General features: G+C 44.7%; 2 non-coding genes across 2 annotated transcripts; both read left to right on the top strand.

Moving 5' to 3' along the window:
• Positions 1 to 31,487: 31,487 nt before the first annotated feature.
• On the top strand, positions 31,488 to 31,563 carry Trnas-gcu (transfer RNA serine (anticodon GCU)). Its single transcript has one exon. It is a non-coding gene; the product is annotated as a tRNA-Ser (tRNA).
• Positions 31,564 to 52,085: 20,522 nt separating this feature from the next.
• On the top strand, positions 52,086 to 52,159 carry Trnas-aga (transfer RNA serine (anticodon AGA)). The gene has a single exon. It is a non-coding gene; the product is annotated as a tRNA-Ser (tRNA).
• The last annotated feature ends 19,930 nt before the right edge of the window (positions 52,160 to 72,089 follow it).

Genomic DNA, 72,089 nt, shown 5'->3' on the forward strand with positions numbered 1-72,089 from the left:
CTGAAAGCGTGGAAAGACTTAAGCTGTTAAGTCGTTTCTTGACCTGACAACGATCACTGACTCGCCTTCTTTCCGCCTAGCTAGCACTTTCCCACCATTGTGCCAGACAAAACGAAAGTCATGTTCTCGTGCCCACTGCTTCGTCTCCCACAGAAGCTGACGCGTTTGCTTAGTTAGGTTTTCCTGGATGCGTACATCTGATTGAAGAGCTCGCAGCTTGCTTCGGTTTCGAAGCCAGTCGTCCCTGACGGACTGTCTGGCAAAACGAATGATAACACCGGGTGTTTTATCAGGCTTTGATGGCAAGCGGTGCACAGCGATTATATCAGTGGGAGTGAGTGTCGGCAGTTGAAGCGAGGCAGAAACTTCATTTACTTTCTCGAGAAGGTTTTCATGTTCCGTTTTCGGAATCCCGTGGAATTCCAAATTAAGTTTTCGATTGTGCCACTCGAGTTCATTCATTTCTTTTCTCAGCTCACATATTTGCTGTGATTGCTGCCCAGCCTCGTGTCCATCCACACGCTGCCTGATATCCTTTAGCTCGTTACCTTGCTTGCTTATTTGAGACAGTATTGTATCATATTTATCAGACAACAATTGTACGCTTGTCTCGATACCTTTCACGGTGTTCGTGAGGCTGGCGACTTTCTCTTGAAGCTCAGCTATTGCAGCAGCACTAATTGTGTCAACTGCATTCTTTTGCCTCACACCTCTGCACATTGGGCATCGCCACTGTTTACGAGCCGCGTCGTTTCTCGATTTAAATGTTCTTTCTGAAATACCCGAACATTTACCTAGGTGATACGAGCTCAGGCATTCATTGCACACAGTATGGCCTGCGTTGGGCTCTATCTGCAAACCACATTCAAAGCAACACTCGTCGTGCTCTGCATCACTCATTCTCAGAATTCGCAAGGGCAGCACACAGCAGCACAGAAAGATAAAAAAAAAAGAACTTCGCTATACAAAGAGTGATCGTAACGCACCTGTAAAATAGAGTACGAAGAATAAGACACGTGTGTGGTCTGCGCCGCTGCTGCTGCCCAAGTAGGATTTGCAGAAGCTGCGCGGTCCTTTATAGGTGGGCACGGTGATGCCCTCGCACGGCAGACCGGGGTTGCAGATCGTCAGATTTTTGGCGGGCCAAGTCACGAATACAAGAAGGCGTCAGCAGTTGTAGCTAAACTCTGTTGCTGATCGGCGTGACACCGGCTGTAAAATAGAGTACGAAGAATAAGACACGTGTGTGGTCTGCGCCGCTGCTGCTGCCCAAGTAGGATTTGCAGAAGCTGCGCGGTCCTTTATAGGTGGGCACGGTGATGCCCTCGCACGGCAGACCGGGGTTGCAGATCGTCAGATTTTTGGCGGGCCAAGTCACGAATACAAGAAGGCGTCAGCAGTTGTAGCTAAACTCTGTTGCTGATCGGCGTGACACCGGCTGTAAAATAGAGTACGAAGAATAAGACACGTGTGTGGTCTGCGCCGCTGCTGCTGCCCAAGTAGGATTTGCAGAAGCTGCGCGGTCCTTTATAGGTGGGCACGGTGATGCCCTCGCACGGCAGACCGGGGTTGCAGATCGTCAGATTTTTGGCGGGCCAAGTCACGAATACAAGAAGGCGTCAGCAGTTGTAGCTAAACTCTGTTGCTGATCGGCGTGACACCGGCTGTAAAATAGAGTACGAAGAATAAGACACGTGTGTGGTCTGCGCCGCTGCTGCTGCCCAAGTCGTACTAGACGAGATGCCCACGGGCTCTTGCATGGCTGTATGATTTCATCACGTGACATTTTATCGACTTGTACCTTTATAGCCTCGTGTTCGGCTGCAAAAACTCGGTAGGGGGTCTGACCGACTAGACGGGCATATTCTTCTGTCATGACGCAGCGCTTAGCGATAGGGCTTTGACGAATTCTTGACGACGATTAGAAGCAGGCCTTGCATTGCCGGTGGAGTTCTTTGAGCTGCTTCGGCTCCTCTCTGGGAAGACTCCGGTTGACGTGGCAAGATGGTTCAGGAGCTCGGAGGTTTTGAGTCGGTTCGATAGAATCTCTGAGGGTGAAAACGTTGCTGGCTTCTGCAATTTCGTCTATTTAGGCGACCGTCATTCTTTCGTTGACGTCCTTGTATTCGTAGCGGAAGTTCAATTCAATTCAATTCAATTCAATTTATTCATCTCAAGGATGAGGCAGGCTCGGGAGAAAAGTGACGTTTGTCACTTGAGGAGAACCCGAGCCTCCCTAATACATGGCAAGCACGAGGACATGGGTGAATGTAGGCCATTAACATATAGGCAATGAACATAGACCATGATATGTTTGGCGCAGTACAAGTGGAAAAGATGCACGTACAGTAATGCTATGTACAGAGACTAATATACGTAAGCAGTTTCTACTGCACAATTTCGAAGTACAATGCAAAATGTGACGGAATACATAATACTATATATATGACACAACAATGCTATGCATAGAAATTGCATATACATATACGCATATATATATATACACAATACACCAACATTACACACATTATTAAACAGTTCGAGTAATGCCTGAAGCACCATTTTCTTGATTTCACGGTAAAAGCACTTCCCTAGTGTCACGTGTGCTGCAATTTTCCAGGATTATTTTTGCTTGTACTAATTTATTTAATAACAAGGAACAGTAAAACACAACATTGTCGCCCAAAATTTGTTCTACAGAATGGAAGGTTCCAGTGTTGTTGGTGACGAGTAGGGTACGGAATAGCATGTGTTTCCAGTACAAGATACTAAGAAGGCACGATTGTTATGAAAAAGAGATTGCTTATATCTTATTGCTAGGGAATACTCGTAAAGTTTGTGAATTGGCACAATATTGTAGCGCTGAAACAGTTCGTCAGTGTGTGCATAGTAGTCGACATTTGCTATAAACCTGATCGCTTTTTTTTGTAGTCTGTATATTTTACTTATGTTAGTTGCTGTCGTACTTCCCCATACCAAAAGACAATAATTTACATGCGACAAAACAAGCTGTTATAAGTGTTAGCTTAACAGAAACTGGAATAAAATGACGCATTCGTGCAAGTATGCCCACACATTTTGATAGGTTGGTAATTAGATTATTAATCTGAGGATCCCACGACATTGTGCAACTAAAAAGCACTCTTAAAGTTTTAACGGTTTCTACAATTTCAATAGCCGCGCTACCTATACGTAATCTATGCTTAAGAAAATCTGTCTCCGCGAATGAAAAACTACAGCTTTTGTTTTTTGTTGCATTAATGAGTAATGAATTTCGTTCACTCCATGTGTTTAAGCTTTCCACGTAGTGCTTATAGTGTGGTCATGGCAGTCATGTCGTTACCTGTAAAGAAATGCTAGTCGTCCGCGTATATTATGTATTTAGGTTTCACTGATCTTGACAATGTCATTTATGTATAGGTTAAAAAGCAGCGGTCCTAAAATGCTACCTTGCGGAACCCCGTGGTTATTGCCTGGAGAGGAAATGAATCGTTAATTTTTACACATTGCATGCGATGCTTAAAATAGATTTCAAGAGGGAAGTGGAATGCCGCGAATACCATACATGTTTTAATTTTTCAAATAAAGTATGATGACAGAGACGGTCGAAGGCCTTAGTAAAATCTATGAAAACACCAATGCAAATTTCTTTATTTCAAACGATTAAGGATTATTTCTTCTGAGCTAGTAAAGCAGTCTCCGTCGACCTACCCTTCAAAACCATGTTGAGATAGAGATATTATGTGAAACTTTCATACAAAATTCAGAGTCTTTTAAAATAATTTCTCCAAGCCCTTTGAAAATATGGGTAATGAAATTGGCCGATAGTTCGTAAGATCATTTTTGTCTCCTTTCTTTTATAACACGGTGACAACGGACGTTTGCATTTGTTTGGGGAAAACCTGTTGAAGACCAAGTTATAAATGTGAGAGAGCATGGAGCTATAATATCGATTGCATGTTTGAGCGGGGAAATCTGAATACCGTCTATGTCACGAGCGCTGCTCTGTTTTAGCGCGGAAAAAATTGAAACTATTTCTTGATCATCGGTTGGTCCAAGAAAGATGTTCTTTGTCTGTATTGTCATTGCGTCAGTTATATTTGTCTGCGCTGTTTGCGTCGGCTGTACAACGTTTATAAGAAAATCATTACATCTTTCTTGCATACTACCGAGGCTTCTCAACGCAGCTCAGCTATCGCTCTTGCGACGCAAATCTCGTGGTTCACCAACCTGTGCTAGTTACCTTGGATGACATCTTCTCTGTGTGCGGATTTGTCAGTACCGACAGAAATGACGACGCTGGAGCGATGGCCTTCGAGAACATTCAAGGCGTCGTTCTCGGACGTCGTGTACTGTGGTAGTGCTTTTCTGCTCGGATAGTGTTATGGCCTTGTGGCTTAATAAGTCCATAGCAAGAATGCCTTCTCGTGAGAATATTTTCAGGCTGGTGATTATCGCAGGACAAGTTCAGTCATGAACAGTGACCTTGGCCTGCAACTACCAGTCGGTGTTATTCACTATCCACTAGGCGTTCTCATTTGGGGCATTCCTATGTGGTCCGAACTTTCTTCATGTTGGAGCCAAGGGATCCATTGACAACAGAGCGGTCAGATCCGGTATCAACAAAAGCGGTGACTGCGTGGCCGTCGAGTAGCATGTCGAGGTCGCTAGTGCACCGTTGGGCGTTGTAGTTCCGCCGCGATTTCAGGTCACGGCAGCGCCGGCTGGCTCCGCTGCTCTTCCGTGGAGTTGTGAAGTCTTCTTCAGCAGCGAAGTATTTGTTTATGGCTCCGTTTGGCTGGTGGTGTCTGCTTTAGATATCGTCGTCACGTCGTCGTTGGTGTCGGAGGATCTTTTTTGCAGAGAACTGCAGCCGTACATCCATCGGTTGCTGCATATAGTTTTCGGGATACGGGCTAGCCGGGCAGCCCCAGGTGGGGCCAGCGCACGGTCATTCTTGTGGTGACAGGTAGCGTCCTGGATAAGGCGAACGGGATGGACGTCGAGGCCTCAATTCAGCTGCAGCTAGGTAGCTAGCGATGGCGCGCGGCCGCTCACCGCGCTCCGGACGTGGCAAGTTGACCGCGAAACCACGTAGTCCTGGCAATGGTGGTAGCTGTGGCGCGCCTCTCCACAATGGTAGATGAGAAGGCGGTGGTCAGGTACCCGCCTACGTCAGTCTTCCTTGGAGCTGAGGGGTGGCCGACAGTCGCGTGATGTGGCGGTGACGACGGTGGCGGCGTCAGCTGGCAACAGAACTGCGGTGGCACGGCGTCTTGGCGTTATCGCTGTTGTCGGGCGCGCGACGACGGGCAACAGCAACATAGTTCATAGCTTCCGGCTGACGCTGCAGCTATCAGCTATTGTATACAACTAGGAACATCTTGCGCAGCTCCTCATGCAACACTGCTCTGACCATCTCACGCAGGTCGCTGGTGTCTACGCCATGAGCGATGGCGTAGCCTGTGCTCGGCAAACTTCGCTTCTATACCCTCATCCAGATCTCTAGCGTCTTCTCGATTGTCGACGCCTCCGAAGCCAATTCCGCAACTATCTTCCGGGGGTTGGTTATCAATCCAGCGAAGCATTCTTGCTTTATAACTCACATATGGAAGCTGATTTTAACATGTCAGCTGTTATTGCTTAGCAAACCCCTCGACAAGAAACCATCATCTCCATGAACGACCTCTACTTGATATGGCATCTCGCGTCGCCCAGCACATGGCACAGCTGCGCCTAGCGTGTGCGGCGCAATAACTCGGCCTGCGCTCGTTTTCTTCACCGTCATCTGCTGCTGCGCTAGACGAACACGTACAGAGAGAGAGAAAAAAGAGATAGAAAGGCAAAGAGAGAAATAGAGAGAATAGGAAGGAAGACAGAGAAGACACAACACCGATATCCAAACAGACAGAAAGAGAAGAGATACAAAGCAACAGACACAAACATAAAGACAGCAAAAACAAAGAGCAAGACAAGAAGAGAGAAAGATAGAGAAACAAGGAAAGAGAGAAAGAAATAGAGAGAGAGAAAGAAAGGGATAAAGGAGAATATATGACAGGTGGAGCGAGAAAGAGGGAGAATGAAATATGTGTAATATGTGTAATATGTGTAACTGACCCAGGCGCCTCATTCTGGAAGGTCAATCCGAACAAACTGGCCAGTGAAGTGGTAACCGCTGCTAAAGAGAAAGTGCAGTCGTTCCGCGTCAACAGAGATGGCAACTTCTCCGTAAGTGTTTCTACAGTTACTGCATCCTCCAGACTCCTCGAGTTGACGCATGTTGCTGGTCTTGAAGTGGCACCGTATATACCGCAATCGTATGTGAAGAACCTTGGAAAGATTAGACAAGTGCCCATACAATACAGTGAGGATCAACTGCTTGAATATTTAAGAGACAGCGGTGTAATCTCAGTCAAGAGACAAACTAAGTGGCTCCGTCGTGAAGATGGTTCAGCAGAGCCACACTTACTCGGCAGTGTCATCCTCGAGTTCTCGCCCGACAAGCCATTGCCACCTCGCATTCTGTTAGGGTTCACAAGTCATCCAGTGGAAGAGTACCTACAACCCGCTACTCGATGTTACAACTGTCAGCGATATGGCCATGTCGCCAAATCGTGCCATGGACAACTCCGTTGCAAGATCTGTGCCGGAGCGCATGATTACAAAGACTGCACTTCGAGGAATCATCCAAAATGTGCAAACTGCAATGGAGACCACGTAGCGTCGTATGCTGGTTGTCCGAAACATCAGGCGGCTACTAGGCTTAAGCGACAAGAAATTTTGCTTGGAAGAACTCCGAAAAAGGGATCACCTTTTCCAAATCCTGAAACGGTGAACCCACTCCCCGTGACTTCAACATCACAGAAGAATACGTCATCGTTATCATATGCGATGATAGCCAAACGTGCTTCAGCTCAGAAAAAAAGAGTGGAACCAAAGTGGACCGTAGAGGACGATCACCAAGTGCTCAAAGGCAGACAAGCGACAACAGGACAGCGAAACCGTCAGCAAGTCAGGATCACCACGAGTCTACAGCTTTCTCCTCTTCAAAGCCAAGGACACAAGAATTACGCGCACCGAAAACAAGCGATGCCGATATGGTTATGTCGATGCTCTTCATTGCTTTGAAGGCAATTCTGCGAGTATTTCCACAGGCCAATAGTCTTCCAGAGGTGAGCGCCGTTCTTTCATTAGAACCTCTAGTGGTACAACAAAAAATTGTTGTATAGCACAATGGCTCTTCAAATGGACAACTGTTTCCGCAACACTGCTGTGTTTCAGTGGAATGCTAATGGCCTCAGGTCTAAAAGCGCAGACTTTAGGAAGCTGGTTGCGCAATACAGCTTCCCCATCTTGTGCCTAAATGAAACCAATGTAGGCCCTGACTTTAGAATTTCTAATTATGTGACATATGCATCAACAAGAAATTCAGGCTTGAGCCGGGCATTGTTATGTGTACGGCGCGACATACCTTCTTGTCTTTTATACGTCGGACTCGGACGTGCCTGAATTTGTAGGCTGCAAAATTCAATTCAGAAAACTCATCGTGACAGTAATTTGTGTTTATCTGCAACCATCGACACGCATCACAGAATCATCTCTCGTTCGCTTTTTAGGAAAAGTCCAGGGTCCAGTACTCATCTGTGGAGATTTTAATGCCCACAATACCACATGGGGCAGCACTCACACTGATTCCCGTGGGCGGTCACTTGAAAACGCAATTGATAGATGTGGTCTTGTTGTACTGAATGATGGATCAGTGACGTTTTTAAGGGGTTATAACTATGCCAGCTGTCTAGACTTAGCTATAGCCTCTCCTGACATTGCACGAGATATGAGCTGGTGTACAGACCTCGAAACACGAGGGAGCGACCATTATCCAGTTCTCATGCAACACCCACGAATGCGAGTGCCAACAAAAACATTTACCTCAAAACTAACAAACTGGCAACTATTTCGTGAATATGTCGGACGTGACTTGGAAGGAGTTAATGAATTGGACACATTCATGTCCTACATTCGAAGCAGCTACTCCCGTGCGACAAGGTTTACAGCCGTCCCAGAGGGTCACTCCAGTGTAGATGCAGACTATGAGCGCCTTCGAGCAATTAGACGACGAGCGGAACGTCGTTATCGCCGCACTGGAAGGCTGGAAGATTACAAAGAGAGTCAGGCCACACACGTCAAATCTAACCGGCACATGCAGAAATTGGGTAAAAAAATGGCGTGATTTCTGCACCTCATTGACTCCATTTACCCCGCTTCCGAAAATCTGGCAAATAGTCACTGCTTTAAGCCATCCAGTATCCCAACGGAGCCCATTCAGAGCATTGGCCATATCCCTTGGATTATCCGAACGTGATGTTGCTAATGAGTTTTGTTCAATTCTTACTGGAAGTGGACAACTTGCTCAGAGTATTACTGCACTGCCTAATTCTGTAGAGACGCAAATCCAAGATGCTTGTGCATTACCACATGCCCAACTGGATAACCCGTATTCTCTACTAGAACTACGAACTGCTTTATCACTAACCCGTGTAAGGACAGCAGCTGGTCCAGACAACGTGTCGTACAGCGTTCTGAAAAATCTAGGCCCCAAAGGCACGACAGTTCTTCTAGGGATATATAACAACATGTGGACAGAGGCGCACGTTCCGTCGTGTTGGAAGATCGCGAAAATTGTGCCACTGCTAAAGCCCGGTAAATCACCGCTATCCCTTGACTCATTTCGCCCAGTCAGCCTCACTAGCTGCATATCTAAAGTCATGGAAAAAATGATTGACATAAGGTTGCAGTGGTGGATTGAAGCTAACAACACTCTTCCAGAACAGATGGCTGGCTTCAGACGACGACGATGCACTATGGACTGCGTCTTTGACCTAGTCACATTTGTGGAACACGAAATGAACTGTGGGAACATCGCTGTTGCGGTGTTCATAGATATAAGAAAAGCATTTGACTCTGTCAGCCACCTATCTGTGCTGTACGGGCTTACTTCACTTGGGGTACATGGCCGTATTCTTAAATGGATCGCCAACTTCCTGCATGACAGGCAGATATACATTTCTACCAATGATGGCGAAAGCGATCTGTTCAACGTGAACAGAGGTGTACCCCAAGGAAGCGTTCTCAGTCCGCTTCTTTTCAACGCTGCAATGGCAGGTCTTCCAAAAGTGCTGCCAGAAGCCTTGAACATATCCATGTACGCAGACGACATATGCATATGGACGTCTCACAAATCTCTGGAAATCATCCAGCATCGACTTCAACAAGCACTAAATCTAACAAGCGATTACCTCAAGGAGCGAGGCATGCAGATTTCTCACGCCAAATCAGTAGTTCTACCGTTCACGAGAAAGAAAGTGAAGAACTTGAAACTTTTTGTGGACGGCCAAAGAATCGAAATCGCACGAAAGCATCGATTCCTTGGTGTTACTTTAGACAGCCAACTCAGATGGAGTCAACATATAGCCGATCTCGAAAACCAAGTGAACGGCACCATAAATGTTCTTCGTCGCATTGCGGGGACAAAATGGGGAGGAACATCGGCGTCACTACTACACGTCCATTGCGCTCTTATCCGACAGAAGATTGCCTACTCCGCACCAGTTCTCCACAACATATCCCCGACGTCTCTACAGCGACTTCAACTGCTACAAGCACGAAGCCTGCGCGTATGTCTGGGGGTTCCACAGGCAACATCAAGTTCTTTGACATTAGCAGAGGCACGGGAACCCAACTTTATAGTGATTCGAAATGTGGAGACCTGTCGGCACCTCTTTCGCCTAGTCACGCAACACCCTTCACATCCACTCATAACACAAATTGAGAACCGTCCCGGCACGCAAATACACCGTGTGTACCAACAGTACATTTCACGGCTTCCTGCGTCGACACATTGGCCGCCGGACTTGACCTATCCGCCCTGGTTGCTAGAGCTACCAACTATTGAAACGTCAATAGAAGGACTGCGTAGTAAACATGACGTACCAGCCATTGCCGCTCTGCAGTTGGCCTCACATCACTTGTTTGACAGATACCAAGGCTACACTCACGTGTACACTGATGGCTCCGTCAACAAAGAGACTGCGACATCAGCATTCATCATTCCGGAGTTACATGAGGAACATGCATGTCGACTGAGTCATCTTTCCTCTTCAACAACATCGGAGCTTGTAGCTATTTTGCTAGCGGTCAGCTTTATTAAACTGTCAACGAGGCCCAGAAGGTGGGTCGTAATCACGGATTCCCTGGCGGCTCTTGCGTGTGTGGAAAATGCCACTTCAGGAAAAATAGATATACGTATAGTATACGCGATCTTGAAAGAGCTTTCAGAAGCTACGGAGTCAGGTCATCACGTGGCATTTCAGTGGGTTCCCAGTCACTGCGGAATCAAGGGAAATGAAATGGCAGATGAGTTGGCAAAAGCCGCTCATAATTACACACAAACCCACCTCATTCCTGCATCCCAATGTGATATAAACCGAATTTTACGAAGAACGAAACGTGAATTATGTTTATCCACCTGGTTCCCAGACAGCACAAAGGAATCGATTCTGTACGCTGTTGACCCTAACCTTGAGTGCCAATTAGACCCCCAGCTCCCAAGACGTATCGACACACTCATTCATCGCCTAAGACTCGGAACCGCTTACACAAAGCACTTCTTATTTCGGATTCATCGTGCATCATCGTCAACATGTTCATGCGGCCACGACGACGAGGATGTGCATCATCTGTTGCTCGACTGTCCGAAGTACGACACGCATAGACAGCGACTCGAACAAGAACTTCACACGCTGGACTCTGAGCGAACGTTTTCCTTAGCGAAAATACTAGGCCCATGGCCGACTAGGATAAACCGTAAAGCAATGAAAGTGCTCCAGCGTTATTTTGAAGACACTAATATTGCGATAGCTACTGAGTTCTTGAACTTGTACAACTGTAGATATGTATATATATATATATATATTATATATATATATATATATATATATATATATATATATATATATATATATATATATATAATATATATATATATATATAGTATCTTTTTTATTTATTCTGTTATCTTAACAACTATGTGGAAAGGGGTAGCCGTCACCAAGCAATGGTGACAACAACTCCTTCATTTGTTTTCTATTTCAATAAAAAAATGTGTAATACAGGCACATTTAACGTACTTCATCGTTCTCATTTGTACATAGCCATCATCATCCATGTCCTTCTTCGTGTCTTGTGCTGAGGCAGACACTGCGGAATGAACTGTTCTGCAGAAATAGAAACAGAAATAGAAACAAACAAAACAAACAGACACAAAAAAAGAGATGGATCAAAAATAGAGCGAGAGAGAAAGAAAGAAAAAAGCAGGAAAATACAGGAAAGGCCACCAAGCTCCATCGTTGGTTGCAGCCTTGCACCAATACTGCAAGTGGCTCAATTTTATTTATATTCAGGCATGCTCGAGTCTGAATGGTGGAAGAACCGAGGTAACTCTTCCATGTAGACCACGATATTTACGTTTGAGAACTGCACCCGGCCGCGTTTCCAGCGTAGCTGCTATCCTTTTCTTGCGGACGACACTCGCGAATGGGTTCAGGAATGTCCTATGAAAGAGATCTCAGGCTGCATGTGTGGACTATCGGATCTCGACCAACGTCTTCGCGACATCTTGGTAGAAGTACACATGACGTAGTTTTTCTTCGGAGTCCCAATTTTTGAATCCAGCCAACTTTGCTTGATGACTGCGGCACAGGAGCCGTCATCGTTTCTTCTGCAGTGGCCAAGGTCTCGGGCTCCCTGGTCTTGTCGTGAAGAGGCCCGTACTCTGTCTGTAGACTTTGCAGCTTGTGGCTAGTTTCGGCCATTCGGCATGACTTTGTCGTCTTCTACACGGCTCGGGCTTGGTGCACGTTTAGCCTTGGGCGTCTGGAACATGAATGAAGCAGCACCTACACCAAATATATCGCTGTCGTGACCTTAAAGAAAGCAGCACCCAGTCGGTGAGGAAAACAAAGCGCTTTATTAGGCGAACTTGTGTCCCCGTAAGTGAACTCAAAGTACATAAAAAAATCGCTGTACAGCGATAGCAGCGAGCAAGGACGTCGGACGTCGACTAATCTGCTCGTCTGTAAAATGCGTCGGCTTTCATATTTCCCTTATAGAACCTTCTATCGTAATTGCTTGTGCCCGCTTCAGCTCTACAATAGACATGCATTTCTTGAAACCGATGACGCGTGGGTCAACCGGAAATTTTCTTTCCTGTTGCCAGAGTAGTCGTTAGTTCCATGCGCTCTATATATTTGCCTGGACACGACGTGCGCGAAATTGGGCGAAGATTCGGGATTTCGTGTGGTGTCCTATTGGGCAATGGGAATGATCGTGGGCATTTTTCACGCTGAGGGTATACTGCCTCTGTCTCAAAGTTCGTTGATTGTGTCAAGGAGGTTTCAGAAAACACATGCCTATGAAAGATGAATGCTTCCTTTGCAGGATGTGTACACCGAATACAGCGCCTCTCAACTGCGCGCCATAGTTGGCCTTGTTATCAAGGTGTTTTGACCACGTAGCCCACAGGCCGGTTCTCGAGGGCTTCAATAGTGGTAGCGCATGCGTGAGCCAACCATCAATTAACTTGCATAAAGATGAAATCAAATGCCTTAACAGTTATCTTCCACGCAGGCCCCCGCGCGTGTCGGATTGATAGGTTTGCCTATTGCATGGACATGCGCAGATTAGTTTTCGTGCGTTCTTTCTTTTCCGCCGTTGTGCATCTCGTCAGTTGTTAGTCGGCGTTTGTGGTGTCCTGACATCTTTCTTGTGTCCGTGTTTGCACGCCCTGTCTTTTTAGAATGAATACTTGCCAACTAGCTCAGCTCTCTGCTATTCTAAGCAGCAAGTGACGTTAATAATCCACTGGCAAGCGTGCATTCAACGGAATGGAGACTACCCTCGAGACAGTCTTTAAGGGCAATATGTGCTTTCGTTCACAGTTGGGCATATTTTTGCTGTACAAAATATTTAAAGTGACTTTTTGAATCCCCTGCGGATTTGAGTGGCATTTTTTACTTTATTAAAAACTATTTTCGAGGATGGCAAAATTCATTAAATTTCCGCTTCTTTTGGGCCGCTTCGCGAAAGTGGCCCCGCCTTTCTTGGGCTTCTTTTGTGATGAATATTTGCTTGTTAGCTGGGTAGAAACTGGCAACTCTGATCAGCAGGCAGACCATGGCAGAAACCACGTCTCATAGTTAAGGCAGTTACCATGCCCAAACCAAATGCATGTTATTGATACGCACCGATAGCCAAGCAACCTATCGAGCACTCGCGATAGGTAACATTGCAGACGTGCATTACAGCATGCTAGTGAAACACTTCGATTCTTACCCTTCGTTGCGTGTTCCAATACAGTGGATACCTGGTCACCCGGGGATCAGAGGGAATAAAGACACATGCCATGTCTCGTGTAAGTACCAGGGCCCGCCCGTGTGGTGGCCGGATTCACTGAATTGAACCGAATTGCTTGCTCTGGCACGTTTCAATACCTGCTCTAGATTACAGGAGTTGCGTAAGAAGCGCAGGGTTTATCCCGGTCCACCTCACTTCATGACGAGGCAGCCCTGGTGAGGTGTGCCCGAACTAAGTGTTCACTTGCACCCCACATTCGCCAGTACATGCAAGGCGAGGAAAGGTATCCCGCGTGCGTGGCGTGCAGTGCCTTCCCGAATTACAAACACGTTTTGTGGGATTGTCCGTGAGGTCTTACAGCCATGGGCGGGAGCCTCGGACGCATACCTGCTAACCTAAGGCCTGTGACTCTGGAGGAGTGGCTGACTCCTCCCCAGACATCATGAAGGCGCTACTCGAACTTTGGAGACGTCTAGCCTCTCTGATGACTAGGCCTTGCTACTTTTAGGGGAGCCGCACTGGGGTTGGTTTTGGTTTAAGGAAGCTGTTCCCTCTCTCTCTACAATGAACTTGGTTACGATCGTGTGCTGCGCGTAGTCTTAACAGAACAGTCTGAAACCATCGCGACGTTTCAAAACATGGCGGTGCGGCTTGCGACGAGTGGTGGTAACAGGCTTTCGTGGGTGAAGTTCGGTCACATTAAAACAAAAGATGCAAACGCGCGTGGTAGTATCTTACGCATGTCCACGGAAATATGTAGTACAATTATTGTTTAGACCTGAATTAGTAGATAAGACATAACTTTTGAACTACAATACGTAGATAATGAGCTAACCCAGCGAAATATGAGTCTTGTTTTATGACTTTCGCATTACAGCAATTTCACAGCATAAGCACTAAAACTCTAATTCATTTCTTTTGTACAGAACTAGCAACGACTTTATCATTTGCTCCGAATTTAACTAAGAGAAAAATATTGTTTCAGGCTGCCAGGGAAGCTTGTAGAGTTCATGATTTTCGCTGGGAGTTGTTGCAAGTCTTAATGCCTGTGAACTGTAGCATACGTTCACCGGATATTATGGTGCGAGATTACCATGCCCTGGAGTTACTTTGCAGTACAGCGCAAGACGAATAATATGTATGAGCTGAATGAATAGTTGAATATAACAACCGCAAACACAATTTGAAATGCCCTACTTCGCAAGTGTTGAAATGGTAATACGTGAAAATGCAAAATCATGGGTTTGGCGTAATCGTGATACCTGTGATGAGACGTAACTCGAATTGCGCGTTTAAATACGACACAATACTGCGCCTAGGATGTCAATATTTTCCTAAAGAAATTTTGCAGTATTGCCGTCCGGCCCTGACGCTTTATTGTTGAGTGCAATTGATGCGGTTGAAACGGTGTCATTAGTTTGTACGATAAATGAATTTACTACTGAATTCCAGCAGGCAGAGCTTCACTATTTAATTGCACACTACTTTTCTCTTCTTACCCACAGCTTCATTTGCGATTCGCCACAGTATTTTGAATCGCCGGCAGCTTGCTTGATATGCTGTGAACTGAAGTATCTCTTTTGGTCGCTCTTCATGAACACCACCTTGTTGCGATATGTCCTACACTGACCTGGATAATAAGCATTACTCCCATTGTGCCTCCATTTGTTACACCAATATTCTTTTGCTTTTAGTATTTCCAAAATTTAGGTCCACATTCATAAGCAGATGAGCTTGTTATAAGAGCCTCAAACATATGTTGTGCTACATTCAGTTACCAAACTGCTAATTGAGCTGATTAGATTAGAAATGTCTTTCTGTACACTGTCACTCTGAATTTATGCTAAGTAGCCCTGAATGATTCTAAATGGGAAGCATTTCTTAGCGAACCATTGGCACTTTGAGCGTCTGGGTGCTCTCATGATCGCCTCCTGAACTTGGTGTAGGACAAAATTGGCGTGGGAGGGGAAAAAATTGCCGTGGCCTGCCTTTGTAAAAGGAGCTATTGCCTCACAATGCCTTGAATCAGTGCTGGTAAAGTACTGCGTTCACTTGGCTCAGGATAGTTTTAATAGCCAGATTGAGCGCCTACAGGTGGCTGGGTTCCCCTGCTCGATCTTGACTGCCGTGTACGAAACCCTCCTTCAGAAACTGAAGGGGAAGAAGAGGCCTGGCTCTGCTCGTGCACAAAAAAGGCCAGAACTGATGCCGTGTGTGCACAAAGTAGCATACAATTTAAAAAATGTGGCAAATAGGTACGATGTACCTATCGTTTTTTCATCGCCGCACAAACTGGCTGGGCTATGCCCTCGCATTTCTGGACTACGTAAAAATCGACGTGCAGAAAAAAAGCACGTACGACTCTATGTCACATGCGCCGCAGGCGTCGTGTACGAAATCCCACTCACTTGTGGCAAGGCTTATATCGGACAGACTTGTCGTTGTGTCAATGATTGAGCACGGGAACACGAGCGACCTGTTAAAAATAAGATGACTTTTCATCTGCCTATGCATTGTAGGACCTGTGCCTGTGAGCCAGTGCTGTCTAGCATTCGAATTCTGGGCAGAAGTGGCACTGCGCTGGCTAGAGAACTAATGGGGCTTATCACATTAAAAGGACGGTGAATTATCAGTGACACATCCGTTGTTCTGCGCAGTAGAAAAACTGTTCTTAGAAACTTGGTTATGATGTGAATATGTTTCGCTCTTTCGATCCTGAATAGCATTGTCGACTGTCATGTGCATTGCGCCTGCGCGCGCCACTCGGCTGGGTATATATCTAAGAAAACTTTTCTGAATAAAGCTTAGTTGCGAGTAGCGCCTGTCCTGTACAGGGTCGACCACATCTTAGCTGAACACCTCATTAGTATTCAAACCGGTAAAACTAGTACGTTTTCTACTTCACGAGTGCAATGCCCGTTATAGAACGTCTAATCATGGTGTCGACAAACACAGTAATGATTTTCCGAATTATGTATTTAACAACAGCTTCAATAAGGTCTTGAATAATAATGAGGTGTTCAGCTTAAATGTGGACGACTCTGTACATCTGTGTTCCTTCGTAGTCCTTGTCGATTTCGCGCTAGGCAATTTTGAAGATTGTTCACGGCTAGCGCGCAACGCTTACATCCCTCAGCTGTGTGCACGGCGTGCGTGGTTATACAAGATAATATGCACATCACCGAGTTTTTGCTGCTGTCACCTTGCTTTGAGACATCATGCTCGGTTGGTGTTTCTTTTCACGCCATGAAGCTGTCGTCTGCTCTGCACGTAGAAAAACGTCTCTTGTGCCAACCTATGAAGTTTCATCACCCGACCGTTCCCGTTAGGCATTCCTTTCACGTCATTAAACTGTCATCGATTCTATGCGTGCGAAAATGTCCCTTGTGTTAACCTGTGCAGTTTTATCGCCGGACCGCAAACCCATCGTTGATGTAGATACCAGCTTGCTTCCCGAGGCGTCAGTCATTGTTAACCTCTCGTGCACTGCTCAACCTGACATCACGGTAGTATTTACGGCGTCTCACTTGTTCACTCAGCATAAGGGCATTATTCTTCCATTTACTGTTCTCACTGTTGCATCTGGATCACCTACAATGCTGGTCACTAACCGCTGCAACTACCCAATTGCCTTACTCCGTGGTGAGACTTCAAGATATGCTCAACCTGTCGACTACATTGATGACTACTTCTGCATGTAAACCACCAATTCGTCAGCAAATCACACTCTGAACACCGCCAACATCTTGCTTTCCTACAAGCTCAAACGTCGGTAGTCGCACCAGGATTGTCAAACCATCGACACCGGTTCACACTTCCCCTCTAAGACAGCGCCCTTATCGCGTTGAAGAGCGCCAGGTCATTACGAAGCAAGTGAACGGCATGCTTGATCGCGGAGTTATACAGCCTGCCCAAAATCCTGTGTAGTATTTCAAACAAAAAAGATTGCTCTATTCGATTTTGCGTTCTTTATCGCCGCCTAAACAAGATTACAAAAAAAGACGCCCATCCGCTGCCTAAAATAGACGACGCACTTGACTGTTTGCAACGTGCAGTATTTCACTTCCTTGAATCTGCGTTCTGAATATTCGCAAGTACCAAGGCTGAGTGTTATCGTCCAAAAACAGCTTCTGTAACGCCCGATGGCCTATACGAGTTCAACGTCATGTCATTTGTACTAAGCAACGCGCCTGCAACATTTGAGCGCTTGATCGATATCATCCTTAGAGGCCACAAGTGGAAGACCTGTTTGTGCTACCTGGACGACATAGTAATATCTTCAGCAGATTTCGAGACACACCATGCTTGTCTGGGTACCTCGCTTTTGCGGGTCTACAACTCTAGATTAAGAAGTGCAGACTTGCCACGCGAAAGCTAACCATCTTGGGATGTGTCATCTTCAAAGACGGCGTTCTTCCGGATGCAGATAAGGTTCTAGCAGTCGCCGACTTCCCAAAGCCCACATCCATCAAAGCCTTCAGAAGCTTTATCTGCTTGTGCTCCTATTTTCGGTGCTTCCTCCGTAACTTCGGGTTCATCATCGCACGTTTAACGAGTTTGATTATCACCAGCAAAGGTATACCTGTGTGGTCAGCTGAATGTGATGACGAATTTCTCCAGTTGTGCCACTTGTTGACACCACCACCTCACCACTTCGACACTACGACCCAACTGCCCTACAGACATTCACGCAGACGCAAGTGGCGTTGTCTTGCGTGCAGTTTTGTCACAACAGAAAGACGCTCATGGTGACTACATTGTCGCCTATACGAGTCGTGCCTATAAGAAGGCAGAATTAAATTACTCAGCGACAGAGGAGGAGTGCTTTCCGCTAATTGGGGCACTTCCGAAGTTTCACCCTTACTTCTACGGCTGCCCTTTCGACGTTGTTACAGACCATTGTACCTTGAAAGATCCGCCGGGACGCTTGGGCCGTTGGGCAATTTGCTTGCAAGAATATAATATTTGTGTCGTATACTGCTCCGGTCGGAAGCACGCTGACGCTGATGCGCTCTCGCGCTCACCAAGCACACCAAATCTCAGCTCCACTGGCATGTTTTCGGAGCAGCGCAAGGACCTATCTCTTGCATTGTTGCTCGAATATCTTACTGATCCGTCGGTTGCTCTTCCGACGAGAGCGCTACGCCGCCAATAAGTCCAGTTTTCCGTGTGAGAAAACATCCTCTACCAACGCAACGACATTTCAGGTGGTCAGACGTGGCTTCTTGATGTTCCTCGTCATATGAGCTCTGACAGCGGCGCGCATTTTCATGCCGATTCCCAAAGTGCTCAGGAAGCGTCCTGAAAACTTACGCAAGGCTGCCTCAGCGATAATATTCCCGCGGTATGTACCACTTTGTGTAGAAATACGTCGAGTCTTGCACACACATGTCAACAAGGCAAGACACCTTCGGACACCTTACCCGAACGTTACAGCTGCTCCCCTGGCCAGCTTGACATTTGACTGTGTTGATATCGACCTCCATGCCCCCAGTTTCCATGTAGTGGTTCTGCAAACCGGTGGAATATTGTCGGCATCAATTACCTCAGACGGTGCGCTGAGAATGCAGCTCTCCCGGCAGAGACCGCCAGCGAAGTTGCTTTTTTCATGCTTCGCAACATCGCTTTTCTCCATGGTACATCGTGAGCACTACTGAGTGATAGGGATTGCGTGTTCCTGCCGGATGTAATCCAACCACTCCTTGTTGAATGCAACGTCACTGACCGGAAATCAACCGCCTACTACACACAGACAAATGGTCTTACCGCCTGCTTCAATCGCACGCTCGGCGATATGATGAGGATGAGTACCTCCCCAGACCACATCCAAAAGGGTGCTTCCTTTTGTTACGTTTGCATACAACCCCGCGACTCAAGGCACTACCGGCCTTTCCCCCTTCTTTCTCTTGTACGACCGCGAGCGTTCCCCCCAACTGGATACCATACTCCCATAACAACAGGATGCCTCCGAGTGCACTAAAATTTTTGAAGTCCCCCGATGCGTCGAAGACTACCGTCGGTTGGCTCCTTCCCTGACTAGCGAACTTCAAAACACGCCATGAAAATATTAATCATCTAGCTCCCACGTTTGCTGCTGGCTACCTTGTTTTGCTATGTGTATCACGACACGTTCCTGGCCTCTCTTCGTGGTACGGACCACATTGACGCGGTCCGTACCGTGTCAATGCTACCTCGCCGGTAAACAACATCGTCGAGCCCTCACACAAGCGCCAGACCCGTCGTGGAGGGGAGAACGTGCACGTCAACCGTCCGAAGCCATATTACGACCCCATCATTGTGGCTGTTCCCTGAGTCGTCAAGATGGCGACACTTCATCCCCGGATATACTGTAATGAAGCAGACGCACCAATGGTATGCGCCCGCGGAAGACGACAAAGACCGGTGCTGTGATTGCGTGAGATCCTGTTCTGTTTGCAGACCTTGCAATGCTTGACCTTCCGGTAATTGTTCGTCAATCCACGACCTCGTCGCATCAGTAAACCTCATCAGTAAACCTCGTCGCACTAGCATAGCCGTGACACTTCTGGCGAGCTAGTTCGTACATTGCTGTTATATGTTCTTAAACTGCGCGAAAACCAGGACACAAGCAAGAAAACATAGAGATCTGCACTCGTGTTCTCTGTGTTTTCTTGCTGGTGTCCTGGCATTTCGCGCAGTTTAAAAACGTCTAATAGCAGTGGTCGTCACGGAAGTGAATGAAGAAGTGAAGTGAAGTGAAGTCACGGAAATAGAGGACGTGAATGAGCAGTAAATAAATGAATTGATGATGATATTATTATGCTTGAAAGGATGACTATGCTGATGCTAAATGGCAATAATGACGACGACGCAGAAAATGGCGATGATTTGAAATAATGATGACGCTCGAAAGGGCAGTGATGAGGCTAAATGATGATGATATTGATGCTCATCTCTCGCTAGTCGATTAGATATATTCTAGTGCTTACAGCTTCGCTGTCCCACTGGCTGTAATTTACACCGCAGAGCTGTTTAAGCTCGGAGGAACACCGTTAGTCTTTTACAGAAACTATCATGAACGCAATAACTCGGCGGGCACGCTCTGTTTGTCCTCTTCTTCGTCATCTCCTTCGCTCCCAGAAAACGTGAGCCAATTTTGCGGCGCGGGATCCAATGACTCGGATAGATGGAAGGACATTACATAGAGGCAGAAGAAAGAATAGGTAGAAGAAGAGAACGAGAGAAATAGAGAGAAGGAAGGAGGCAAGGTTAAAATAGAGAAGCAGACGGGCTTTGAAAGAAACCAAGCGAAAAATAGATAGAAAAAACAGACAGAAGACAGAGAGACAAAGAAAGATGGTAAAAGACGATATATATAGATAGAGACAAATAAAAAAACGAGAAAGGCAAACAAATAGATGTTGAAAGCAAAAAAGAATTAAGAGAGGAAGCAAGAAAGAGAAAAATAGAGATAAACAATGTATCCCGCTCAGCTCCGGTGCTCATTCAGGCTTGGCGCTACTAGTCCGAATCAGTCTCATTTTTACAGCGAAAGCTGTTATGAGATTACAACAGGGCCGTTTTGGCGCCGTGTTGTCCGCCGCCGCCGCCGGTGTCCGTAGCCACCTATCGCTCGAAATAAAAAAAAAAAACGAATAAGAAAAAAATTCCAGGATGGAACGAGGTTCGCACCTGGGCCCTCTGCGTGGAAGCCCAGTGTTCAAACTAGAGCCATGCCGGTGCTTGAAGCTGCTTTGTAAAATACCCTATACAGGCTTAATCGGGAAGGAACCACATTAACATATGTAATGTAGCGTGGCAGAAGAGTAAAATAACAACCAGTGTTACGCAACACGAATTCTGTAACCAGGTGTTCTCACAATGCGAAATGCGCAACGAGTGGTTGTTGAATGATTCCAACCCATTACAAAGGGCCTGCGATAATTCTTCCTCGTCATTAGCACAGCATCAACAAATGCACACCATGCCTTAAAGGTGTTAAGCAGGTACCACGGTTCTGCGCTGAATGACGAAAATCTCGTAGTGGCTGCTTCCTTCACCAAATTATGATTTATAGCATAGTGGTTCCTCGCAAGTGCACTTCTATTGGTTGACAAGGAGCCCTATAAGGCTCCCATGATCCATTTCCTCAGGGTCTCAATAAAGTTAATTCCCCTTCTCTATCTCTTTCTCACGTTAGCGATGTTATAAAGCGTGTGGGAGAGTGAAATAACGACCGGGCGTCGCGCAATGCGAATTACGTGACTAGTGTGTCATTCAAAGCTTCCAACCATTACAAAAGGCTCAGGGTCGATTCCACGAAACATCAAAACAGGTGTATACTTGATGTTTCCGATTTTCCTGATAATTTTGTATGTTGTGCACATATGACTGCACAGCACGAAATCGCAGTTCCTTTTCCAATAAAATTTTTTTCAACACAGGAAAATTCTACAAGTGTCGCTGGTTGACGACGACCATTTTACGAAGAGTGCGTTTTCATAAATTCGGAACCATGCTGGCAGCTACTGAAGCTATATATTACAAATATCTTTCTTTTAAGCGGAAGTAAAAGTAAAGAGGAAATAGCTCTTATCATGGAATGCTGAGCAAATTATGTATTTTTATAAATTCACGAAAAACGCTGCCTTTTCGAAGATCAGTCAAATTTGGAACGTTATGGCTACTTCTGTGAACATCTTAGCTTGTTCATATTTGCAGTATGAATAGGCCTTTATGTGGATAATGAACCTCTGCATTTGTATTTCTCTAATAATTTTAAAAGTAGTAAATTTTTATGCTCAAAACACCAAAAAGACAGAAAGGCTCCTCGATTCAAAAATCTATAATAAAAATAACCCAATCTCAATTTTGTTCAGAGTCCCCCAAATTGTTCTCAAAGGATTGCAGAATGATATTATGAAAAAACATGATGCATAATTTTTATTAGAACAAAAGCAGAAAATGTCAAACATTGTGTTTCCAGAGCGTGGTGGCTACTGCGTAACGGACATCTCTAGTAACAAGAAATACGGTAACACGTCTTTTTTTTTTCTTTTATGAGCTTCGCTAAACAACAGTAATGATCTATTGTCGGAAATTGGGAATTGTTTTGTAAAGAAAAAGATCGTTCCAATTAAATGCATTTGCGACACCACTTGTATTCCTCGTCGACGGGCAGCACGGATATTTTCATTCCTCTGGATAATTTTTTTTAGTAAGTGCGCTTATATAAAAACAACGAAGCTATAGCGCGCGAAATTTGTGTAGCTGAGTCGATCCTGCATTGTAAGAATGTGAGAAATCGCAAATAGCGACAGTGTGAACGGCGAGTACCGCAGTGCAACCTAAGCACAGCAGCCACATGGTTTGCCGGCTTTGTCGCTCTGCACAAGAAAATGCTGGGGTCGATTGCGTTGGCTTCACGATACATTTTTCACCGCTCGTCGCTCTCCCGCCCGGTCTCTTGATCCGCATCGAGCGGATCGTGTGGCCGATCGAGTGGCCGCACTACACGCCTTCGAGTAAACGGAGTAGCATGCGTTAGGAGGACAGGTGCAAAGGGCGGTGCGAGAGATGCCCACCTGAGCAGACGACAGCAACGAGCACGGCTGTGCCAGTCGGCCAAACACCACCTGAGATAGAAGTTAAGCATCCAAATTGCGCTTCACTTTGGTGCTATTAGTGTCCTGCGCTCTGAAGGTGGATATGGGTAGGCGTTATAGCCATGGCCGAGATTTTTGTACGGACTACCTTATGGTGCACAAAAAGAAAATTCCACTGCAGCGAAATTTTTGTTGTGTAGAAGATATCGGATCGAGTCTCTTTTGCGGACGGTCATGAAGTAGAATGCGCGCTCAATTCAAGTGGGAGACCAGATCTGCCAGCACTGCTTCAAGAGATGCAAGGACATGCAAAGCAAATCAGATGCAATGCAAACAAGACGTGTTTTTTCCGTGGTCAGAACTGCTGCCACCAATCTTCACGTAATCGATTCTTTTTAAACTCTGCATTGATCACATAAGGTTTGACAACGTACACATTTGGGCCAACAAAAACCACACCTCTTGGCGACCGCTTCCCAGAAATTCATTTACATTCATGAAGAGACCTTGCCTTTTATACCAATCTCTCAATTCTGGCACAGCACAACATCATAAGAGACGCATGGAGAAAATTGCTTCTTTAGCATACAAGATATGAATTTAACTCAACTGAAATAGATGAAAGAAAAGGAGGGTACAGCTGAAAGTGCCTACTATGGACTGAGAGATATCTAACACTGGCTTGAAGTCGCAAACCACGCAAATTCATTTAATTGGAACGATATTTTTCTTTACAAAACAGGTCCCACTTTCCGACAATAGATCATTACTGTTGTTTAGCGAAGCTCACAAAAGAAAAAAGACGTGTTACTGTATTTTCTTCTTACTAGAGATGTCCTTTACGCAGTAGCCACCACGCTCTGGAAACACAAGGTTTGACATTTTCTGCTTTTCTTGTAATAAAAATGATGCAGCATGTTTTTTCACAACATCATTCTGCAGTCCTTTGAGAACAATTTAGGGGTCTGAACAAACTGAGATCGGGTTTTTTTATTAAAGATTTTTGAACCGAGGAGCCTTTTGTCTTTTTTGTGTTTCGAGCATAAAATTTACTACTTTTAAAATTATTAGAGAAATACAATGCAGAGGTTCATTATTCACATAAAGGCCTATTCATACTGCAAATATGAACAAGCTAAGATGTTCACAGAATAGCCATAACGTCCCAAATTTGACTGATTTTCAAAAAGGCAGTGTTTTTCGTGAATTTCTAAAAATACATAATTTGCTCAGCATTCCATGAAATGATAAGCTATTTTCACTTTACTTCTACTTCTGCTAAAAAGAAAGATTTGTAATATATAGCTTCAGTAGCTGCCAGCATGGTTGCGAATTTACGAAAACACACTCTTCGTACAATGGTCGTCCTCAACCGCGACGCTTGCAGAATTTCCCTGTGTTAAAAAATGTTTATTTGAAAACGAACTGCGATTTCGTGCTGTGCAGTCATATGTGCACAACATACAAAATTATCAGGAAAATCGGAAACATCAAGTATACACCTTTTTTTTATCTTTCGTGGAATCGACCTCAGTCATAGTTCTTCATCGCCACCAGCCGTCGCATAAACTGCAAATAATGCCGTACAGATGGTACCTCGCTTCTCCGCAGAATGAAGAGTAATGTCTTGAGGGGTGCTTCCCAACTTCACAAAAGTTATGATTTGCGGCGTAGTGGGTACGTTGCTAGTGTAGTTGTATTAGTAGCCCCAAGAGAGTCTATAACGGGCTCTAGAAAAGCCGCTCTTTGAGATTTCGCTGTGGCTGTGCTGCGCTTTCCGCGCAGGTATGACGTTTTTTTTTATATCTCTAACTATGATCCAGCTGGTTTGGGCCATGTCATAAGCTTCACACTTTTGAGGTGATAAGAACGATGAAGCTTGCTCGAACCACAGGAAAACGACTGCTCTTGCCGCCGCTTGAGAGACGTTCATGTTTCTTTTAAATATATTTAGTATGCACTAGTGTGCAACCAGGGCTGGGCAAAGATACTTGGAGATTGTATCGCGATACGATACAAGATACTCAGGCAAGAAGTATTGGAGATACAGATACAAGATACTGCCGCAATAATTGTATCCGATACGATACTTGGCAATTGTATCTTAAGATACTTCGATACATTCTCTAATTTGTTATTATAGATCCATATAATGTAGCAGCGAACGCCTATGCACGAAAATGTCTTCTTGAAAATTTCCTGTGACCTATTTTGTTTCACTTTAATAAAATGTCTGTTAATATCTAAAAGTTTTGCTCTTCTTGCTCAAAGTACATTAGTTTCCTTCCAAAACAATTTATTGCGATTTGCTTTAGCTTCTTCACAGAACAACTCTTTATACAGTTCGCTGACAGCGGTTCTTGCTTGTCATTTTTGCAATTAATGAGAGTCGCTGCTCAGCTTGCCGACCAGCTAGCGGGTTGCCATATAATCACAATAACTTCTATAAGAAGCCTTCGCACGATGGCGCAAATACCGGTGTGGACTTTTGCCTTGTCCGCAAAAGACAGTTTGCACAATACCGTGTATCCGGACAGGTGTGTACAGCAGCAACAACGCTGGTAGCGACTTTGTTTTTTTTTGAGGGGGGCACATGGTGTATGCTAGGGGTTTGAGATCTTTCGCCAGCGGCCCCGGCTGCACACATGACCACCTTCGTCCCATTTGTTTTTATTTTCTAGGTAAGTATGTTCGTGAGCTACACAGACATTACAGGTCTCAAGCTTTCCTTTCGTGAGGAACATGTGGTCACCATGTGCTGAAACATAACCGTGGAACAAAACTATATTTCAGAATCCGCGTCCAGAATTTACTCGTTGTGCACATCGGTATCGATGTTTCTCTAATCCTGACTCCAAATTCCCTTCAGTAATGACCTATATGTGAGACTTGGGAAAGGCTTCCTTTCGAATGGCAACGTCATTTTGTTCAAACTCTCTCCACCCATCTTCACTGTCCCGGCGCTTCGAACTAAATTTCGCGACTGTGGCCCGCTGGCTATAGCTGAGTTTGAGACCCCTGGTGTATATACGTAGATGACGTAAAACAGCAATGAACTTTCATATTCTACTTATCTGCTGGCGTAAAGATTCTTTGTTGATATCCTCACTAACGTGTAATCTTTCAGCAATTTTTCTTCAACGGAAAACATGTGCAACACAGACGTCTCAGACGTATTGTTAGTTGCACAAAGCGTCGGAGGACACCGCCGTTATTCGCGCTATTGCCGCTTATAGATCCCATTAGGTGGCGATTAGTAATACGAAAAATATTTAAGAAGGCCTAAAACTGGAAAACTAATAAGTAAATAGGGAGGTGGTTCTGTATTAAACATTCACATTGATGAGTACAGAAACACAATACAGAGGGCGCCCTTAATAGCAATGACATGAAGTATCGTCAACTTACCAATTAAGACAATAGAAAATTCAGTGCCTATGGAAAATTGCCTGAAACGGCTCGTTGGACGCTCATGGGTAAAACGGAGCATTCAGTAAACAACGTTTTTCGAATCCCCTTCCTAACATCTTTAAGATGGCTCCTAATGATTTTCATTATTATAATGCAAACTCAGTTTTCGCTATTTTCCTAAGCGATAAGCAGAATGCTTTGTACTGTAGCTCAAGGGACGCCTACATAATTATATATTTTCTTTCAAATCGCCTTGGCAACTTGTAAATGAGTAAAGTAGTAGAAATATAAAGCAGACAGTTAGAAGAATAAAGCAGAGATCTTTTTGGGAATGCGTTTAAAAGACATATTGAAGTTACCAGACCAGAAAAACAGTACAGAGACCTAGGTAATGTATCGGATGCAAAATGACAGCAATAAAGCACTTGTGCTAATCATCAAGTTATGATTTCATAAATTCTTTGAATAAATGTAGCAGGAAGTGAAAAATACGGTACGCCAAGATATTTTCTGTGAGGTAAACGCTTGATCTATTAGATCTAGCATCAGTACTAGTGGTGCTATAGTTGTTTGCATATCTTATTTACATGTAAGTCAATTCATTACATGTAAGTCATCCACGAGATCCTTCAAATCGCTGATCTGTAAAATCCACAAGACACAAAGCGACCCCATTCTTGCACGCATCACATTTCGGCAAGAGAATCTTCAATAACGACACTGTAGCAACATCAGCATTTGCGCGATAGACGCTGCACGCAGTTGAGTACGCGGCGCAGGACAGTGGCTAAGAGCAAGTCGCGGCACTGGCGCAACTAAAAAGAAAAGAAATCGACAAAACAAAAGGTACGTGGGCTGGGTGTAGACGTCCCGTGCTTGTCTTCCTCATCTTCTGCCCTCACTGGAGGACTCTGGCGGAAAAATCAAAATTGCGTCACAGCCCTTAGACTTGTTCAGATGGCTTAGTGGCACCAGTACCAGCTTGAGAAGCGGAGCTTGGCCAGTGATTATTGTTTCGCACGGTTGTGTTGCGATAGAAGTATCTTGTATCTTAATACACGATACATTATCGAATGTATCGGAAATACAGATACAGATACTCGTCTTTCGAGACGTATCGCGATACAGATACAGATACCCATAGAGTATCTAAGATAGTATCTAAGATACATGTATCTTCGATACTGCCCCACTGTGTGCACTATATCGTTCTTGAGTAAAGGCACAGCTCGCGACCGTCGGTGACTCTGTTGCATCGCGACCGCTGCCGCGCTCCTTGAGAGGTGTTCCATTACTGCCCTCCGCCGAAACCCTCCGCCGGCTTTCGTCGCCCCCGACACCACGGTTTTCGTTAGTCTTGTGCTTAAGGTCAAGAGACCCCACCGGTTCAATCGCTGGCCTGTATACACTCTTCGCGACTCCTCGCTTCCTTCCTGAATCCATTGCGCTCCCGTAATAATATAGGGAGCTATTACTGGCCGTAATAACATAGGGAGCTACCACTGACCGTTCGTGGCTTCGTCACCGCCTCCTTTTGATGTTTCATAGTCCTCGCTCTCGTGGCCGCTGGCTGACTCCACTTGTATCGCCTAATTAATAGTAAGCTCATCTCGAAAGAATGCAAAAGTCTACCATCTATACTTTCCATCATCAGTATTTCATTCGCAGCTGTTAAAGTACGCATGCTGTTAAGTGGAGGTATGGTGCAAAACGCGTACAAGTAAACTGCCACATGAGTTGATATTGTTGAAGCTCAGGCCGTAATTATAATCTCTTGCCAACCATTGCTACAATTTCGGTAAACAACTCTTCTCGGTTGGTGCAATGCATTCATAGTTAAGCAAAATAGAGTGGCTTTATTTCTAAACAGTGCGCAGACAGCTTACTGCACCCCGAACAGATAAAAATGCCCGTTAATTTTCAGAAAACAGCAGAGGACTCACAATGTATTCTGATGTACGATTAGCCGAACACACTGTATGCACTTCCATCGTATGGTTCGAAATTAGCTGGGTAGGCATATCCGTAGTCCCGTCCAAGCTGGAACACACAGAAAAAAGAACTCTTTTGATTGAGCGTAAAGCATGAGAGACATAGCTGTACTGGAGCGCACATTGTACCAAGTGTCATAATTTTATAAGTAGTGAATGGAAATATAGGTGCATGAAATAGTTATTCACGGCCCTTGGTCTAGTTTCACTGCATTATTTCAGCTTTCTATAGCACGTATTCGATTCCTTCTGTCACAAAGTTTTAATAAGTGATCTTATGGCGCCATCTACTGCAAAAATCTTGAATGTATTGCCAAAGTACTGTATTTTAAAGAAATGTGATATGGGGTGTACAGGTACGATCGAACACGAGGTCCCGGTCACCATTCCCGATGTTGATGAAATTCACGGTAGACACAGGTATTGGCCCAGCACAATGTTTTCGAAGTTAGTTTCGTTGAAAAATTTTTTCGCCTTTGAAATACGTATGCATTTTGGCCGCAAAAATCACTTTTCTGCCAATTTCGCGATTTCTTAAATTTGAGCGCACCCAGGAAAAAAGGTGCACTTTTGGTCACAACACTTAGTCCCTTCAATGAACAAGTGAAATACAATCTTATGAGTATATTATTTTTCCAACCTGTCTAAGGACTTTTGAGGAAAGAATTTAGAAAAATGGCAAACCGCACAAAATACCTGGATTTCAAGGATTTATTGCTGCAAACAAAATAAACTAAGGACAACGAACCTCGGTAAATGTTAATTTTGGAACTGTGCTCTCTTTAAAATAATTTTCGTTGTTTTTCGCGCTCCGTTTTACTTCAGAGTCGGGCTGAAACGTAATTGGTTAACCAAAAACGCCGCAGTTTGAAAATAGTTTTCTTAAAAAGGCCATTTTTAATTTTTTGCAAGATCCCTCTGATTGAAAGCAATGATGTTATCTAGTATTCTGCATAAAAAACGTTGCAATATTGTCACGTGGTCGTGACGTCGACGAAGGCAGCAGTGAACACGTCCGAGATGAAACTCTTTATTTGGCCGAACTTGTGGCCGAGAACTAAAAGTCAAACTACAGCAATACACTGATAGCGGCGGACAGAACGTCGACCGTCGATCAACTGACAGGCGTGAGGCGCGTCGTTATTTAACATGTCCGTCGAATTTCCAGCGTTATCGCTGGCTGTCGTGCAAATTCTAGAATAAGCTCGAGTGTGCGCGGCTTGCGCGCAATCTTAACAAACGATCTAAAATGATCGCGAAAGGTTCTCGAACAATGGGCGCGTTCGCGCTGAGCGTTGCTGACAGTCTTGTGGCCGAAACCGAATACAGCAAAAGCGATAAAGAAACTCACGTGGCAATATTTTGGTTGCTAAGAAGTTGTAATGCGTCACATGTGACCAAGTCAGCCTAGCGGCCGCGCTGTTCCTTGTGTGCTGAAGATCGGATAGAAGTTGTTCAAAATAATTGTACGCTATTAATTACAAAGGAGCAGCTCCACAACAACAAATGCGCAGCCAGGTTGCATGTTGGAGCAAGTTTTTCTTGCGATCAGCCGCTTCACAAACCCGCAGCAGCGGCCACTCGAGGCTGCGAGCGCTCACATTACATGAGTGCCGCTTCGACTGTGGGCGAGCTCCGCTTGCGCGTGAAAACTACGCCCAGAGCACGAATGAGACGAGGTTAAAGAAATGTTATTTGACGACAAGGTCCATACTATACAGCAAAACTCTGCCGGGAATCCTGCAGTGAGCGCCTTCAGTAACGCACACACTGGATGTAGGTGCTCGTTGAACAATTCTAAGTGGACGGAATTAATCTGCAGCTCTCCACTACCACGTGATTCATAATCATGTCGTTTTGGAGCATAAAACACCAGAAATCGTTATTATCTTCATTATCATTAAGGCGAAAGCATTAAATGCCTCACTAAACACGAAATTTCACTATCCACGTCTTCATCCCGCGTCGTCGGCGACGTCTGGCGTCCTGCGGCGTTGGGGACGAGTGGTGAAATAAAAATCATCATCACGTGATGACGCCTCCATAAGACGTCATGGTGAGGTCACTGATCGCAAAAATTTGTTACGCCATCATGACGTCACAAATTCTCGCGTCGCGTCATGTGACGTAACGCCACATAATGCCGTCGTAGAGCCCTCCTTTGGCGGCGAGCAAAACCGGAGAGCGCGCGACCTCAAGAGAAGAAAATGAATACAGCGCTTCGCAGTGACACGTGAAGCCACGGCTCTTGCTTCCTACAGGCGTCGAGTCGGGTTCAGCCGTCTCGTTCCTTCGCTCCTGTGGCATAAGCCTAAACCGTCATCACGTGACATCGTAGCTTGGTCAAAGGTGGGCTGTTCGAGGAGGCAGTGGAAAACCAGGTGAGGAACCTCCGATCCTGGCGGTAGTGCGAAATCACGCTAGGTGCACAAAGCTTTCGGAAAGTGGTGGGGCATAACTACATCTAGGAAGCTTCCACGACCGGCCCTGTATGTAAGCTCCGTAATCCATCGACTAAGAAGAAAGAAGATGGCTTTCGCCTTCGAGTCATCTTAGGTGAATGCACAAGGGACCTGTGATATTTATTATTGTTATTATTATTATTATTATTATTATTATTATTATTATTATTATTATTATGCCACAGCTGGATTTCATTCCATTTTTATGGCGGCAAAATGCCAGATGCGCGTGTGCTGTGCGATGTCAGTGCACTTTAAAGAACACCACATGGTCAAAGTTTCCAGAGCCCACCACTGCTGCGTCACTCACATGTTCCATTCACATTAACCTTTTTGAATCTAGATATAGTGAAGTTCGTCACCATCTATGTGGATCTTCATACAACGCTTAGATGCCATCTATGTGACCTGTCTTTCCTGATGTCTTGCACCCCATTCGTGTATCTTCACATCATGTCCACAGTGTGGACGGTTAGTCCTGACTACACTTGTCTGCGAGGCATTCCTTAGGTAGGTTATAACTGAAAGTGAACTGTAGACCGCTAGGCAGCAGATCCCGTCCTCCTGTCGCCTTCCTTCTTCGTGTTTTCGCGCGGTTTTTTAAGCTTCTAGTAGACGAATTCGAGCCCGCCACGGTAGTCTAGTGGTTATGGCGTTCGACTGCTGATCCGAAGGTCGCGGGATCGAATCCCGAGCCCGGCGGCTGCATTTTCGGTGGAGGCGAAAATGTTTGAGGTCCATGTACTTAGATTCAGGTGCACGTTAAAGAACCCCAGGTGGTCGAAATTTTCGGAGCCCTCCACTACGGCGTCTCTCATAATCATATCGTGGTTTTGGCGCGTTAAAGCCCAGATATTAGTAGACGAATTCGAAAACGGGAGTACCAGTGAATACACGGGGCACTTACACAAGGTAAAGCTGTTAGACAAGGACGAACGTTGGGCGTTCACTGGAATGTACATTGCCGCGCAAAACATCCAGCGTATGCGCATCTTCATGTCCCCTACGACACACGAAAAATCGCCCTGATTTTCCCACTAGGTAGGCACGTTCCTTTGTCGTTAGATACGCGAATGTATCGCTGGCACAATTTATTTTTAACAGCGAGCTATTTTAGGACTGGGTAGACATGTGCGCCGCTGTGCTGCGCCCCGCCACCGTCGCCTGTTTTGCTCTCGCCGCTGCGCGCCGCCGCTGAAGTCCGAAGAGTGATCACGACACCGCCGCCGCTGCCGCGCAATTATGGTGGCGCGCCGCCGTTTGTCATTTCTTTTAATCCCAGCGGGGAATCTGAACATACGATGCAGGACATCACCGGAAGTTGTCGGATCTCTCTCTCTCCTACAGTAGTCTTACGACTTTTAGGAGCGAGGCCCACCACTACAGTACTTGGCGCCGCCGTCGGTGTGACGTACTAGGCACGATCAGCGCCACTATCGTTTGATTCGGTAGCACCAACGCGCGCTGAAAACGTAATTTCAGAATGCAGCTTGCGCTGTAATTTTGATTAAATTGGGAGGTTTTTTCGCTTGGGCTGTGGGCTTGACAACCCTTGATATCACTGCTATGTGTAGTCACTGCCTTTGAAGGAGTTTTATCTTGTAAACCAGTGTTTTGTGCCGCAGTCAAGGACGTATGCAACGGAGCCCGGTGTGAGCTTTCACACATGTCGTCATGGTAAGAAGCTGCTTGAATATTGGATTTTGAAACTTAAAAATGGCGAAACGCCTTCCCTTACAACACGCGAGTTCAGGCAGAACTTCCGCAATGAATATATCTGCCTCGGCCTGGGGTATCAATGTTCGGTGAGTAATAAAAAGCGGTCAGTGAGTCGGCAATTACAGTTATTAACGTCACTGAATGTAACCTGCCCTTTCAAACAGCAACATTTTATTGCTCTCCCCGACTTACGAGAGGTGTCCAATTACAAAATCTCGATCTTCCGCTCAGTAAAATATTTAAGGAAAAAGACTGCTACAATCTGCAGAAGTAAGGGTCGGGAACAATATATCGGGTCAAAAGAAAGTAAAAGATTTTTCTGTGCGCTTAAAATATATGTTTTTTTTTTCTTCTCTGTTTCTTACTAATTTATTAGAAGCCTAAGAAAACTGTGTTTGGCGTGAATTACGTGCCTTTCTGTATTTATGTTTGTTGTGCAATGTAGATAAAATTCATTGCGTTCATGTAACAGACTTGGCGATAGTTCATCTTTCTTGTCATAAGTATGTTTCTTTTACTTATGCTGTGCTCGATATTTTTTTCCTTTGTTATGCTTGAAGTGTACTTATAAAATATCTGCTTTCTCAACACAATCTCTTCATGTATTGCCTATTCACTTAGAATCCTTCAAGCCTGGCTACGGGTCTAACGAGTGCTCTGTACTTTCGTGTATAAGGAAAAAAAATACATGAATGAAGGAATGAATGAATGAAGAACGTGGCGAAATGCAGCCGATAACCTGTATTTGCTTTCTTTACCTTTCCCCGCAGCATGGCGCGAAGAGGTTGGTCGTTAATGCAACGCTAACTCTGAATTCCTACGCCAGGTGGCGTCAGCTTTATTGACAGCAAAATATACATTCTTGTAAAGAGTGCTGCCGGTGGAACATGTGATGCGGTAAATGACTACTACACAATTACACCATATGCATACAAACCTAGCTGACCAAAAGTTCCGATTCGACTGGTTTTTAGTTTATATATGCTGAGCGAATGTCAGCCTTATGGAAGGCAAACAGAGACCTGTTTAGTATGTAAACGACGTGCTAAAGGCACAATATTATTCTTAGGATGTATTATTTCAACGCCTGAAAAGACTATGACAGCAAAGGGAAATTCGTATATAGCTGTCTTTACATCTTCTTCAGCTGTCTTTAGCAACTTTAGCACTCTGCAGTGTTTCCTATACAAAGGCGAATGCACAAAAGCCTGCACCAATGGCGCGCACTCCAGGCTGACATCAGCAGCCGGATGGCCGGTGACACCATCTTTGAAGAGCATTGCGGAGTGCATGAGCGGGACTACTTAGTCGCAGAGCTGATCGGCAGCTGCGCTTTGGTCATCCGTGCGAGTGCTCTTCGGGCTTTCTACTTCGTACCCGACTTTAAGTATGTTCCCGCCTTCGCTAATTAGGATATGCTGAATAAAAGGTCGGTGACTCAATAAATAGATAGCGGTGATGGATAAATTGAATGAAAAGGCACTTGACGTATGCACGTCATGCGCATCTTGGAATAATTATCTATAAGAGCTGGCGAATGCTTGAAGTTTTCTTTAAGCCCACTGAGCGCTTGCTTACGCGGCGCCAAAGGACAGGTCAGCATCCTAAATTGGTGTGAAAGTCGAAAAGGTGTTATCGAGAAAGCTGTCAAACCCCCAGTGGTAAAGCTGAAACGGGCAGCTGTACAACCTCTAATAATTCTGTGCGAAATTTTAGAAAATAGCAATTCATTCAATGCAGGGCACAACGAAAAGGCGCGCTTGTCGTAGCGGTGTTTCCAAGTTACAAGGAGGTGCACATTAAGAGCGAAGATACTGTTTATTGCTCGATTTCCGTAAACCATGTTGGGAGACAGGGAAAGGCAAACGTATGAATGGGTGTTTGTGGAGTGTTAAAGCTTCGTGTGCACTTTACCTTTTTTATGCTATGTGGTGTATTGCCCGGCACGCGTTTTATTGCACCTATGCGAACCGCAAACAAGAGTCATAAAGGGCATCCCATCATATGGCATGCTTTACATGACCTTCACTACTTTTTTACGTTTATTTTGAAAGAGGGTGTGCATACTTGGAACGAAAATTAAACACTGTATAGCTACATGTTCGTTCATATTATTTAAAAATGTTAAAGGAAGTATATTGGACGTCAGATGTTCGATATGTCAACCAGAACGTTCCTAATTTGTGAATATAATGTGATTCGCTGTGCTAAAGCCTTTACTTTTACGCGTTAGCGCCAACAGTCCCTCTGCACGTGTAGCAGAAACTCACCGTCGGTGCTTCAAATTGGGCAGAAACGCTGTGACCATGTTTACCCGCAGTGTCGTCGTCATAAAGCGTGGAACGAGGGTTGCATGAAATGTGATTCCAAGGATGAAGATGCCTTCGGGGACCTGTGCCGTTTCTTTACAGTAGTCGAGTTGCGTCGTCAGTGATGTAGCTTTAAGAAAACTGATGCCAAAGAGCGTAGGTGACATTGCTATGCTACACAGTAAACATTTTTACACCCAAAAGGGTGTAAATGTGCTTGTCCCATGGGCGAGACCCTAAGGGTGTCAACTGAGCACCTTCCAAAAAGGGTGCTTTCCCAAGCACCCTAAGAAGAGGGTGTACATGTAAACAATCTGTAGGGTGTTGCAGAAACACCCTAAAAAAGGGTGCCTTCAACACCCTTCACTTTTTTAACACCCACTGAGGAGGGTGCCAGAAGGGTGTACAAGGGTGTTGAGTGCCCATGGCAGGGGTGGCAGTATTCTTCTAAAGTGCACTAATTGATACCATCATGCACTGATTAGACAGTACTCGAAGGAAGTGGTCGTGATTGGCGATGGTGTGCCAGCGGTCGAGCTCCATTCAATCAGTGTGCGCTGAAATATATCTAAAACCGTGCAATCATGCATCTCGAACTCCTGCCGAATATATATATATTATTATATAGATATATATATATATATATATATATATATATATATATATATATATTATATCTACACGCTGTGCATAACGCGTCTTACACAAAACTAAACCGGCTGCACTTGCATTCGTATAGTCTTCATTTTGCTAATAAAAACCATTTGGTAGTCGGTGCAATTTTACTTTTTCCTGCCAGACATCTTTGTCACTATAGACGTCCAACATGTTCACATACGTAAACCTGATACGCGACATCTAAAATGTGCAATTCTAGTTTTTCAGTTTCAGTTTATTGAGCATTCTTTACAATATATACAATGACAGTGGTTTCAGTTTAAAGTATTCCTTCATGTACACAATCGGTCACGAGAAATGATGTACACGCAAAGATATATGCAGGTTGTCCCATATAACTTGAGACAAGACTTCGAAAATGAAAGGCACCTTAAAGGCGATTTGAACCAAACGTCTACTATTCGCACAAGCCTATACATACTCAGACTACTTTTTTATTTACGCCTAATCTAAATGATTATGTTTAATAACCTCACTTTTTAATTATTGGCTGAAAATCCAAAATATCAACACCGAGCTGTTAATACTTTCAGAAACCACCGTCCGAATTGTTCACTGTACGATACGTCTCATGATGTTATTTTTTCCGTGTTGTAAAGAAAGCCCGCAAAATTCGAAAAGAAGCTACGTGACCGACCGGTAGCGCAGTGCTTTAGGTTTTCTTTAGAAGACGGAAAAAATAACAGGGCTGGAGATATCGTACAGGAAACAATTCATACGGTGATTTCTGAAAGTGTTCTACAGCTCAGTGTTCATATTTTAGGTTTTCAGCCAAAAATAAAGTTAGTGAATTAAACATAATTCATTAGTTTAGGCAAAATAAAAAATATTCTGAGTATCTATCGGCTCGTGTGAATAGTTTACGTTTGGGTCAATTTGCCTCTGAAGTGCCTTTCATTTTCAATCTTTTCTCATGTTATGTGAGACAACCTGTATACCATGGTCAGAGTGCGCACCTGGCACCTTGATCCATCGTTACATAATAGTATGGAATAAAGAGGCCAGAAACAGAACAAGCTAAAATGAACACGAAACTGAGTTAGGACACACAAAAATCAAAAGGAGGAGGTAATACTTAATTAGAGGTAATTATACACAAAACAACATTCTACAAATGACATTAATGCATATGCAAAACAACATTCTACAAATGACATTAATGTATCACCTAGCACAACCCAACTGAAGAAAGTTGTTCAGGCAATGCGACGCTGAAATTTTCAGCGTCGAATTGCCTGAACAATTTTGTTCGCGAATTTCGTAGCAACAGGTCTCGGTGAAGTGTTGCTCATGCCAAGAAATAGCCGCTCTAGCAAGGTGGTAGTATTGAACGGCTTGCGCCCGTACACAATGTTAAAAATAAAAAATGCACTCATCAGTGCTATCACTCCTTCTTCGGCATTACTGACGCGGAAGATGTTTCGGTTGTCGACGTGCAGGTGTAGGAACTCTGCTTGCTCCAAGCTGGGGCCGCAGTAGACCACGCATGGCGTCAGCGGCATCCTCTCGTCCTGTGATGACAGCAAAAATAATTTGTCATGAAATGATGGTCGTGTTGTTCTGGCAGAATCACATGAAGTGTTTGCTGTGCCTATCCTATATATAGTGTCATGTAATTGACATTAGACGGAACTCAAGGCACACAACCCATACTTATCCAATAATTTCCGTATAACAAAAGTAAGGTAGTTTTCCAGCCTATATCTGCTTCTCGAATTGTGGTGAAGTGCAAGACTACAGCTGAAGAAATTCAGGTGCTTAGGAAAGCCTAAACGCGACTAAAAACATATAAATTCTTCAGAAAGTAATGAGCCCGTGTGAAGAAAAATTGAAAAACTACAACAAAGTGTGGGACGCATAGGATTCGCCAAAACGCGCCAGAAACTTACATCTTCATGTACAAACAGCGAAGACATTGCTGTTTTTTCCTTGACATCAGATGAAATAATCTTGAGCACAGCAACAGCAAAGAGATCTGCAAAAATCAAATATTTTTAATGACTTTAACCACGCGTCTAACAATTCAAGGAATTCTGACAATTCAGGAATTCAGGAATTCTGACTCCCTCCTTAGAGGTAGCAAGAAATGGACAATTTCCTTGTTCGTTCTACTCTCACAAGAAGCTCCGTGGCAAACTATTCCGCATTTGACGTTGTGCTTCATACTTGCCTGCTTTCTAAACGCCGCACTGTAAACATGCATTTTATGCACTTAATGTGGCGCACGAATTTCTCACCCATAATTTAATCACTTTAATCCATTGTAATTTAATCACAGATATCACAGACCGTCCACTTTTTGGAAGTTTTTGAAAACTTACGTCTGGTTCGAAGTGCGTGACCTTCCTGTTCCTGCCGTGTTGCAGTCTGAATTTCTTTACAGACGTCCTCCTGACCCACTACACGTTTGCGTGCCAAAGAAACAAGCATATCGATTCCAAGCTTGATTTTACTTTTCCATTTACTCCGGTCAATCTTTGGAAGTCTGAAGCAAACTGTACAAAACCAAAGAAATGGTACATCAGCATTTTTGTGCAAGCACACAATCTGAATTGCGCCGTAACCCCCCACAAGACACATCTCAGTAATGTGGCACGTCCCACTGTTGTGGTCAGATTTACACCTATTTTATCGCCTTCACATCTTTGGTAACATAAGCAACGGCACTAACAATGACCATAGAGCGAAGCATCGAGTGCATGTAACAACGCAAGACTGGAACAACGATGATTTTTGGCATAGACACCTTAAGTGACGGGAAACCATTGAACAGACAATGGCGCTGGTGCAAACGTTTCACAGAAGGTACACTTCATCCAGGTAACCAGTTGCTGGCTTGACGATGACAAGGCAGTCAGTGAACTTGTTTTGAATTGAGGAATAAATGTGATTTTCGGTTGCGGCACCACATGGTGCGAATTACGTTTTAGTGTTAATGCAAATGAACGTGTTCTTAAATTTCTAATCTGGTTCGAAAGACATAAAAATTCAATAGCTGTAAATATATTTTACACAAAATACATTTTTCTTAAGGTAACGCGTTACCTTGATATTCCTACATAGAGAAACATTACAGGAGTAAGAATGCCTGCATAGCATATTATTTAAAAATTTACCGAAGCTTGTGTGCATGAACGTTCCCATAATTTTAGTGATTTTAGTAAAGTGCTGAACGTCGTCCTTGCTTGATATAGAAACAAAATTTGCAATGATGCGACACTTTCCGAAGAGATGTTCTAAGGCCATTACTAACACGACAATCAAGGCTTCCAATGACGAAACATTTTTTCCTGTACAAAATATTCTAAAATATTTTTCCAATTCAGTAATGAAGCATGATCTTTGTGGGTACAGTTGAGATGGCCGCGAAAATGGATAAGGCATCTGGCGTGACATGACCCCTTTATGAGAGGTGTAAACAAATCAATATTACCAGGAGTTGGCTAGGACTAGAAATAGTGCTTGCCCCCTTCATTAGATAGCACTATGGGTTAAGGGAGTAATAAAGGAATGCGGCATGCACTATACGTAAGTACCAAGCAAGGCTACAAGTAAGTGCACAAGAATGTCAGTCATTTTGCTAGAAAAAGATGAAGCAGAGAAGTGCTTCCCTTCAACACTGTCTATCCTATAAAAATAACAATGAAGCCCAGCTTACTCGTTTAAAGTCCATCAGATGTGGATATTTGCGTGTAGCGCTCCCAATGCTCATGTCTGCCACCTCAAGGAGCCTTCTTTTGGCGGTCAAGTTCATTCTGTGGTGAATCATTTTCTCATCTGGTGCAGCATTGAATGCCTCAGCCCGCAGCCATTCCTCGTGTTTTGCGAGGCTATTCTCGTCCTCCCCATCTAGACCGCTGATGTCAATGTCCTGTGGGAAGCGAGACAAATTGTGAGACAGGAAACGCACATTAACTTCATTCTTTGAAGAACGATGTTTGGTGACCCGCCCCATGAAATATGCGCTGTAATAATATACCTTCATTTCGAAAATAAAGGAACAGCTAACGTGTGAAACTGAACTTGCTCCTGAGTTTAAATTTCCCAAATTTCCTCCTGTTAATGTGAAAAAAATATTAATTTTGTTCGAGCGGCTACAGGATATGCACATAATTGGAAACATAACGATTCTGCAAGCCGACCACTGTGTTCCTTATTTCAATTTCACTCACCATCTTGCGCTTCTTGTGCCGCTTCAATTCATCCGCTGCAGAGTGGTCATCTGGTTTGCGAGATGTAGCAAACTTTCTGCGATTCTCAGCAACGCGAGTGTCGTTGCATAGCGTCCGCCGTTGGTTTTTAAATTTCATCCGGAGTGAGCACCTCCATGAGTCCTGTAAACATTAGAGTATGTTACTTGATCGACAGGAAAAAATTGCACGCATAAGAAGAGTAATAATAACGGCGAGGTTTATGAGGCACTTATGATTATGGGGCATGTTGTAGTGGGAGTCTCTGGATTAATTTTGACTACCTGGGATTCTTTAACGGGCGACTAAAAAAGAACGCAGGGGTGTTTTCCCCGATCGAAAAATGGATGCTGTAGCAGGGAATCGATCTCGCATTCTCTAGCTTAGCAGCAGAAAACATTACGTGCCAGGCTGCCACGGCGAATCAACTGCTAATGTAATGTTCAACTAAATGTACACCAGGCCCGAAGCCAGGATCTTTTTTCGGGAGGGGGGGGACTCTTGCATTGCATTGCGCACGAAGATGACTGCTGCTAAAAGAACTTTTATGATGTGACATTGCCTAATTTTATGAAGAATGATCCGCACCGTTTTTGGCGCCATTTGTCACTGGACAATGAAGGCCCCAGGGACATTGTCATCAATGATGAACTTGTGTTGGACTACTCTCGCATTGCAACTAGCGTTAATGATTTTTTTTCAGTCCGTCTTTACTGATAGTTCTGCAGATGGTTTTTCATCCTTCGCGCTAGAATCCGCGTACACTTTGCAGATGCCTGATATAGAGGTATCATCTGAAGGCATTGTAGCACTTTGTCCTAATATTAAAGACAAGAAAGCTATCGGACCCGACGGTATACCAAATGCGTTTTTACGTAGGTATGCGGAGTGGGTAGCCCGATATCTCTAGATAATATTTAAGGCATCGCTAGCACAAAAAGATTCCAGATGATTGGCTAGTTGCAAAAGTTGTCCCGGTACACAAATCTGGTGAAAAGCAAAACATTGGAAACTATCGGCCTATTGCATTGACGTGTGTGCTGCAAGCTTCTTGAGCATATAATATCAAAGTCAATCTATAGTTACCTTGAAGACAAGAAGGTTTTTTCTAATCACACGGTTTTCGACGAAACCTATCCACCGTTACACAACTGGTAGAAACAATTAATGACTTTTCAACTGCACTGAATAACAGAAAACAGATAGACGCTATATGTTAGATTTCTCCAAGGCCTTTGACCGGGTCGTGCATATGAAATTAATAAATAATCTAATAGAAATGAATATAAGTTATGAAGTTGTTGCATGGATCCGCTCATACCTCACAGGTCGTACACAATACGTCGAAATAAATGGTAGCAAATCCAATGTGTTAAAAGTAACCTCAGGCGTACCACAGGGATCCGTCTTAGGACCCCTTCTTTTCTTGGTTTATATAAACGATATTGCTCATGACATAGGCGACGACATAACTGTTAGGTTATTCGCAGATGATTGCCTAATATATAGAGAAATTAATAATCATAATGATCAGGCGTCACTCAAGCGAGCTTTTATAGCAGTAGAAGGTTGGGCCGCTAAATGGGAAATGAAAATCAATGAATCTAAATCAGTCATGCTCAGGCTTACCAAGCGAAAAAAGCACGTTATTAAAGGTAATTACGAAATGAATTCCACCACTCTCACCGAAGCGGACACGGTAAAATACTTAGGCCTAAAAATTTCAAATGACTTAAGTTGGAAACCACACGTAAACCAGATTTGTACAGCTGCAGACAAAAATTTGTGGTTCCTTCGCCGCAAACTAAAGCTAGCAACACCATCCGTTAAGCTGCTCGCATATTTGACCTACGTAAGACCAACGCTAGAGTACGCCAGTGCAGTATGGAATCCGTTCCAATCGGGGTTGACAAATCGCATTGAAAAAATACAGAGAAAAGCCGCTAGGCTAATTTTATCCCGGTATTCTCGAAATGACTCCGTTTCTGAAATGCTTCGATTGCTTGAATTGCCCACGCTGGCTCAACGCCGGAAACTTGCTAGAATTAAATTTCTTTTACACGAAAGCTGTTATGAGATCATTTCACCGCCGTTTTTGGCGCCGTAGTTGTCCGCCGCCGCCGCCGCCGCCGCCGGTGTCCGTAACCACTATCGCTCGAAATAAGAAAAAAGAACGAAATAAGAAAAAAGTTCCAGGATGAAACGAGGTTCGAACCTGGGCCCTCTGCGTGGGAGCCCAGTATTCAACCTCTGAGCCATGCCGGTGCTTGAAACTGCTTTGCGAAAAGGTCCTATGCAGGCTTCATGTCGGGAAGGAACCACACTAACATATGCAATATAGCGTCGTAGAAGAGTTAAATAAACACCGAGCGTCGCACAACGCGAATTGTGTAATCAGGCGTCACCCAATGCGAATTGCGCAACGAGAAGGTTGTTGAATGCTTCCAACCCATTACAAAGGGCTCCGCCATAATTCTTCATCGTCATCAGGCACAGCATCAACAAAGTGCGCATAATGCCCTACATGCTTTAGCAGGTACCACGGCTCTCCGTAGAATGACGAAAAATGGCATAATGCCTGCTTTCCTACTTCTCAAAAATTGCAGTCATTTATAGCATACACTGTAAACCACTTTGCACCCTTAAGGGGGTTTCAAGCAAGCAAAACACCCTTTTGCCTAACCGAATTTGCAAAAATTAGGTGTAAGGGTGCTTTCCTTCTCCAAAACAGCCTTAGGGGGTAATGCTCTAGCTAAACACCTTTAGGAGTTAAGGGTGTTATGTGTTTCGAAACACCCATGGCCCATACCACAGCGTGCCAGATGATAACTGGGACTCGCTGATTAAAATGTCGTTGAATCTTCGGAGAGTTTAGATTAAAAGATATGTCTCTTTTAGGGCTATCTACAAGCGTACCATAAATTTACGCCTATTCTCCTAATGTTTAATGCCCATTTATACGGACAGAAATATCTCCACCGGCACTGAACGGCGGCTTAAGATACTATGGCTATATATACCAGATGGTCAGTGTAAGGCTGTGTAGCACGAGCGCTCCGTCCATGTGGTATTTTACAAAACGCTTTGTTGTGTGGCCGCGGTGGCGCGTGCGCACACCTTCTATGCTGATGTCATCTATAATTGCATGTTCCCTGACTGGTAGATTTTTTTTCAAATTTTCAGTGATAAGGTGTTTAGGCCGTTGGAAACACCCTATGGTATGGGTGTTTTGATACGTCAAAACACCCTTTTCCTAGGGTGTAAGGGTGTTAGTTATAGACACGGCAAAACCCCCTTAAGGGTGTAAAGTGGTTTACTGTGTAGTGGGTTCCTCGCAAGTGCACTTGGATTAGTTGCCAAGGAAGCCCATAAGCGCATGATCCATTTTCTCGGGGTCTCAGTAAAGTTCTTCGCCCCCCCCCCCCCTCTCTCCCACGTCAACGTATGTTATACAGTATGGCGGGAGAGGGACATAGCGACCGGGCGTCACCTAATGCAAATTACATAACTGGTGGGCCGTTTAAAGCTTCCAACCCATTACAAAGGGTTGAGCCATAATTCTTCATCGTCATCAGTCGTCGCGTCAACAAAGTGCACATAATGCTTACAAACGTGTAGCTGGTGCCTCGGTTCTCCGCAGAATGACGGATAATGGCTTAGTAGGTGCTTCCGAACTTCACAAAAATTGTGATTTATGGCGTAGTGGGTACCTTGCTAGTGTACTTGTATTAGTAGCCCCAAGAGAGCTTACAACGGTGCTTTAGAAACGCCGCTCTTCCAGCTTTCGCTGTGACTGTGCTGCGGTTTCAGCGCAGGCATGGTTTTTTTATGTTATCAAAAGGACACTTTATTATTGAAACTAAGCCTTATCTTGTTTCCAGGCAAACCAGCAACGTCAGATCAAGCAATCAATTTTTGTTCTTGGTTCCAAAATGCTGTCTTGATGTGTACGCGTATTCTTTTTTTCCTCGAACGATAAAAGAGTGGAACGAGTTGCCAGTGTCTGTATTGACTTCAACGAGCAATGAAAGTTTTGAAGAGCGAATTAAAAATTTATTACAAAAATGATTATTGCTAGTGCTGTAAGTACATTGTCATGAGTTCCCATGACGTTCGAAATTCAGTAGTTTTTTTTTATATTGCATACTGTAACATCGTCCAAATGTCTGTCGATATGTTTTTTTTTCTTCCTACAGTTTCTTATTCGTTTTTGAAAAATATGTATTCTTTTCTGCAGTTTTGTTTTCATTATACTATGTTCTACTTACTATATTCTGTGTTATCATTAAAATCACTGTACGCACCCTGTGACGGCCATGACGGCCAACAGTGTTTGGAAATAAAAAATAAATAGAGGCTTTGAAAAACGCCAATTTTGATTAGTTATTTTGGGTAAAATACATAAAATCTACAGAATTTCGGGGGGGGGGGGGGGCTCGGCCCCCACGGCCCCCTCCCCTTGCTACTGGCCTGATGTACACTGCTGTTTATTCTTAAAGATCATATCATCTATATAGACAGCTGTGGGGAAATCAGGGCTGAAATAAACATATATATCCTGTATTTTATTTAAACGCAATGGCGGGAAGTGAAGCTAAGCGCATAAATGCGTTCTTTTAAGGACAGCACACTATGTCATTAGTCCGCATTTTCCAGTTCCTATAGACAGACTGCATACACCTCAACAATTTTCAGCACAATTCCTAAGCAAGACCCAGTAATCAAAAGCTTAGAAAGTAACTGATTACTGTCTCTGCATGATTCAATATTTTCTTACCATGCCACTCCCCATGGCGTCTTGCAACTGAGGGTACTTTTCTTATAGTTGAATCATTACCTTGTTATAAAAGTGTCTCGTTGGCACCCTGCAAGAAAGAAATAGGCAGGCTTGGTCAAGACGGTCAATTTAACCACATCATGCTCCTTGGTCACTATGGGTATAAACTGAATTCACAAAAACTTTGCTTTCACAAGTCTTCTTTTACAGAGAAGATTACTCATTGGTGTTAAGTAGGTTTAAGAAATATGCACTGATCTTCAACAGATTTATCACTGAAGGTTTCAGGTTACATGGATGTAGAGGAGTGTGTCAAGACCATAGGTCGGCAAACTTACTCAGATCGAGCCGTGAGTCCGGGTGAGTAATACTTTGGCGAGTCTGAACCAGAGTGAGTCCGGTTGAGGAAAATATTGGTGAGTCTGAGTGATCTCTAAGCGACAAATATATTTCTTGAGTGAGTCCGAGTGAGTTTCACCGTTTATTGCCGACCTATGGTCCCATCTGTTCACATATCAGCATTACTATTTGCCCTATATCGGCTTACGTTTACACTCAAATATATTCACAAAAACTTCAATGCTCTAGTCTTCAAGCGCCATCTGAATGTGTATTGATCAGAGGCATTAGTGGGGGAGGGGGGTGCCGTGACCTCCTCTCAAAACCCTTTCACGGGAATTTCTTGATAAAAACATCTCGTGTGAGTCGCATGTTTAACAATGTCCTTACTCCATCGCAACCACTGAAAAATCGTATTTAAGGTACAAGATCAAAATATGTGTCGTAGAGCATCGGTTATGTGGGATATTGCCGTTAAATAACATTTACACCATGATCAGAAAAGGTAATTTTAGCCATTGGACTCAATATTCGACTCACTGAGGCTCACCCAGACTCGTGTCAAACCGCGAGTTTGAGTGAGTCTGGCTGATTAATATGTCGGTGAGTTTGAGTCCGAGTGAGTCCGGTTAAGAAAACGTTTACTGAGTCTGGGTGAGTCCGGTTGGGGAAAAATTTCGGTGAGTCTGACTGATTGAGCGCTCGGAGCAAAATATATTTCTTTAGTGAGTCTGAGTGAGCTCCCATATTTTTGCCGACCTATAGTAAAGACTTGTTTTTTTATATAAAAAAAGGCTGAGTATCGTAAAAATAATTTAATGAAAACAGCACTGGAGGCTAGGTTCTAGAGCCCTAATAAGCATGACATAAATATCTAAAACAGGGGAAGCAACTTTTCTACTTACACTGTTATCTTCACCGTCTCTTGAAACAAGATATCCACAATTTGCCGAAACAGTGCGGAAGTAACTGGGCCATCGCTCACTATGGTGTCATGAAGGGATCCGAAACTTGGAAACACAAATGTCTTTCCGTCGTCATCTGAACGTTACAAAAATTACATCAAACTACATCATTACAAAAATATACCAAACAAGAAACAGTTCACCACAAAAAGTGCAAGTTGCGAGTTACGGTGTGTAGATAATATTTCAAGTACCAAGATGAATGTACGCCCAAGATGATAATTTATCTTAACTAGGACGCAACTACTTGCACACAATGCACTCACTGCAGTGCACTCACATATTCACACCACATGATATGAAGCTATCAGAGGGAGTGAAGGAAGGAAAGGCAGGAAGCTATCAGCCGTGTCATACTGCAACGCAGATGACACGTGACCACAGAGGCTAACAAGTACAGAGCTTAGTGTCAATTTGGCCATACACAAACACCTGCCGCAGATTAGTGGCACCCTCTAACTCAACCCTTCTTTTAACCCACCTGCCACAGCTTACAAGGTAGTTCAACGCGCCTTCAACCCTACAAGTCAAGTAGAACAGTTATTTAATGCATAATAGTCAATCTCTCGCCTTTTAGGCAACCAACACAGCAAGAAGTACTCGTCACTCACAGATCAAAGCATTCCAGGCCTGAGGAGCTGCCAACATCCACCGTCACAGCCGCGGAAGGCTCACTTTCATTTACCTCTTGTGAACCCTAAATACAGATGAGTCATACACATAAGTCATTACCATATTATGGCACGTTTTATGAATATGCATTGGTTTAAACAAATCTATAACAATTCAGTCAAATAGAAACAAACGGGAAGTGCGCATTTAGGTGTGGATCCATGGCACAGCAACCTCATTCAACACAAATTCTAAGACCTAACAGAATTCTTGAAGGAAGTATAATACTTATGAATTAGCTTGGATGGCATAACTTTATTCAATAGAGGTTCAAACAGTTCAGTGTGCACACTGAACTGTCATTTACTGAACATGTCATGACATAAAGTTGAGCGCAAGTTCCCAGTGTAAGAGAGATAATTCTTAAATAATCAGGACACCTATTCGATAAGCAACAGTTGTAAGCCTTGAAAGTTAACTTCTAATGTTTTGCTCACCAAAAACACAATATGACTACGAGGCACGCCGTAGTGGGGGCCTTATGAAAAACCTCGGCCACTTCGGGATCGTCAACATGGAGTCCAATCAACGTTCAGGGGTGTTCTTATACGTTTCGCACCATTGAAATGCAGCCGTCCTGAAGAATCCTGTCACACGGACAGCGTTAACCACGGTTGACTACGGCTAACCGCGGTTAGGAGTAGCTACACGGCAGACTTCACAACAGTTAGTATCCTAACCGTGCTTATCGCAAACCAAGCTAGGCAAGCGCCATTGACTCTCACAAACCGAGAAGCTGACAAGATGGCCGACAAGCTTCTCACCAGCAGCGAAGCGGCGCAGGTTAATTCGCAGCCTCGCGTTGTTTGAGGATTTTCACGGACTGCTACCCCAGTCGGCGACCGCGTGGAAAGAAAGTTCGCCCTGGAACGGCTAGAAACAATGATTATTCCTTCCCCGGGGAGATCAGCGAGAGAGCGTCGCTACACATTTTTCTAGAGAAAATACTTTTCGCATCGTTCGTGTATGGCGCAAACACTGAATACGTAGTCGTAGGTGGAACAAATGAACGCACTGTCGCGGAGGTGTAGAACAGCTATCACGTACTACAAACTTCCCGAAGATGTTCCCAAACTTATTGCTCACCACATCATCAGCAAGTGATTTCACCTGGTTGGTCAACTGAGCTAACTAAGCACATGTAGCAACGGCAACGCACGTTGTTGTTAACTACGGTTAATACTATAATCCCCCGTTAAGCATAACCGCAGTTAAAGCTGTCCGTGTGACACGGTTACAACCCATGCCTTCGAGCGTAGCAGCGCCATAGCGTACCTCATCAGCTACCACGGTGAGTTTGTAGCAGATGAGGTACGAGTATGTGCAGCTGTTTTCCATCTAATGAATAGGCCGCACACTGTGCGTTGTCAGCACATACACGTAAATGATTCCCAAATGTTCAAAATTATCCACCGCCCCTCCTTTAAACCGCCTCTCATGTAGTCTCAGTGCCTGAACAGCTGTGGGACGTTAAACACCATGAAGCAGTACCACGCACACGCACACATTATACATATATTGTTTATACTATTGTTTATACATTATATTGTTTATATGTTATACATGTATTGTTTCCAGCGCTCTTGTGTTTGTGTACAACTAGTGTTGTATTGTCATTTTACTAGCAGTTTTTTTTTGTGGAATAAATGTTCGAGTCCAATTGCGCGTAAACGAATTTGTTTGCTGGATGCAGGAACTGGTTCAAAGTTACCTAAGTGTGTATTTTTCTGTGTATTGTTCCCAGTGCTCTTGTGGTTTGTGTACAACTAGAGTTGTATTGTCTCTAGATAAGAGCTGTCTTCTATGCCGTCTTTAAGTATGTACCGATTGCTCAGTGTTTGTATACAATTAACGCCATTTTTTCAGAATGTACTTATTGAATTTTGCCTCGAGACCCCTACAGGCATTTCTGCCTCCAAACCATTCTTACACGTTCTGACAAATATGCGCTGTATAAACGTGAAACTGAAAACTGTATTGTGTATCCAAGACTGATGCCCTTCTGCTTTGGTCTCGTATGAGACTGGCAGTATCGAAAATAAATAAATAAATAAATATGCATAGCAAACACATAGCACATAACCAACGCTAACGAAGCTTGCCTAACATGGATTGCAGTTAATTACCTCTTGAGATGAAACGAGATTTGCTTCTGCTGGCATCATTCTGTCTTCGGAGAGCACCATTACTCGGGCTAAGTCGAATATGCCGTCATTTGGTGCAAGATCCACATGTTCGTCAAAGTTGGGTTCAAAAATCTGTAAATGACACGCGCAACGCCTAAATATTGAGTCAGAAATTTTATTATTACAACTTTCTTTGTACGCACTTAAACATTGATAAAGGTTCGAATTGGAGTTGCTCTAACCTGCGCAGAGAAGGAGCAATACTACGCAGCTCACCCAGGCACTAGCCAAAAAGTCAGTCTGCTGATTGACGTTCTCAACGTTATTATCACATAAATGTTGTTTACACTGGGTTATTTCAGTGTTTTTACGTAAACAAAAGGTTCGCTGAATGTAAAAACACTGTTTCTGTGTTTAGAGCAGTGTATGGTTCTCAGTGAACAAAGAACGATACTCGGAGCGCACGGCTGGCAGCGCTTCACGCAGATATAGAGCGTTGCCGACAGCGAGCTGATACATTCACCTGTGATGAAAGCGCGAGCCTTCCTGACGGCTTACGACTTAATTTGGCCGGTTACCAATCGACCAGCATGCCGCTAGACGAGCCAGCCGCCATGCGATATGAGTATTCAACCACTGAGAGGAATACATGAAGGGAAAATAATGGCGGAATAATAAACGTTGCTACCGACGGTGTGCTGTCACTGTTAAGCAAAAAATAAAAGAAAAAGGAAACAAAGAAACGTGCGCGTCTGTTTGCTACTATAATGCCAAGTTACGTGTTATTGCGACATTTTGCTTACATGAAAAGCAAATAAAAGGGCAAAATTAACTTGCCTTGAATGTGCTGTTGGAAAGGTCCACCTTGAGGCCCAAAATGGGGCACGACGATATGTCGGCCTTCAATGCATCCAGGGTGCCTTCTTCTGAAGTGTAGGTATGTACGCGTCGCATGTATTGCTGGCACGCTCACAAGGCACCCCGCCGACATCAGTGCGCTACAGCGGAGCACGCAATCCGTCGACGAATGTGGCAGACACGTAATCCAGCGCCGGTATAGACGAAACAGTCGTTCACACAACAAAACGCCTTCAAGCAGGGCTGCAACTGTGATTGCTGTAGACACGTAATCCAGCGTCGGTATAGAAGAAACAGTCGTTCGCACAACAAAACGCCTTCAAGCAGGGCTGCAACTCTGATTGCTGTAATGGCTTCCCGTTTACCCGCCTTTTTTGCTGGAGTGGCGAGAGGGCGAGAGTTGTAAAAATGAAGCCCGCAAAGGAAGAGCAACGGAGAGAAGAGCACAACGTTGCGTCACTGATCTCCACTAGGAGGAGCTGGATGGCGCATCGAGCACGCGGGCGTGAAGCCACCGGAAGCCGCCGCTTTTGTCCCGGAAGAGAGCTTTTCTCTTCTTTTTTTAAAGAAATACCTGCCTGTGGCGCAGTAAACTGTACGGATCGACCGGAAAAGTCGTCAGGAAAGACGTTTCACGCGTAAGTACCTCAAGGTTGCATTACTTTTTACGCATTCTGTACGTTGCAGCACCCCGCCGTATTTGGACGGCGTCGGCAAAGCGTTTGTCATCTTTCGTGTAGCGTTCGTCGGCGTCTAAAGTAAGGTGTAATCGCAGAGTTTGAAAAAATAAAAGATAAAAACGATCATAACAACAGCTGCCACCCGAGAATATTTGAATTGGGCGACTGAGACGGACAGAAGACGCCAGCTTCCGGGACAAACAGGGAACCTCCCGGTGGCTTCACAAGCGCCCGTCTCGCATAGCGGGGATGCGCCGTCCAGCCTTTTTAATGGAGGTCAGTGCGTTGCGCGGGCGCAGCGCCCACTTGCATTCAAAAAAACTAAAAGCGCATAGATCACGTGGCTGTCTCCAACAAGAAACAAATTTCGAAGCGCGCGTAGATCACGTGTTTACCTCCAGCCAATGGCGGCGCAGCGTGCGTCACAGCTATCGCAAGAGATTTATAACAAACAAAAAATACAAAAAAACGTGCGTAGATCACGTGACCGCACCTAGCCAAAAGCGGCGCAGCATGCGTCTCAGCCATCGTAGCGAGCTTGCGCAGGCAGGCTACGGTGGCTAGGCAGGAGGTGGCAGCAGGAGGCAGCGGTGGTACCAGTGGTACTTCGCATAGGCGTAGTTTTTGACTGTACCCGTGTAGCACGACAGCCCGCGCGGCAGGAGCGTAGCCAGAAATTTTTTTCGAGGGGGGGTTCAACCATACTTTATGTATGTTCGTGCGTGCGTTTGTATGTGCGCGTGTATATATACGCAAGCAAAACTGAAAAATTTCGGGGGGGGGGGTTTGAACCCCACGAACCCCCAACCCCCCCCCCTGGCTACTCCCTGCCGCGCGGCTTCTGCAAGGACGCGTTCCTCAAGATCTGGATTAAACCGCTGAAAAGTCAGGAAGCATCGGAAGCAGAATAATTTAAAGCAGCAGCGAGTCGGCGTGCCTAGGGACCGTAGGCGTGCCCCAAGGTACGTAGTACCTCGGACAGCCGGGATAATCTTCCGCCGCCGCTGCAGCGTCCGCTTTAGTGGTTTCTGCTCGTGTATCTCCCGAAGCAACGGTTCGAAAAGATGAAAACTATTTCTTTTCGGTGTTTTCGTTGCATAACTTATTTCGGTACGAAATTAAATTTTTAGAAAACGAACAAAATGGAATGAATTCTCGAAGTGGTGATGGCGGCGGCGGCGGCGGCATGCAGGAGGGGCAGAAAAAATGTGAACATTAGGCAGTTTTCGAATAGCGTACGCTACGTTAGCGTTAGCATGTGCGGACCGCTATTTTCGTCACTTAACTGGAGCCCGCAAGCGGTTAACGTACGACGCATGCGCAGTTGCGCGATAAGCCAACGCAAAGCCTTGCGTACGCTATTCGAAAGCTCCCTATTTTCGACGCTAGCGAACGTGGTTTTCCGGAGGCTCTGGCGTTTTCGCTTTTTCTTTGCTTCTCAAGTGCGAGTTCGCCATTAACGTTGGCTATGGGGACTCTGTTGCCTTTCTCGTGTCCGCGGTGGTATCATTTGTGCGCGCTTAAATTAAACATAGGCATGCATGGTTTCAGAAAAAGGTAATAAATTGTGTGCGCATGGTCCGGAAAGTTAACAACAATCAGCTGCATGATTTAGTTTACTGCTTAGGTACAAATATCAGTCCTGCTTTCTTTAGTCAACATTCATGTGGATTTGGGAAGATGTTGTGTGGTCTTTTTACCCTTTAGATACTTTGTATATACAACTAAGAGGCTTTATATCTGAGAAATCCGTATGGATTTCCTTGCAGCTTCGTGCTACAAACGGGTGGTTGTCTATTTTTCCTTTCTTAACCCTTCCGCCACCTTGCGGGATTCCGCAGAACTGATTTGCAATATGTCTCCAGTTGCTTCGAGTTGTCGATGAATTCGCCCTCGCGCTGCCAATTGCTAGCTTCCTGGTTAGCTCAATTGGTAGAGCGACCGCCCCAGAAAGGCGTTGGTCCCGGGTTCGATCCCCGGACCAGGACGAATTTTTCGGCAATTAGGAGGCTTTCTTTCTGAGATATCCGTATGGATTTTCTTGTGGCTTCGTGCTACAAACCGGTGGTTGTCTGTTTTCCCTTTCTTAAACATGACCTTGAATTCAACAATTGTTTTAATGTGAATTGTGTCACCATGGAAGGAAGGTCATACCGCGTAGGATGCAGCCTCGTCCTTAACGTTCCAGATGACAGCTTGCCTGAGTTTGTGAATGTTTGCGGACTATTTTATGTGAACAAAGTTCTTTTGATCGTGTTGGAGCTACTTAAAACTGTTTGCTTCGATGAACACTTCCATGTGTTTGTTGTTAGCACGACTGACAAGTACAGAATCGCAACATCCTTCTCAGAGTTTTTGATGGAGCCACTCTACATACGTAAACACATGGGGCGCAGCATTATAAGCACTCGACATGCCTTGTTTTAAAATATTTATTCGATTACAAATGTCGATTGCTTCGTTGCCAATTGGCGTGTATGTCTCTTTTCTGACTCGGTGTCATTTTCAATCACACGCTTGTAGTGCAGCACTTGTATGCCCGCTAAACACAGCATCCCTGCACTTTACTACAGAAGCTCTCCTATTTTCAGAGCATGTGCTCCTAACCTGCCAACGCATGTTACCATTTTTTAAGTATATCTACGTGAATGCATCTATGTATGTATATGTGTATTCATGCATTACATGTATAGGTCTGTATTTTATCTTGACATAATTTGTCTGGCTGGTTTTTTGCACTGCTATTTTTCACATACTTGTTCAGTTTTATCGCTTATTTGTTGCTTCTGCTGCTGAGAGGAGGTAAAATATTCGAGTGTACTTATTTGGAACAAGGCCGTTCTTTAGGTTGTAGATACTTCGTATAAACTGATACCAGTGATTTCTCATGTTGTTTCACTTTTGTTGTATTGCAATACACGCAATAAAATAAAGAGCGTGTAGATGGCCTCACATTAAATCACAGTATCGAGAAGTCACGAACACATCTCATTATATTACAGTTTTTTGACAGATTGTTCTACTGCCAGCTTCTATGCTATATATATATAATATATATATATATATTATAGATATATATATATATAATATATATATATATATATATATATAGATATGCGTGTGTGTGACGCTAGATGACGGAGACGTGGTTCGGCTCACATGCCATACTTTGTTGCATTTTCCATCTGATCCATCGTCCCTACACCCTTCTCAGGCACAAAAGCTCCGTTAGCGCCCATTTTAGGGTGGGAATCATGCAAACACCCAAAGAAAATGGTGTATTTTTCAAAAGCAGTCATTCGTCGGTGTTAAAGGGTGTTGCAAAGGGTGTTAAAACGTAAAAGAACCCTTTTTACACCCCTTTTGGGTGTAATATTTTTTACTGTGTATAGCAAAGATAACTTTTCTCCCCAGAAGGGCCTACGAAGATCGTTACGGCCTTCCAGAAAAGCCTCCGATTAACTGTGAGGATCATTGGCTTTCGCCGTACGTATGCGCAGAGGGAAACCACTGGCAATGATTATCCCAATTACGTTTGGACAAATGAAGTACGACCGAAACATTTCAGTTTCTTTAGTTTGGTCATCACACTGGCTGATAAGTAGATGTGAAATTATAGAAGGAATCATTTTTCTTCACTATTACAAATGAGAGCAACGGTACTTGCACATTTATGTTGTTGTATCTGGGGAGTTATAGTGCAAAATTATGAATACTTGCTCTCTGCAGCTATTAGCGTGTATAGAAAACGCTTCAGAGCACCGAAAAAATGTTAAAAGAGCTTGGATTTTTGGCAAGATATTATTGTCAGATGTGAAAGCTGAGAACGTATACTCTCTGAAGGTGCAGCGTACGAAGGCGTAAATGCCCGGCACAAGGTACCAAAGATGCGTTTTTGTACAGTGTATTATTAGTGTTTGTCTCAGTCTACACCACTGTCAGAAGTCCTTACTGCTGAGGTCCGTGGCCGCATCGACTTTGCGGCTGGTTATCCCCACTTATGCCAGAGTCCTAGGAACCTCCTCCGAGCGCATGCGACACTGGGTGATACACTTGAAAAGTAGGTGAAGAAAAGGACTGCTATGAGTTTGAACTTACGGGGAATATATAGTTTATGCCATTGCCATTCATGATTTCTTCGCGAACAGCGAGGTGATGTGCCGGCAACGGTGTACGCGGGCCAGTGCTCATGACTGTGGATAGTGGAAGCTTGTGTCTTCGTGGGAATGCTGTGCTTTGCTCCCGAGTCCTACAGTCTATCGGCACGAATTCCCAACTCAAGACTGAGCTACGTGAGGGCACCTAGTATCCACCTAGCAGGAATCATTCGAGAAAATTCTGCTGATTGTCTATTCGTAAGTTAGGAATGAATAGGATCCGTTCGTCAGAGATACGACATATAAATTCGTCGGAGGCTTGGCGTGATTCAACCGCACGCAAGGTTTACGAGGAAAAGAACCTTCGAGTGGCGGAAATGCTTGCGGGTAGCGTGAAAGGCGATGACGGGGTAATGCAATGAAGCTCTTCTTCCGCTTTTATAAGCAGGAGCAATAAAGTAATAACCATGAAGATGTAACCATTCGCTCCGACCAAAGATTTATATTTGCTCTATTCTCGGATAGCCCTTCAAATCCGCCAATCTAAGAAATATCTAATTTAAGCATATGGCCCCATATTAGCGTGAACTTTTGGGTAACACCCACAGGGTGTGATACTTGACTATTTAAAAGCAAAGAGTAGAAATGCCGTTGTCTACAGAACGTTATCTACTGAACATGAATACGCTTAAATTCTTAAGCAGAACAGCATTTTCTGTGGTCAAGATGCACTTTGTAAAGAGATCGATAATTGGGCTAGTTGATACATATTCATTCAGTGAATTGGGAGCTCGGTTCTTTATCATCCTTTGTCTATTTCCGCGGTCCCAGTTCACTGAATGAAATATGCAGTTTGGTAAGTCAATTATTCGCGCCTCTTTAGGCACTTCTAACGACATGTATCAGCGCATTGCAAAATTATATATTGCGCGAGGGAGAAAAAGCGCAAATGAGTAAGTATCCAGTATAAGTTACCCTGGGCTAAGAGTGTAAATCCCATAATGTGCTCTAAAACGAAATACCACCTACGTCAACGGATAACATTACTGAGCGTGTTTGCCAAATCACACATTCACTGAGGCTTAGTTTATGAGCAGAAAGCCCTTAACATGTGCTGAGATGGTACACTTAAAAAGCACGAGCTACGTAGCTAATCTCTCAGGACCTCAATACAGTTCTTTTTCTGTCTGTCTCTCTCTCTCTCCACAACGTATTACTTTAGGACTGCATGTTTGGCCTCACTTGACGCATCGCGGCAGGCAACTTACACAATTTAAGGGCGTGAAAAATTATATTCTCTATCTTTCAGCACTGTGACCCGATCCTCTCCTTGTATCACTACTTGACCAAGGCAGTATTTTTAGCGAGGCAGTAAGTGAACATGACAGTATCTATATTTCTACAGAAACTTGTGGAATAATAGCAAATGATGGCGTTTCGCGTGCCAAAACCGCGATATGATTGTGAGGCGCACGGTATTGGAAGGCTATATAAGCATTAATTTCGACCACCTGCGCTACTAACAGCGAAGCGCTTTTGGAAATAGCTTCTTTTCAGCCGTACCAAAAAAAACTATCATCATCATAAACGGGTATGCGCCACAGATATTCGGTAAGTCCACTAGAAACCACTGGTCCACTAAAGTGAAGAAGGCAAGAGCCCAACAAATGGCTGCGAAGCGACGGCGGTGAGCCGAAGACCCCGAGTACGTACAACGAGATAATACTTGGAAACGGGAAAGGTAACGGCAGCCGCGAGAATACCCTGAAGCGATAGAAGGACTACGCCACCGACGACGTACCCTTGTCGTGTCTGCGACTGCCCATGTTTCAACTCGAACCTCTCCGCACTGAGAATCAACGTAGAAGCAACCTAGCATCGCCTAGCTAAATCCCTAGCAACGACGTAAAAGCAACCTAAAAACAACCTGCATCACTTATCGAAGGCCGAGAAACAACCTAGAAGCAAGCGGACAAGTCTTCGGAATCGTCCAGTTTCGCTGTTTCAATTGCTTACGCGGCTAAGTGCAAGGTTCGCCAATTTTTTAATGGAACTGACAACAAATGTTTGTGGTAGCTGTTTTCTCTAGGGCAACAGAAAGCTGAGCGGTGAGTGTCTAATCATGCAGTGGTAACGGGAGTTGCAGGCGTTGGCACTACACTATCACCAGGCCCCGGAAAGTCTCAAGTTCTCGCGATCGCCGCAGAGGGCGAAAAAATCGACCGCGGCGAGTTCCATCGATATGCGCGCAGAGTGGAGCTACTGACTCCTCTTTTAGCGGTCGGCTATCTTAGTTTGCATTTTCCCTGCTAGGGGCGCTAAACCACCCAAATTTTACACTTTAAGAAATTGTTTTGCGCAAGCCAATGAATCATTCAAACATGTTATTTTGCTTTGGATAGCTAGAGAGTTACTTATGTTTAGACTTAATATGTATAGCTGCTTTTAATTGAAGTGTCAACGTTTTAGGACTTCAGTGATGACTAACAGGACCAAAATCCAATTTGTATTCATCTCTTCCGTGGCTGTTGGCGTTCAAATTGTTCGGCGGCAACGTGAATGCGGAAGCACCTTTCGCTTCAGTTCGCAGACGCCCTTTTATCTTTACAGCAATAGTAGCTGACTCAGTTTACCGGCAAATTTAGGAATGCCGCAGCGATCGAGATCGAGGGGTACGTTTCACGCTTTCATGGAGTCGATCTGTTGATTCCGCACCGTAAACAGGTAAGCCGGATCGTCAGTTATGCTCTTGTTCAATGGTCCGTCGTCGTTTCTTTGACATTTGTTACATCAACTAATATATTGCTCTAATGACGAATACATAAACCACATATTGTTCAGTGTCAGCTTTGCATTGCCGTGTAAAGCCCGTTTCACATGACACAAAAAGTAGCGATTTTCAGGCCGCGAATTCGCTCGCAGCGAAAAAAATGACCGTTCGCTCCCGCCGCAGCGGTCAGTGGCGAGCGACCAACATGTTGGAGATTTTTCGCTCTGTTCGCAGCGGCAGAGCGATTTTTCGGTCTGAACCCTTCGAAATAGCACCGGCTCGGCCGAGCCGTCGAAATTGCGCCAACGAGTTTGTTTTGGTTGTGGCCGTTGTTGCGTATTCTCAAGCGAATTTAGATTGTAAAGTGTTTTTAAATGGCAAGACAGGCGTGCTCTTCGCTACCGGTGCTGAAATGTTAAGAATATCATAACGGCCAGATTGTTACATTACATTCGAAATTTATGCAGTATCTGCCATGGTCTGCCACGAACAACGGCAGCAAGCAACATTGCGGTGCGACAGTCGCAGAGCGAAAATCGCAGATCATTCGCTGTCCATGTTCCATGTGAAACGAAACCGCCATTAGCGGCGGTTGCGAGCAGAGCGAATAGAGCGAACCGAGCGATTGTCTTCGCTGCAATCGCGGCATGTGAAACAGCCTTAACTTGCACACGCGACACGTCTGGTTTGTGATTTCGGTGTACTGTACCTAAAGGGATTGCGCGTGATTTTTCAATAGGACGCCTAGGCAATTTGAAGTGGCTATGCGTGCAGCGTTTCTAATAATCGAGCACAAGTTTTTTAAAAGAGATTTTATATCCGCGAGGGGCGCGAACAGCGGTGATTATTGAACGTAATGGTAATCGCATTAGGTGAAAGAGAACGTTCTTTGGGGTTCTTCATGAATGATTAGATTGTGTTAAACATTTAGATTATTATCAGCAGTCCTTAAAGTCAAGGGGGCTTAAAGTTAATGCGGTCTCTGGGGGTCTCATACCCCTCCACCGATATTGAGATCTAAGACTTATCTCGCCAGAATGTAGGGGTGTGTGTGTGTTGGGACCGTCGAGATTGTTCAGAAACTCTTATCATTCCTTGGTTTCACGATTACTATAAAATCTAAATTTTGAACGAATTTTGCCTGATGAGTATTTTGTACCTTCCACCCTGTAACGGCAGTGGTTTCGCGAATAATATTTCTTATGTCACAAGTGTCGAAGCTTCGTTTCGCTGCTTCCATAGATGGTAATTTTCATTGTTTACTTGATTGAAAGTGTGTATTTCATCTGATGTTTTTTTCTAAAGCGGATATAGAATTAATGTAATGATGTGTACTTTCAGAATACCAAGATTTCCCCGACTTCTCTCCAGAGCTCTCAGCATCAAGGCGTGAGACCAGTAAGTGGGAGCTTTCCAAAAATAAAGCACAATGCCATTGCTCCTGCTTAAATTTATATAGTGATATACAGCATTCTTTTCCAGTGCCCCTCAATATCTCTCCACCAATACAAGAGCCAGCATCCCAGGGGGCACAGGAGCCATTGCCAACAGCACCAACTACACAGAGTAGGTATTCTTCCTCTTATTAAAGCAAGATTAATGCAAGATTACATAGTAATTCCAGTAAGTGTGTCTTCATTCTACAAAAAAAAAGGAATTATTCCCACATGCGTCCCCAATATAAATATTGGCACTACAACTGGTTAATGATACAGCTCATTACATTAAATAGATGCTTTCATTAAATAAACGCCCTTTTGTTTTAACGTTTTACTATCTGCCACTGGGTGTGTGCCTACTTTTGGCCAGTCATATACGTGGCTGTGTGACAAAAAATACATTTTGCCTGTGTTTATTTTGTTCTCATAACATGCAAAAATACCAAATTAGCCTTTTACACTAGCCTGGTATTTCAATTTGGGCACAGCTTGCAAATTTTGTAAGGGATGCACACGAAATTCCAGGTAATAATACGTTGCATTAAAATACAAATGTACGTGTTTCTAGTGTACCAAACTTAGCAAACCATTTAACCAAAGTGTAAGTTTTAAAGCCTCTTGCTTAGACTTAACATTAGTGATGTGGCTTTTTGATTTTCCAGGAACCCCAAGAGCCAGGACCAGGACCCGGAAAGTGCTCACTCCATGTTATATGAAGAGGCTTCACTACTGCGACGAGAACTCCCACCTCCATCAAATTGTTGCAAGACTTAAAAAGTCCAAGAAACCAATTGCATCTCATGCGCAGCTTCTTCTTGAAGCAGGCAGGTACCTAAAGAAGGATTTTTGGAAATTCTAAGAGTGCAAATGCATCTGCAACCACTGAAAAAACATGGGAGACGATGGCCGATGCAACTTAGACAGTTTGCCCTCAGTCTTTACTTTACAAGCCTGAGGCATATAAATATCTATCAAAGGTACTAAGTAGGGGTGTGCGAATAGTGAAATTTCATCTCGAATCGAATAGTGCCGCATAGTGGCCGAAAATATCGAATAGTATCGAAGCGTGCACTGTCAGTAACGGCAAGAGAAAGGAAAAATCAAGAAAGCTACGGCGTGGTGACAGGTTTGTTACGTGCTTGTTCGGGAGTTTTTTTTTTTCAGGTTTTATGGGCGCGCAACCATGTTGATAGAAGAGCTGCCATTCCAGTTAGCCGTGCCACTCTTAACCTCTTGGGCAACAGAGGGTGGTGGTACGGTAGCTAGTTTTTTTTTGTATAATTGTACAATATGGCTCATCTGACAACGGTCACGTTATTGTGCTCCATGGCCATGCTCTGGGCCCAAAAATCTTCAGGCGCCCGTTCACAGCAGCGTTTTGTTTGAGCACCGGAACGATGGGAGTTTCTGAACGAGTGGTGCAGTACGGCAGTGGCGAATGTGCAGCGTGATCAAATTTTCACATGTGAAGCCAATCCTCAAGGGTTTCGCATGCCAAATTCGGGACGTTCTACGGCACTTGCGGCATACGCGACCGAACTATTCAAAAGTCCGTACCTTCGTTTCGGAAGTGAAGTTGAGAAGGGCTTGCCACTTTTCTTGTCTTTCTCTTTTTTTTCGTGCTGAAATAACATAACCTCCTCTAAGGTAAACACGTGCTCATTTTCGAACCAGGAAATTGGTGAAAGTTTTAACGAAGGCCTATTGTAACGACGTTAGCGTTAGTTTTAGCCACCCCACCTTCACCAAGTTGCACCATTGGCCTTTGTCGCGTTTTAGATATTCGTACTGTCGAATTATTCGAAAGTTTGAATACTAGCTATTCGAAAGTCGAATCGAATTATTCGATTAGTTAGTATTCGATTCGAATTCGAAACTCGAATATTCGCACACCCCTAGTACTGAGCCTTCCCACAGTGAAGTCCTGAAGGACGTGGCTGTCGGCCGTAAATATAAAGACAGGAGTTCTGCCTCAGATTCTCGAGTTATTCAAAGAAAAGGCAAGAAAAAAAATTGGGAAATTCAAGACAGAGCTTGCTGCCTAATTTTTGACAAAATTTCATTAAAAAGAAATCTGCAGTATGACCCTAAGGAAGACATCATACATGGATATGTTGATAATGCCAGAGAAAGAACAAATGGCACAGCGCACACTGCAGCACTTGTGGTCTCTGGGATAGCGAAGAAATGGATACAGCCAGTAGCCTTTTTGAGAAGAGAGGGGACAGTTCGCGCGGCCCCTTTTAATGTCATTGAAAAAGCTAATCATTGAGCTAAAGGCATGTGGCCTCTTCGTCAAAGCATTGGTTTGTGACCAGGGTAGCAGCAATTGCGTTATTGCAAGGACACTGGGTGTGAGCCCTGACAGGCCTTTCTTTATTGCTGATAAATAGAAGATTTCCTTCATTTTTGACGTCCCCCACCTGTTGAAATGTATGAGGAATAATCTGAGGAAGCATGATATTCCTATTGGTGATAAGGTTGCTTCCTGGGGGCATATTAAGATTTGTATGAATCAACACATCACCTGAAACTAAAATGCCTACCTAAACTCACTGAGGGCACATCTATGAAAGTGCATTTGGTAACATGAAAGTAAAGTGGGTGCTCAGCAACAGTGTCTATCTAGCAATAGAAGCATTCATAGCATTTAATGTTCTCCACCAGAAGCCACAAGCACAGCTGAGTTTGTTGTGAAAATAGATCAGTTTGATTCATTAAACAGTTCTTGTGTAAAGATAGCTGAGAGAAAAATGAGGTATACAATTAATACTTCTACAGGGTACATTGAATTCTTGCATTCTTGGATTGCATGGATTAAATCTTGGATATCAAAGAACCTAGGCAACCAAGAACCATTTAGGGCTGGCAGGTGACAATTAAAGGTTTGTATGCTGTGGGCAGATCTGCAGGAATCCTATAACTTCAAGTTTTTGCTCGCTCGTCGTCTGAATCAGGATCCCTTGGAGAACTTGTTTGGGATCATTCGGCAGCAGCACAGCTGTAACGAGACTGCAAACACATTTCAGTTCACTGCCGGTCTCAGGCATATCATTGTCGGGAAGCTCTTCAAGCTTTCAGATGGCAGCAACTGCCAAGCAGATAAGGCTGTTCTTCTAACTGAGCTAAAGAAATTAAGACTCGATCAAGAAAGTCCTACTGTGGCCGACACCTTCAGCTCAAACCTTTCAGACACCGTAGAACCAGCAGATGTACTTGAATCAAACATAGTTTGTTACGTGTCAGGATACCTAGTACAAGCATTTCTGAAAAAAGCACCATGCTTACAGTGCAAGGATCTCTTGAAAGACAAAAGCCAAGATTTGTCTTCACCAAACCAAATCTCCATGATGTTCAAAGCAGTGGAGATGCAGGACAAGACTCTAGGTAATTTAACAGTGCCCACAGAAGCAGCTTTCAATTTTGTCAGAAAATTGGAAGAAGCATTCTCTGTTCAAATAGGTGCTGTAGCACACTTGAGAGGGGTGTCAGAGAAACTGCTTCGTATTATGATGGAGGTGACTAATGGCCCATTTTGCAGTGCTCACTGTCGCAAATTGTTTCTGCAAATGTTTGTACTAGGGGTGTACGAATTGTGAAATTTCACCTCAAATCGAATCGAATAGTGGCCAAAAATATCGAATAGTATACTTACACAAAATGTGTACCGCCAGTTACGGCAAGACAAAGGACAAATCAGGGACGCTACGGCGTGCCGACAGTTTCATTACGCACTTGTTTGAGAGTGGCTTTTGTTTCAGTTTCTATGGGCGCGCAAGCATGTTGATAGAAGAGCCGCCATTCCAGTCAGCAGCGCCACTCCAAACCTCCTAAAGACTAACAGAGGGGGGTACAGTGGCTAGTTTTTTCCCCATGGTCGCGCAATACGGCTCATCTGACAACGGTAATGTTGTGCTTCATCGCCATGGGTGCTCCGTGCCCAAAAATCTTCGGGCGCCCGTTCACAGCAGCGTTTCAACTGCGTGCCGCAACGATGGAAGTTTCTGAACGAGTGGTTCGGTGTGGCAGTGGCGACTGCCCAGCGTGAACAAACTTTTACAAGCAAAGCCAATGACCGAGGGTTTCGCAGGTCAAAGTCGGGACGTTTTACGGCACTTGCAGCATACGCGACCGAACTGCGCAAGAAGTCCGTGCCTTCGTTTTGGGAACGAAGTTGTGAAGGGCTTGACAGTATTCTCATGTGTTTTCCTACGTGCGGAAATGACAATCTCTTTTAAGATGAGCGTGCGCTCGCTTTTGAACCAGGATGTCAGTGAAAGTTTTAACGGAAGGCCTAGTGTAACGACGTTAGCGTTAGTTTTTGCCACCCCACCCTAACCAAGTTGCACCATGGCCTTTGTCGCGCTTTAGATATTTGTCCTGTCGAATTATTCGAAACTTCGAATACTAGCTATTCGAAAGTCAAATTATTCGATTAGGTACTATTCGATTCGAATTCGACACTCGAATATTCACACACCCCTAGTTTGTACATATTAGGATTCTCTGGTATTTGGAATTCAAAAACAGAGAATTAAGCCAGGCAAAGACTTGGAAGTCTGCTGCAAAAATTGACTTAGCAGTTCAAGACTATTGTTTTTGTGCTCATACACTGCTGTGTTATAATTGTTCTAAGCAAAAAGGATAAGCAATCCAAGGAGCTCATGACTTGGTTGTACAATTTTACTTGTTGTCCATGTGTTTACAAGCAATGTACTGATATTTCCTACAGTATTGTTGTGACCATAAAGTGTTTGTTATGTATCTGTGTTGTGAATTAAGCTGGTTACTTACAATGTGGGAACGCACAGAATGATTAAACCATACCTATTAATTTCTGGGCACTTGCCGTGCTGTCAAGTGGGCTCTTTACCAAGAAAGGTTGGAATTTTCCCAGCCCACTTGTCTGCGGTCAGCTGCAAGCTGAAACAAATTTTGTGCTACTCCGAGCCATTACTTGCCTCTTTGGACACAACTTAGCCGATTGCCTCTGCAGAGAGAAACTAGACGTTAGGATAATTTTCATCCAGGGCGAATTTATTATAGGTTCGCTCCACCAGTTAAAATAGTTTTGAATCCATAAATTTAATATATGAATTGTTTTTGGAGAATTACGTGCTGAAACCACGATGCGATTATGACGCGCATCATAGTGGGCACTCCGCATCAGTTTTGACCACCTGGGGCTCTTTAATGTGCACCTTAATGTAAGTACACGTGTTTTCGGTTTTCGCACCCCACCGAAATGCCCGTCACGGCGGCCGCATCCATTTTGTCGCCTAGTTTGCCGCCTGCTATGCTAAACTTGTCAAGAAACAAGCCAGTAGTAAGGAAAATACGGATTCGGGTGGTTTCACAATGTGAAGTCAAAAGGTCGAGAGAAGTGAGTTTTGCCAGCCACTGAGTTTTGCGCTGCAAGCTATCGTATTCTCTCCGCAAGGCCACCGGCCAGGTGATGTCCCAAAGAGGCTGCATAAAATTGGCACGAGGAAATAGGGAAATAATTATAGTGTACGTACACGAGCGTATACATACGTTTCGTAGCTCTTCTTGCTCGTGCGTTCGCACTTTATGAGCCACTACTTCACGATGTAACCGTGTTGTTTGCTTGTGTGAACGCTCAGTGGTGTACTTTGTCTTGTAATGATTTATGAATATGTAATATGTAATGTAATGTACATAATGAATATGTAATATGTATGAATATGTATGAATATGCAGCAGAGGGTGCTAAGAATCTCTGGGTCCGGACAGGCCGTCATTGGAATCTGAACTTGGCTACATATAACGCTAGAACTTTATCTAGTGAGGCGAGTCTAGCTGTACTATTCGAGGAATTAGAGGGTGTTAAATGGGATGTAATAGGGCTCAGTGAGGTTAGGAGGCCACAGGAGGCTTATACAGTGCTGAAGAACGGACACGTCCTATGCTATCGTGGCTTAGCTGACAGAAGAGAGAACTAGGAGTGGGGTTCCTTATTCATAAAAATATAGCTGGCAATATAGAGGAATACTATAGCATTAATGAGAGGGTGTTATGTATCGTGATTAAGTTTAATAAGAGGTACAGGATGAAGGTGATACAGGCCTATGCGCCTACATCCAGCCATGATGATCAACTGGTTGAACGCTTCTACGAAGACGTAGAATCAGCAATGAGTAAGGTAAAGACACAGTATACTGTACTGATGGGCGACTTTAATGCAAAAGTAGGCAAGAAGCAGGCTGGAGATCATGCAGTTGGGGAATATGGCATCGGCTCTAGAAATGTCAGAGGGGAGTTACTAGTAGAGTTCGCAGAACGCAATAATTTACGGATCTTGAACACCTTCTACAGAAAACGGACTACTCGTAAGTGGACGTGGAGGAGTCCTAATGGCGAAACTAAAAATGAAATAGACTTCATAATGTGCGACCACCCGGGCATTATACAGGATGTGGAAGTAGTTAACAAGATCCGCGTGCAGTGACCATAGAATGGTAAGATCTAGAATTCAACTAGACGTGAGGAAGGAACGGCAGAAACTGATACGCAAGAAGCCGATTAATGAACTAGCTCTGCGAGGGAAAGTACAGGTCAGAGTTTCACTTCAGAATAGGTACGCGGCTTTAACCGAGGAAACCGACCTTAGCGTTGACGCAATGATGAAATCTGACTAGTATCTAAGGAGTGTGCAGTGGAAGTCGGGGGTACAGTCGTTAGACAGGACACTGGTAAGCTATCCCAAGAGACGAAAAACCTCATTAAGAAACGTCAAGCTATGAAAGCCTCAAATGCAACAGACAAATAGAGCTGGCGGAGCTTTCGAAGTTGATCAATAGGCGTAAAGTAGCCGACATAAGAAAGTATAATATGGAGAGAATTGAGCATGCTCTAAAGAACGGAAGAAGCCTCAAAGCTACGAAGACAAACTGTGCATAGGCAAAAATCAGATGTATGCGTTAAGGGACAAGGATGGCAAGGTCACAACCAATATGGATAGAATAGTTGAGATAGCGGAAGAGTTCTACAGAGATCTGTACAGCAGCCGAGACAGTCAGGATGATAACGTAAGAAGCAGTAATATCCCAGAGGAATCTGACATCCCACCAGTATTAACAGGAGAAGTAAAGAAAGCCCTAAAGGGAATGCAAAGAGGCAAAGCCGCTGGTGAGGATCAGGTAACATCAGACCTGTTGAAAGACGGTGGAGAGATTATGTTAGAGAAACTGGCCACCCTGTATACGAAGTGTCTCTCGACAGGGAGGATACCAGAATCTTGGAAGAATGCCAACATCATCTTGATCCAAAGAAAGGGGACGTCAAGGACCTGAAAAATTACAGGCCCATCAGCTTACTGTCCGTTGTCTACAAGCTATTCACAAAGTAATTGCTAACAGAATTAATACGACATTAGAGTTTAATCAACCAAGGGACCAGGCAGGATTTCGTACAGGCTTCTCAACAATAGACCATATTCATACTATCAATCAGGTGATAGAGAAATGCGCGGAATACAACCAACCCCTATACATAGCCTTCATAGATTACGAGAAGGCATTTGATTCGGTGGAGACATCAGCAGTCATGCAAGCACTGCGGAATCAGGGCATCGACGAAGCCTATATAACATAATGGAAGAAATCTACAGCGCATCCACAGCCACTATAGTCCTTCATAAAGAAAGCGACAGAATCCCAATAAAGAAGGGCGTACGACAGGGAGACACGATCTCTCCAATGCTATTCACCGCGTGTTTACAGGAGGTTTTCAGGGCCCTAGATTGGTAAGAATTAGGGATAAGAGTTAATGGAGAGTATCTCAGTAACCTGCGCTTCGCTGATGACATTGCATTGATGAGTAACGCGGGAGACGAATTACAGCTCATGATTACTGAACTGGATACGGAAAGTAGAAGAGTAGGTCTGAAAATTAATATGCATAAAACTAAAGTAATGTGGAACAATCTTGGCAGAGAACAGCGCTTCGCGATAGGTGGCGAGACGCTGGAAGTTGTAAAGGAGTACGTCTACTTAGGACAGGTAGTAACCGCGGAGCCGAACCATGAGAGTGAAATAACTAGAAATAAGGATGGGATGGGGCTCATTCGGCAAGCATTATCAAATCATGAATGGTAGTCTACCACTATCTCTCAAGAGGAAGGTATATAACAGCTGCATCTTACCGGTACTTACCTACGGAGCAGAAACCTGGAGACTTACAAAGAGGGTTCAACTTAAATTGAGGACGACGCAGCGAGCGATGGAAAGGAAAATGATAGGTGTAACCTTAAGAGACAGGAAGAGAGCAGAGTGGGTCAGGGAACAAACGGGGGTTAAGGAATCATAGTTGAAATTAAGAAGAAATGGATATGGGCCGGCCACGTAGCACGTCGGCAGGATAACCGGTGGTCATTAAGGGTAACTGACTGGATTCCAAGAGAGGGCAAACGCGTGAGGGGAAGACAGAAAATTAGGTGGGTAGATGAGATTAAGAAGTTTGCAGGTATAACGTGGCAACAGAAAGCACAGGACGGGTTGATTGGCGGAACATGGGAGAGGCCTTTGCCCTGCAGTGGGCGTAGACAGGCTGATGATGATGATGATGATGATGATGAATAAAACATTATCAGGCTTACACATCGCCGGTGTTGTGTGCGTTATTGCCAGTTGAGGCATTGGCGTCTCCTGGCACCTTCGTAGCACTTCACACAGTTGGGGCACGGAATACACACGAAAGACAGTTCAGAAGATTCATTACGACACTCGCAGGGCTCGGTAAGTGAAGAAAGCGTGGCATATACATTTATTTCTTTTGTACGAGCACGGGCGACCGGGGCGCACTGCACAGCAACTAACAGCAACCAAAAACGAGCGACGGCAGCCATATTGCATAAAGCTCATTTCCGTTTCCTGTTGTACAACAGCATCTCTTGGTCGGCTACTTTAGTTCACAACGCCACCGCTACCCTTATTTCCGTTGCACTGTCAAAGGTACAGTTTCCCTTTGCTAAGTGTATGGGTGTTCTCTGCTATCACTCCACCATAACTAACCAACTTGACGAGTGAGTTTGCACGAACGTAACTAGTATATGAATGTGTCCTATGGTCAAGTCCTTTTACTTCGTAATACGCATCGAATAAAGCGGTAATGCCGAATAATGCAGATATTGTAGCTTTAAGGACGAATTGTGGAGCGTATAAACAACAGAAGGCTAAACACAGCAATCGGAACGACTGATTCGCGCAGTACCAAGACTTGTCCGTCAGGCAAAGTGACCGTGCCGGTTTTTGCGACTTTCAGCTGCGTGATTTAACAATACAAATTCCATTTTAAGCGCAAAGAGAACGCCCAGTTCTGTCACTGTAATTTACAGCCTTTTCACTTTGTCCAGCTTCTTGTGACAGCAAAGACCAAACAGCACCAGCGCTTACTACCAACAGGCGCCTAGCAACAGGTGCGCATGGGTTAGAAAATCGTTTTCTTCTCCCCGTGTCTTTTCCTTTCTTGAATTTGTATTTATTCGAGAAGTAAAAATAAACGAATATCTAGCGACGTGCTCTGGCCCGTTGTCAGTTCCTTCGACCGGCACCTAAATCAACGTACACGGGTGTTCTTTGCAATTCGCGCCATCGCAAGTGGCCGCAGTGGCCAACAATCAAACCTGCGCTCACGAGCTTAGCACCACGACTAGAGATAATCGATTAATTTTTTAAAATCAAATAACCGTTAATAGTTCGTCAATATAGCCTTTGATCGATTAATTGCTTTTGACTGATGTTTAAATCTATTAGTCGACATTTTGAAGCGTGCTTTAAAAAGGATATCTCATTGTTTGTGTTGCATTGTTCCTGTCTGATTTTGACCCAACCCTTTCTATCAGAAGCGTTACAGATCACATTTGCGCATTTACGCTTGCGCGAAAATTCGCACCTCTGCCCACTGGAGACAGGGCGCCCGTCGTCTTTGGGTGGTGTCCCGAATTTAACGATCTGTGGCCATCATCCATAACGCTTCGGCAGCAAGTCGTATTTCTTTGCAGCCTGCCCGCTCGATCGCACCGAAGTCAGAGGCGCTTTTGGGGACCGCACTGGTCGAAAACGTCGTCACACGGAAAAGGCAGCGTGCCGAGGCCGGGGACGACATCCGAGACAGGTAAAAGAGAGACGAGGAGAAAGGTGAATTACAAGATGCTCGCCGGGGGACGACATCCTTTCCATTGTCTGTGAGATAGTGTGGAAGCCCTCGATAATTGCCACGGAAAACTGCAATCCAGCCGCACAACGCAGGCTTCGAAACGACGCGAAACGCCGAGGGCACGGTAGACAGATGAATCCAGCCGCAATGCGCGGGCGGCCCTGCATGCGCACGAGCTTCGGCCGAGGAGCCAACGCGCGTGAAGAAGAGAAAGACGGCGTTCGATAGAGAGGCTCGGAGAGCTGCAGACTTTCGGTGCCTTCAGAATTTTCTGTGTTCCTTTTGGCTTTGGGCACAATTCGCCCCTCAATAAATAGTGTAATACAATCCTGTGGAGACCGGCGTTACATTTCTGGTTGAGGTGCTGGGTAGATGATTCCGAGCCCAGAGAGCGCAGCCCAAGCCCTGATCACCGGAGCCGTGGAGCTTACACCGGTGGCACCAACGGCCAGCCGCCGTATTCGGGAGATTCCACCAGAATTCGGACCCCTTCCTGCTGCTTCAGAGTACCGGCGACGGAGACAAGCGACCACCACCATGACAGCCAAGTTATACCATCGCAGCTCATCGTGAGCCAACCTGTCATACCTAACGTATTCCACGGCGACTCATTCGAGGACGCCGAAGACTGGTTAGACCCTTCGAGAGAGTGCAAATATCAACCAATGGAACGAAGAATGCAAGCTGCGCACGTCTACGTTGCTTGGAAGACTCTGCACGAGTGTGGTACGACAACCACGAGGCATAACGTCCTGGAAGAGTTTCGGCGGCAGCTACTGTGTACTTTCGGTAACAGTGAACGCCGGGAAAAGGCGAACAGCTCTTCGTACACGGAACCAAGCCAACGAACTGTTGCGATGTACATGAAGAACTGTCCCGTCTGTTCAAGCGAGCTGACCCAAGCATGACTGAAAGCAAGAAAGTGCGCCATCTCATGCATGGGGTAAAGCAAGAGCTGTTTGCGGGACTTGTACGCAATAGCCTCGCACAGTTGCGGAGTTTCGGTCGGAAGCAACAACCATCGAAACGACGCTGCATCAAGAGCCCGGCAGTACAATCGCGACGTAGCCTGTACATCAGCGGAGTATCGCAGCGTTGTGGATAACCTGGACACCCTGCGGGAGCTCGTCGGGTCGGTAGTCAGGGAGGAACTACGAAGCTGCAGTCACCTCATGTTCCACCGGAGCTGTCTATTGTGGTGTTGTCCGAGAAGAAATTAGGCACGCCATACGGGAGCCGCAGAGCGATAAATACCGACAACAACGCGCGGTAACGTACTCTGAGGTGCTCAGGCGACCTGCCACTGTGCGCCGTCGAAACGCCAAGTCTACGCACAGACAACACGCATTCGCCCCATGTGGTAAGGCAGCACGCAGTCCACCTCCCGCCCGGCAGAGACAAAGGCCTCGGAAAAGTGAGTTATGGCGCGACGCCGAACGTAGCCCCTCTCTGCTCCTGTGGAGAGGCTGACAACCTGTACCGATTTTGCCGATACCGTCAGGCTGGTGTTAGGGGATTCGCCATCAGCACACCGTGTCCTCCAAACGGCGAAGACCAGTCCCACATCGAAGAAACCTAGCTCGCGTCAGAACTTTGACCTGCTCGTCGTCTCAGCCACGCCACTATCCCCTATGCGCTATGCCCACGCCCTTCCCAAGCGCGCCCAGCATCGTTCGCCCAGCCCAAACCCGGGAAACTGAAGACCGCGACCTGTGGAGGCAAGGCCGCTGGCGATCAGAGATGTGAAGATCCTCCACTGCAATATCAGCATGACGACGACGACTGTTTCCAGGTAAAGAAGTACAGTAGCGAGAAAATAACTTCAGACTTGCCGCTGGCAATTGACGAACTAGAGCTCAATGCTTTAATCTATACCGGTGCGGATTACTCTGTGATCAGTTACGACTTAGCGAAGAAACTAAATAAAGTCTTAAACGAAAGGAATTGGACCTCAAGTGAGTACTGCAGGCGGTCACCTTATATTGCGGACTGACGAGATCTCTTCCTTGAGGTCACCTATGCGAGGTTCCACAGCTACATATTGGCCTCAAACAGACCATCGGTACAGGCATCTGTAGAAAATAGAGTGATATGAGTTTTTGCCTCCCGGCTAGAATAAAGAGCAGCTGCGCCACTGCATTCCACAGGTTTCACCCGGCCGTCGCCTAATGCGGCGCTACGCGCACCTCTTCAATCTTGTGTACAGCCAGAACTCTAGAAATAACAATAATTTGGGGGTTTAACGTCCAAAACCACGATATGATAATGAGGGACGCCGTAGTGGAGGTTCCGGAAATTTCGACCACTTGGTGTTCTGTAATATGCACCTAAATCTACGTGCACGGACCTCAAGGATTTTCGCTTACATCGAAAATGCGGCCGCCACGACGGGGAGACGATTCCGCGACCTTCGGGTCAGCAGTAGACCACCCTAACCACTAGACCACCGTTGAGCCCGAACTGTGAGCGCTGTCTAATATATCAGTCATTACAACATAGAGCATTTTGCGACTGTCGTGCTTTCAGGTCACAGCAGAAGACGGGAACCTCTAGGCTAGCTGACATAGGATTACAAGCATAGCTGAAAGCTGCATTTTCCCAAAATATGCGACCACACAGTTTTGCAAAATGTCACAAAAGCATTTTTTCAATAGTGATGGGCTGTGGGCTAGACGTTTGGCAAACCGATACGTAAAGTTGCGGAACATGAAAAGAGCTTATTGCACCCTTTTTATAATCCGCGAGTGCGCTTTCTTGAACTGAATATTCGCCCAACTAATGGCGGCAGCTGTTGCGTTTCAAGTGGAGACGCGGTCCTAGTTGCACGTAGTGGGGTTTGTCTATTATGCGTGTTAATGCCAAGATAGCTGAGTCTACATTTCCCTCGCCATGGCGCAAGCAAACCGTGCTTGAACACGGTGTTTGCATAAGTGACTAACTGCCATCAACTGGACTAACTGCATTGCAGGAAAGCTAGCTTCACAATAATGAAAAGGGTATACACGCTTGTCACAAACGAGCACTTAAGTAGGCGCGCGCGCCACAGCTTTGAGACGACGGCATCAAATCAAGGCGCCAACATTCCCTCGAAGAGCGCGCGCAAGAACAAGAAAAAAAGAAAAACAAGAATCAAAAGACGCCGGGACCGCGCCTCCTCACCCACTCGAAACGGCCATCGGCCACCAAGTCTAGCATCAAACGCCTGGCATAGTCTGAAAACATCACGAAAGAAGACATGATGCGATGCCGAGTGACTCCACGGCAAGTGGAACCCGCGAGAAAAATCTAGCCCTTTCGCTAGCTTTAGATGTGCTGCAAGCGGAGAAGACACCCGAGGCTAGTGGAACCCGGGAGCGAGGAGATATAAGCCTGGAGGGACGGAAGTCAGGTAGGAGTCCGGAGACGGCGAAGTGAAGAAGATATCTTGGGTGTGATT

The sequence above is a fragment of the Rhipicephalus sanguineus genome, unplaced genomic scaffold (genome assembly GCF_013339695.2).
Source record: "Rhipicephalus sanguineus isolate Rsan-2018 unplaced genomic scaffold, BIME_Rsan_1.4 Seq1007, whole genome shotgun sequence".
Classification (NCBI taxonomy): domain Eukaryota; kingdom Metazoa; phylum Arthropoda; class Arachnida; order Ixodida; family Ixodidae; genus Rhipicephalus; species Rhipicephalus sanguineus.